A 69,385-nucleotide genomic window follows, 5' to 3' on the forward strand; every position below is an offset into this window, starting at 1 on the left:
TTTTGTTTTCAAGAAACTACCTTGCACTTGCACGTACTAATTCTCATTTATCCCCCTGGCATAAATATAATGGAGCAGAAATGTGCCCAGCTAAAATACATGCGAGTGCAAGGCTGTACTTTCAGGGATCATTTCTATAGTTCGTAATATATGTGTGGATGGTTCTATTACTAAAAGGAAGAAGGCTAAGTAGATACTGGAGAACAATGAGCAGTTTCTGCCACAATTATCTATGGCAAAAAGAAGGATGTGTAGGTGGAAATAGGATAGAAAGGATAAGTTTCTTGAAACAGCTGCTTTCTTCATCAAATAAATGATTTTTGACAATGAGAAATAATTCACAAAGTAGAAGTCTACTCTGTCCAGGAACTTTGCCTCTTCCTTCCTTATTCTAGTTAAATGTAGTTCATCCAGAGCCTAATAATACTAATATTTTAAAGAGCAGATCATCAGACTTGGTGTTTGTTTTCAGCAACTGGAAATAAGCCTTCAGTTTCTGTAATGGTAACATTAACAATGTGGTATGTATGCCTCCAGTGCAGAGCCTCTTCCTGTTACTCTATTGCACCTGAGTATAATTTCAAAGACACTAGGCACAGATTCAGCTGCTTCAGGAGCATTTTCGCACTCCCTGTCCACCCCTCACCTCCCTGACACGCACATGTACACATACAAGCATACATGCTCAACAATTTCATATTCACTTATATTTTTTAGTGCTTTATCTTGGCAAGTCTCCATATTAGGAGTCCCAGGTTATTAAATAGAGCAGGGGTTGGCAAACTATAGTCCAAGGGCCAAATCCAGCCACTGCCAAATATTGTAAATATAGTTTTAGAGAACACAGCCATTCACTTACATATTGTCTGACTATTTCCAAATATTGTAAATATAGTTTTAGAGAACACAGCCATTCACTTACATATTGTCTGACTATTTTTATATCCTAAAGGCAAAGTTGAATAGTTCAACAGAGACGTATGACCTGTAAAAAGCCTAAATTATTTACTATTTTCCCATTAAAGAGAAAGTTTGCCAGTCCCTAAACTACAGCATTCTAAGGAGCCCTTATTTCATTTGAACTCAGGATTTTAATTAGAATAGCAGGATGTTAGTTTAAAAGGAAGCACATATTTCTTTACTCCAAGTATAGACAAACTGTAAAATTGAGTGTCTTAAACATTTCTTGAATTTTTTCCTGGAGCTTCTAAGGACAGAAAAGATACTCACTTCATTTGGAAATATTTTTATATAATAAGTTTAATGAGGAGAGGATGGGTGTTTCAGTAATAAATGATGCTTGTGTTAATTGGATATCCAGTTGAAAATCAAATAAATCTTGACCACCAACTCTGTTACTCATACCATACAAAAATCACTTCTAGGTTAATTGAAGTTCTAAATGTAAGAGGATGAAAAGCTTTCAGATTAAAACATAAAAGAACATCTTCATCACTTTGGAATAGGTTAAGATTTCTGAAACATGATATAAAGAGTACTAAGAAGGAAAGAAATGATAATTTTAACTACCTTAAAGCCAAAAACTTCTGACCAAGATCCAGAACACTGACAACACCAAATGCTGATGACGTTATGGAACAACAGGAACTCCCATTGATTTGTTGATGGTAATGCAGAATGGTACAACCACTTTGGAAGACAGTTGAGCAGTTTCTTATAAAGCAAAATATACTTTTAGCATATAATTCAATAATCATGCTCCTTGATATTTATCCAAAGGAGTTGAAAACTTAAGTCTACACAGAAATCTGCACATGGATGTTTGTAGCAGCTATATTCATAATTGCCAAAATTTGGAAGCAGCCAAGATGTCCTTCGGTGGTGAATGGATAAATAAACATCCAGACAAAGGAATATTATTCAGCACTAAAAAGAAATGAGCTATCAAGCCATGAAAAGACATAGAGGAAACTTAAGTATATATTATTAAGTGAAAGAAGCCAATCTGAAAAAGCTACATACTGTATGATTTCCAGCTATATGACATTCTAGAAAGACAAAACTATGGAGACAACAAAAAGATCAGTGACTGCTGGGAGTGGGAGTTGGTGGAGAGGTAGGGGATGAATAGGCAGAACACAGAGAATTTCTAGGGCAGTGAAAATACTCTGTATTATAGTGATGGAGATATGTCATTATACATTTATCCAAACCCAACAACATCATGAGTGAACCCTAAGATAGAACTATGGATTTTGGTAATTATGATGTATCAGTATTGGTTCATCAGTTGTGACAAATGTACCACCCTGGTGGGAGATGTTAATAATGAAGAAGGCTATTCATGTGTAGGGGCAGGATATATATGGGAAATCTATGTACTTTCCTCTTTTTTTTGTGTAATCTAGAACTTAGAACTTTTCTTAATAAAAATAAAAACTTATTTTCATCAAAAGACAATCTTTAAGAGAATGAAAAGGAAAGCCACAGAATAAGGGAGAAGATATTTGTAATACATATATATGACATAGACTCATATCCAAATATATATACAAATGAATTAAAAACTATAAAAATTAGCAAAACGTTTGAGCAGGCACTTTACCAAGGAGTCAGTACCTAATTAATAAATATGAAATGGTGCCCAATTTCATTTGTTGTCAGAGAAATGCAAATGAAACCCCCAATGTGATACATTCACACCTTCAGAATGGCTTGAAAATGCCAACAAGGATGTGAAGAAACTGGAATTCTAGTACATCACCAGTGACAGTATAAATTGTTACAACCATTTTGGAAAACAGTGTATCAAAAACTACCAAAGCTGAATGTATACATAACCTATTCTACTTATAGGTGTATTCCAAACAGGAATGCATAAATATTTTCACCAGAGTCCTGTACAACACTATCCATAGCACTGCTATTTGTAATAGCTAAAAACTGGAAACTACCCAAATGCCCATCAATAGTAGAAGATATATTCACACAGTGAAAAACTATCCAGTAATGAGAATAATATACGCGAATCTCAAAAATATTGAGCAAAAGACACAAAAGTGTACACAGAATATATTTTATTTTTATATAATGCCAAAAATAGGCTAAATTAATCTTAGAAGAATAATACCTTGGAGACTGTTACTTTGGAGAGTGTTCTGTGACTGGATATGTGTACAAGGTTGAAATAATCTCAAGCCATATACTTAATATTAACCTGTTTTTACATCATCTTTAACATCAGTGGTGCATTCTATTTCTTAATTTGGGCACTAGTTTCATGAGTATGTTTACTTTATGAAAGTTAACTAAGCTGCACATACATGACTTGTGATTTTTAAGTATATGTATTAAACTTCAAAAAAAGTTTACCTAATTGGAGGGGCATTATAAGGGTGAGGGATTGGGAGGTACAAACTTTTGGTTGTAAGATAGTCTACAAATATCAACATGGGGAATATACCCAGTATTTTGTAATAACTGTATTTTGAATATAACTTTTAAATTTATATAAAAAATTAAAAATTTAAAGTTTAAAAAGTTTACCTAAAAACGGAAAAATAAAGTAGATGCGTATACATTCTTCTAACTCTAAAATCAGCCATGGCTCTAAACCATGCATAATTTGAAGTGGAGTAAGAGAACACAGGACCCTTCTCTGTGTCAGCTAAGGGAGTGTTTCTTAGATTTTCTTCATGCAATTGTGACAAGCATCTACCATTGTTCTATTTTATCATTTTCCCTAAAATTGCGTAATGATTCTGTAAGACTAGGAGAAGGGGCGTGAAGAAGGGAGGGAAAGGAAGAGTTTTAATAAATCTGGGGGAATTAGGTATTTGCTTTACTCCCTAAATATTTTTTATCTATTGTTCTCTTTTTAACACTCTTAATCCCATGCACCAGCCCCCTTAGGAATTATTGCTCACATTATTTTTGGTCATTTTTTTCTGCTTTGATTTTGAATACAGGATAATAGTACAGATCTTTCTTAACTTATGATGGGGTTATGTCCAGATACACTCATCATAAATTGAAAATCCCAAAAGTCAAAATGAGTACAATACACCTAACCTAACCCTCATAGCTTAGCCTAGCCTACCTGAACTCTTATATTAGCATACAGTTGAGCAAAATCATCTAGTAAAAAGCCTACTTTATAACAAAGTGTTGAGTATCTCATGTAATTTATTGAATACTGTACTGAAAGTGCAAAACAGAATGGTTGTGTGGTCACAGAATGGTTGTAAGTGTGTGGGCTGTTCACACTCCCTTTTGCAGAGCTGACTGGGAGCTGAGGCTTGCAGCTGCTGCCCAGCATCACAAGAGCTGGATGATACCATGTATCACTAGTCAGAGAAAAGATCAAAATTCAAAATTCGAAGTGCAGTTCCTATTGAATATGTGTTACTTTTGCACTATAGTAAAGCCAAAAATCATTAAAGTCCAACCATGGTAAGTCAGGGACCATCTGTATACACAAAATGTTTTATGTTTAATTGGGATGGCCAATAGAGATAAAGTAGGTAATAAACTAAGCAAAACTGACATGATCATTTCTTGAAACATCTTGAGCAGAATTTGATGAGGGCTTATCAGACTCTCTACAGAAGCCTCCATGTAGGTCACTGAATACTTATAAACTATCCGTAGGCCTAGAACCCAAAGAAGTCAAGTTTGTATTTAACTTCCTTTAATCATCAATTGAGTTTTAAAAAAAAAAAATTCTGTCTTAACTTTCAAATCTAGAAATGAAAACAATGTTTCCTTCCAATGGGATGAACCGCTTTGAACCATATAGTACTTTATTATAAATGTACTACATGTATTCTGTATATTTGCTGTGGAACCAAATAGCCACAAAAACTCTTTTTAAGTAAAGTGAATGTTTCAAAATAAGCAGAGAAAAACAATTTCACTTATATCTGTCCTGTAATTAATTAACAAAAAAATATGTCCTATAATTAATAAACAAACAAAAAGAAGAGTCAACCATGATAACTTAGATTTTAACATCTTTGCTCTAATTATATCACCATGATTAGAACCTTGTAAGATAAATGGAAATTATTGTGGTATAAACATATGTCTATCTTGGGATTTTATGATGAAATTGAAGGGAATTTTTTTTAAATTACTGCTACAGACATATCTATTAATATATTTTTGTAAATTCTCTAATATTTAGTATTAATCTTGCAACCCAGTCCTGTGCATTGGTTCCTTTAATTTTTCTGCAGTTTCTTTTGTGAATGACTGTTGAGATATTCATTCCTTTAGATAAAATCATACAAAATTTTAGTCCAAAAGAAGTATCTCTTTAGTGTCTCATGATAGCTTCTGACATTTATTTTATTAAATTTTAAATTTAAATTTCTCTCATGTTTCCCTTCATTAACTGTTCTGTTTCATGCAGCACTAGATTCTACTAGACAAGGTATTTATTCCACTTATGTGTGCATTTATAAGGCAAAAATAAGCCATGAGGAACATTCAACAACTAAAAGTTAACTAAAAATTTTATCCAAGTAATAATACATTAAGTTAAACAAGAGTTAGAAAGCATGTTAGTGCTTGTCAAAACAAATTAATCCTCCCATTTACTTATTCCTTAGCCACTGTTGAAATTCCAATTCTTTTTTCCTTTTTAGTCTTTTCTTTGAAAGTTTAGTAAGAACCAAATGGGTAATCATAATCAAAGATCCTATTCTTATTAACATCTTTCAGGAACGTTAATTCTAATTCTCCTCTTCCTGAGTTATCACAATGCAAATTGGAGAGTGAAGAGTAAACAGTAGCAAGAGAAAAGAAAACCAATTAAACGACAAAAGAGCAAGGGAGAACCCAGACACAAATGGGTTAAAGAAGAAGAAAAAGAAAGGAGAAAAAAAGAATCTAAAGTGATATTGCTTAAATAGTGTCTGAGAGTACTCACCCGGAGCCTAAGAAGAAGAAAGGGGAATTACCCTTACCTGTTAGAAATCCGCGGTTTCTGGGAGCTGTCCAATGTACTAACTGAACCGTCATAGTCACGACTTAACCTCATTAATAGAAATTGATGTCCTAGGCGATTCTCCCTTGAACCAAGGCGTCTCTATATTCATCTTTTTAGGCTGCTTCTTCGAATACATCTTTAAAATTATTTTCTAATAAATTGTCTTGCCCCATGTCTTGTTAAAAATCCCTACACCAAATAATTAAGTAAATATAGCTATTGGCAAACAAAAAAGGAAAAATGAACTCTTTGTTAAAAAATAATTAGAGCTAATATGAAATCAGTAAAATTTTATTTTTATACCAAGTTTAAGATCTTTTTTCATCTCAAAAACGATCTAAAGATAACAAAATCTCCCTTAAACAGAATTAAGTGTAGTTTTTATCCTCCTTAAATACAATAAAGCTTCTGTTCTTAAATCCTGTGGGATGGTACAAATCAATCAGGAAAATAAGCCAGATGGAAATGTGAGGGTGTTTATTTGTTCACAAATACCGATCAGCAATTTAAAATTTGAAAGTCTTCTCAACAGAGGGTGAGCTGATAGACCACGTTGGTTTATCAAAGGGTAAATCACAGTTTTGAAGGAGATTGAAATTTTGTCTGGGAGGAGGGTTTGCTTTGCCTCCCACGCTGGGATTATGCAGTAACGCAGGCTCCAAGAAAATATTCTGAATTTCCCATTTTTATTTTAATGCCGTTGTAACTTTTGCCTTCTAAGTAAAATCCTCTACTTTACATGGATAGGAGGTAAGGATAAGGAAAGTAAAGTCAAGTATCTCAGTTGTTAGACTGATCACAAGAAAACAGACTTTAGAAGTAAGGGTTTGTAATTCGGCCAGAGAGCTGTTTATGAAGCGATGGAAAGAAAGCCGGTTCCAACAGTGACTCTGGGGAATGCACTCTCGGCCCCCCTACCGTGCTTACTTAAGCTAATGGAAGATCTTGCCTTTCAGTAGCTGCTGCACTGGGATACCAGACAAACAGCTCCCCTCGACCCCTGGCAGACAGGGCCCCTCTTCAGGACATCATTAAAAGCACATGCACTTGTTTCACACCCATTGGCAGCCTAAGGTGGCAAGATTCAGAACTCCTATTCTGAAGCCAAGGAGAAGCCAGAGCGGTGGAAAACATCCTCTCTTTGAAATTCTAAAGCTAAATTAAAGAACTACATGAGATAAGGAGCTTGAAGAATATTAGTTGTCTGCGGGGGTGAGGAAAGACCAAAAAAAGCACAGCAGGTAAGAACTGGGGGTTATTGCCAAAAAGGAACTGTCCCAGGTGGTGCAGCGAAAAGGATCTCAAAATTGAAGGCCTGTCCTTGTGAGTCTTACATGCGTGCTCAAGCTTGTCTTCTTCCATCAGTTTCCAGAGAAGGAACGTTGTCAGAACCTTCCCTTTCGGTGCAACTAATCCTGTTATCTGCCTCGTTATTATTGTTAATGTCCCCTGGCCCTTCCGTGATGGTGCCGCATCAGATTCAAGGCTGTTAGGAAGCCCATCACCAGTCTCGCCCCACCCTGCGAGAAACTGATGAGACGCAGGGCCAAGCTGACCCGATGGCAGCATATCCCGAGAGCTACGTGGACGCCACCATGCTGGACTTCGTCGCAGACCTGTCCCTGGCCTCCCCAGGGCACCCTCTCCTCTGTGACTTCGCACCCCGAGTCCCCTTTGGGGACCACCGAGACCTTGGGCTCCGAGAGGGAAGACCCAGGAGTCTGGCGCACTTTGAGGAGGAGGATCCTGAAGAAGAGGAGGGTGAAGTAGAAGAAGGAGAAGACGGGGAGGAAGAAGAGGAGCACGGGAGAGGTGCCTCCCTGCTGGGCCGCCCCAAGAGAAAAAGGGTGATCACTTATGCCCAGCGCCAAGCCGCCAACATCCGTGAGAGGAAGCGGATGTTCAACCTCAACGAGGCCTTCGACCAGCTGCGGAGGAAAGTGCCCACTTTTGCTTACGAAAAGAGGCTGTCCCGGATCGAGACCCTACGCCTGGCCATCGTCTACATTTCCTTCATGACCGAGCTCTTGGAGAGCTTCGAGAAGAAGGAAACTGGCTGAGCGGGGTTGGAATGGGGGGTGTATGCCTCCTCCACTCTAGGGCGCGCGCGGGCTTGAAGTGTTTCAGGACCTGGCAGTGGATGCCGCTGGAAGGCCAGGAAGGACGCTCGGAGACAAAACAACTGGCTTTCTGGAGCTTGGTTTGGGATTATAAAATCCCCACAGCCCTCGAGGAGCGTGGCAGCAGTAGAGTTAATGTATACGCTATCGCTCTCTACGGGGTGTGGGGCAGGAGCGGGCGGGGCAAGTTAGGACGAGTTAACAAGGTGTAGGGGCAGTCGAAGCAGCTTCTGCCCGGTGAGTGGTAAGCTAATCCTCTCCGCAAAAGCCTTCTTTAGGGGCTTTTATAGAGTCCAATCTCTCCTTACCTTTCTGGGGTTTTTTCCCCAAATATAAGTAAGAGACATTCCTACCTTTTTTCCCCCCAAGGCCTTAAGGGTGGGTGCTGAGCCATCCCCGCAGGCGCTCCGCTGCTGCCGGTGCCCGTAGGGAGGTCCAGAAGCAAAGAACGGCTTGGGGTGCCGGGTGTGGAGTCTCCTGTGAGACCAAAGGGCTCTAGAGCTCTCGTCCAGTCATTTTAGGCATGTCGAATGGCAGAATGAAGGAGATGGGGAAGGAAGGGGAGACAAGGGTACCGGCAACCTCTAAGAAGGGGCATCGTTCTCCCTTCCCCTCCCCTCCGTTCTCCTCCCCTTAGGTGCTAAACAACGACCCTGTTCTGGTCCCTCCAGGAGCCCAGCGCTTGAACCTGGAGGTGAATGGGGGCAGCTCGGGCCCACGCGCTGGGGGCTCACGTGGGCTTGGAAGGGTTCTTTGGCGTCCCAGCCTTTGCCTCCCGCGGGTGCTACTCCTGTTGCCTGGAGCGGGGAGAGGAGGGGCGGGTCTTCCCAGGCGCAGTGCCGCCTGAGCGCGCACTTTTAAAATTTTTAGCTGTAGCTAGGGAAAGATAGCTTTCCTTCTAGCCGAATCTAGGGACAGGAGAGACAAAAAGTCAGAATAGGAGGTGCATTCTTCCGCTTTGCCAAAATGTGTGCGATGGATATGAGGTTGAAGCAGGACTGTGCTGAGGGGCTACCTCCAGTTTGGAGGGTCTGCCATTCCACAGTTCTTACTTATGGGAAGCCTGCTGACATCTGAACTGGGGTTCTTCAGATAGGCATAGGTAACTGAGGAGAGGAACCGGAATGAATAATACTCACCTGACGGTTAAGTCAGTAATCCTAAAAATAAATCCTGTTATTTCAACACTTTGTTTTGACCCTCACCTCGCAATACATGCAGGCTCGTGCTCGCGCGCGCGCGCGCGCGCGCACACACACACACACACGCAATTCCCCCATCATAGTTTAAGAAATATAATTCATTTTATTAAGAAGTAATATATACTCATCCTAAAAAGTTTGGAAAATAAAAGTTAAAAAAGAAATAAAATATAAATCACTCCGCATTACCACTCAGCATTTTTACCTATTTCCTTCTAGGCTTTTTTAATACAGATATAAATTCAGTGTGTTTGACCAATTTGGGATACTTTTAGAATTGATATTTTTCCACTCAGCATTATAGAATGAGCACTCTTCCCTTGACTTTAAGTGTTATTCAAACATAATTTTGATCGCTGTATTTTATTGTCATATAGATGTGTCACAACCTAAACTCCAATCCTTTACAAATGATAGCTAAAATATTTTCTTTTTTAAAAAATGATGCAAAGAGCGTTATTATAAATGTATTCTCTGCCTATGATAATTTTCCAATATTAGATAACTAGAATTGAAATTTCTGTGTCAAATGAACATTTAAATTTATGGCTACAAATGGCCAGATTGCCTTCCAAGTAGGTTCTGCAGGTTCACATTCCCTCCCACCAATATTGCAGGGGTTTGCCTGTCTCTCAAGAGCCTTCATTTAAAACTTCCTAGTTATCCTGTCTGTAGGAACTGGATTAGTTCTGAAATGACCACCCTCCCAAAGAGCATTTCTTATTTTAACTGTATCTTTTCACCAGGAATGTTTCCACCTGTGCCATAAAAATAGGATAAACAGGTAACAGAGAAAATGTAATCAGCTAAACCAAGGAGTGTATTTTCTTTTTAATTCTTTAGCACTGTAACTAAAATAAACTGAAATTTGGACAGTGCCCTCTATATCAGTTATGTAAAATTACTAATTTTCTCTTCTTTTTCTAAATAACTTTTTGGCTACTCAGACTTGCATATCTATATCTTTAAAGACAAATTTAAAATTATGCATTTAAATATGTCAAAGAAAAATAATTATTTCTGAACTCATCATCAGACAGTATTCTGCTCCCCAACTTCTTATGTAGAGCTAGTGGCTCCGTAAATCCCTCATGTTTATCCATTTATTTATTCAATTAAAAAAAAAGTGTTGACATTTTATGTATAATGTGAATGGGTTCAAAATTGAAAGAGCTTTCAGAAGTTCCCTTCCTTCTCCCACTTAAAGCCCTCCTGAGAATTAAACATTATATTTTTAAAATCTGCAAGAGATAAATAAGATTTTTTTAAAGATTCAACTTTAAGAGTCATTAAAATTTTTGAAAGAACCAATTTTGAAAATCAGAAGTTAAAGGAGCCAAAAAAAACCATGTAGACAAAGGGCTTCAGAATCGTTGAATCCTGAAGAGTAAATACAAACATCTACCATCCTTAATCCTCCTCCCTCATTTTCTGAACCATTCTGTTATATTCTTAGTAAGGTCATGATATCCTACAGTGAATACTTCTTCAATATAGTAACAACCAAAGAACCTCTAAATAAAAAAGTTTTCCCATTATTATTAGAAGGATTATGTCCACAATTCTTAAAACTGTTACAGCTTATAAAATGCTTTGTTCTTTGTAAGTTTTTAATATGTTTAGAAGCTGCTCTAAAATGTAAAGTCTCTTAAGACATCTTCTTGATCATTGTACTAATAGAATAATTTGAAGCCAATTAAGGATCAGAAATACAGACAAATGGATTGACTTATTCCTCACACCAAATCACCATGGAGATAAGACAAAATTATCTGCATTTTGAACATGAATCTACTGAACTGCCATATCTTGACACTCAACTTTTCTAAGCAATGTGATAGTTTTAGTGTTCCCCATGTTAAATCCATAAATTCAGTGAGCTTTTTAATACAACTGTTTTTAGTACATAGCAAATTCTATGTTAAAATTGTCTTATTCTTTTACTATCTTTAAACCAACATTGACAGAAATATTGGTAGATATTGGTTTTTCAATACTTTCCAGCAATTGGAAAAAAAACCCTAAGTGTATTGATTACTTCTGGAAAATTATAATAATTGGTTTTTGAAATCATCAAGTTATTTGGACATTTGAAATGTAAATATCATTTTAGATGTTGCTTGGAGGTGATTTATTTATTCACTCTTTACTGACTGAAAACTGCCTTTTGGTCTCAAACTAAGTTCCCTATAACTATCAGGTTACTATTAGTATCCAGACATGTAAACCAAAAAAGATCTAAATAAAATCATATTTGAAAGACATAATCAGGCTTTCCAAGGAGAGTAAAAGTAATCAAAAGACCTTGCCATCAATGGAAGCCATTCAGGCAGATCATCTTTTACAGTTGCCCAATGTGAAAGCAGATTTTGTCAAGATTAGCACTGAAAACTGAACCAAATTTTATGCTCGTATGTGTAATTCCTGCATGAACATACAATTAAGACCCTAGGATGGGTGTTTATTATTGCCTTTGTCAGCATTTCCATTATAAAAACACTATTATGGAAGGTTTATAACAGCTATAAAAATTCTGAGATGAAACTCGATAAGCACAGTTTTGCATAACTTTTTTTGTAATTATATATCTTTAAAGAAAATTTCAAGGTTAATGAACACACTTAAGTATGCTTTATGTGTGATTCCAAAGTGTGCCTGCAATTTTAAAAACCAAAAGATTCCATTTAATACAAAATATAAATTAGATTATTTGTATTTAGATTTATATTAACTTTATTTTTATCAAAAATAGCTGGCAGATTCATATCAAATTTTAAGTACTATATCTACTTTTAATTGGGTGTTACTACTTGATTAAATTTTCATTTAAATGTGTTACAAAAATGTTGAAGTTTTGGTATAAATCTATATCTTGGCCCAAGTTCATTCAAAGGTTCCTGAACTTTGCCAACATTTTGGGTGAAATTAGGTGCAGTTTCTGGTCAGTGTCCTCTCTTCCTGTGAATGCTGGGCTAAAAACAGTTACAAAACAAGAGTCAGCAGTTCTGACCATTTTGTTTTGACTTTGGGGTTTCTTTGAATCCAAAACTCAAAACCAGACCTGGCGAAGGAGAAGAAGGAAAGAAGCAATGCAAACTGACAGGAATAAAACACCAGAAAGATGGAAAAACTTCTTCAATTCTCTATAAACCAAAGCCTATAAATTTCCACAACTTTCTCTGCAACACCAGTTTTAATTCTGTGCCTAAAACACATTCCAATAAAGAAGTATAAAGAAATGCAAGGATTACTGTGAATGTATTTTGAAACACTCTTTATGGCTAATCCTTGGTATAATTCCACTCAATTTTGCAGAAGGCAAAGAATGTCCAATATTCAGTGAAATGAAGAGTTTGACAAATATTCTGGAAATTATCATAATAAAATGGTTACTTAGTGCATTATTGTTTTCGAAGCACCCGTCACATACTTTCTCTCATTTGATCCTCTGAACAGACTTCAGTACGATTTAGAGTCTCTCAATTAAATTGAGTCATCAGTGTACCATCTTAAAAATTCATTTACTCATTGAAATCAGCATGATACTGAGATTCCTAAAAAGGACCAATGGTCACATGTAGGCAACGCATTTCTTTGAAAGATATTGCCTTCAAAGATCAAAAGCATCTTAACACATTCTGTGGATGATAAATTATACAAAAGGCTGGTACAGTCTGGCTCCCTCAAAGGCCAAATTTTACAACCGTCTATTTAAGGATCTGTGAAGGAGATTTCCACCTGCAACCAGCAAATGTAGATGACCTCAAAGCAACTGTTATGGACAGCTTTTTTATGATTTCCAGTCTTCAAAAGGGAAGAAAATATCTCTGAGAATATGGAAACAGATCAAACAGGTGGTGAACAATAGAAAACAACAGCATCATATATACATGTTTGAGTGAATGAATAATGAATGTGATTATGCAGTTATTTTAGTGCAGATGAAATTTAGTCACTTCTTCAAAACTTCACCATCACTATCACTATTATTGTATCACTTCCAGTTCTATGGCAATGAAAATGCAATAAACAAGACATCAACTTCACCACCAATGTTAATACATGAAAGTATAAATGTATACAGAGCAGGCTCATTATATAATGCTTTAAAATAAACTGAAAAAAAAAAAGAAATGGATTTATTTTATCCTCCCATATTTCTTATTCCTGGAATACTTGGGTACCAGCATTTTGTCCTGGTTTATGCATCCTTCTAAGTGAAGTAATGCACCCCCAACAGATGAACACAGAGCTCAATACTCCCTCATTTCATCTGCTACTGTAATAGAACATATATTTAAAAGAAAGGGTAGGTAAGTGACTTTAAATCTGAAAAAATGATCTAAATTCACTCAAAGGAGTTCTATTTTGTCAGCAGCCCAGCCATTGTATTAAATATATGCTTTCCAAGTCAGTATGGATTTATTCAAATCAGGTAATTCCTGATGGAATAGTTCTGTGTCTTAACTCTAGTGGTGGTTGCGCTAATATACATATGTGATAGAATGACACAGAACTATGTCGTTTCATACCAATGTCAGTTTTGTGGTTTTGATATTGTACTATAGTTATGTAAGATGTAACTAATGGAGGAAACTGAGTGAAGGGTACACAGAGCCTCTCTGTACCATATTGTAGTGGCCTGTGAGTCTATAAGTATACATTTCAAAATAAAAAGTGAAAAAAATGAGTAATTATTTCAACATTCCTTTGAACCTATAAGGTACATTATACATGTATATTTTCACTAATTTGGGGGAGACATTCACATACACTTGATTCATATCATGTTCTACAATTTTTCTTAGAGTGTTTTGTAAAATGAAACCAAGTCTGTGCATGGTATTATATGGGTCCTAGAATAAAAATCGGTACCGTACCCCTAAAAGTCATAGCCAAGAACTAAGTATCTGGTTCTGTGTCCATGGACCAAGGTCCATGTTGCCATTCTTGACCAGATTACATTCTGAAGATTGGATTTGTAGTAATAAGGAGCTTCACATCCTGATTAGATAACTCACTTAAAATTCCTAGGCTTCAGTACTTACCTTGATCTGTAAAGTGGAAATAATTAACACAGAGTTATTAAAAGTATCTTAAGAGATCATGTAAAGTGCTTAGTACAGTGCTTCACACAAAATAAAAATTTAGCCAATGTTGTAATTGTTGTTTCTGCCCTTTCAATGTTGAATGTGTGTACAGAGAAAATGACAATTCAGCCTTTTTGAAGGACTCATGAGAATACATGTAAAAGCAGTATCAAATAGATGTCCTGCATCTCCTGTACTGAATCAGAGCTTTTTAGATAGCATGGCATTTTATGCCCAATTTAAGCTGCTGCCTTAATAACAAATGTGTTTTTGTTTAGTTTTGTTTTTAAAATATAAAAATTTAAAGGTAAGACTTCTGGTCCATGACACATGTAATCACAATCTTTGGTCTACCAGGAAGGCCATGGTAAACCCTACATTCCTAAAATAATTTCTAAAATTTGTATCAAAGGCTTTTCATATGAAAAAGTGATAGCTCAGTTAGTAAATCCTCTAGTAATTTATTTTTGAGCAAATTCATCTTGAAAGTAATTGGTAATAGTAATTGCAAAGTACGACTGCCTCACTTACTAGGCACGTATGCGTGCCTGATGAAGGCTGATGTGAAATCTGGAAACCTGGGACTCACTCGGCCTCATAAACCTGGAAGGAGATAATAGCATGGCCATGCTTTGTGTTAGGTTTTCTGAGGCACATAGGGGTCCTTGTGAACCTAGGATGGTGAAGTGGCTGCCACCTGCTATGGAAAGGAATCAGGAGGAAAAGAGAAAAGACCTTTTTTTGGAGCAGCAGAGAGGAACCTGGGGTTCCAAAGTGCATCCTTAAACTTCCAGTGTTATTTCTGCTATTTACAGTCTCTGAAAATTTGGCACCAGGGCTGATCCTCTTTATTCACACAGGTTTCTTTCACTCTGACACTAGTGGATTTATACAAAATCTCTGAAAAGTTTTGTATTCTTTGGCCTAGATTTTTTTGCAATTTAAACATCAGTTTTTGAAAAGATAAAGTTGGCCTTGACTTGCACATAACTTCTCAACATTTAAAAATGGGTAACTTTTTTCATACCTACTATTTCATATGAAAAATATTATTACTTACATAGAAAGTTAAAAGGATAGTTATTAAATATCTTGTTCCTTTTAAAAGCTTTGATTCAACTTCAAGTAGCTTACTTGAGGGGGCTTCTGAAATTTAATAAAATTTTTCTGGCTTAGGAAACATACCTACTTTCAAATATTCTCACCATGGGTTCATATTTTTGACCCCCAAAAAATGTGGTGACTGTAGTTAACAAGCATTTGACAAGTAGTGGTTTTGTTAATTGTAGACATTATTGAACATGCCACACCATTTCTTTCATCACTATTCATTTGCCTAATCTCATTGAAGCCCATTAAAATTAGAGCAGATGAGCTCAGTTAAAATGTATATATTAGATGCCACTTTGTTTCAAGATGACACAACCACAAATTAAACTTCATACCATTATTAGTGTACTACATTTCATCAAATTCAATCAACTGCTTCTAAAGTTAACATGAAACAGGCTGAAAAATGCCCAGAACTCAAAGCATTATGCAACAAAACACAACAAAAATCTTCCCAAATTACATCCACATGAAAATATATGCCATATCTTAGGGGCCTTACCCCGAACACCCTGAGTTTTTACTTCTATATTTATAACCCCTCTTTCCATTGTATGATTCACATAAATATGTATATGTAAGTATTTCCATCAGAATACCTTCACATGTATTTTGGAATGGATGGTACACATATAAAGATTTTTTATTCCCAGCTGAAACCTCTAAAAAGGTTTTTTTTCCTTTTCCTCCAAACTTTGATAGTTTCACTCTTTTTCTTTTTTTAACTAATTGGCATCTCCTTCTTGAATACATGTGTTCTACTATTAGTAATTGAATGTTGCCATCAGTTGTCACGAAAATAGGTATTTAAGTAACAGTGTCTTTGCATACATTGAAAACAAGCCCAGGAATAACTCCAGTTTTTGACTGAGCATTGGCCCTGTATAAGAATATCAGGCCTGAATATAATTACTAAGACCAGCTGCCAGTCAACTGTAGAAAACAAAGTGTCTGGAATTGCCATTCAGGAAACCTACAGAACATTCATTGATTAGATGAGGGTCATTGACTCAATGAGAAAAACAGAATTTTCCCTGGCAGCAGAGCTACTTCCTTTTGGAGTGATTCAAGAGCATCTGAAGTTCAGGTAATTTACCATATCAAAAAAGGAGTTAGAAAGTATTCAAGAATGGTCTCTGAAACTTGGCTCCAGTTGAGAAGATCTAAGCCATTATTTACAACATTAGGAAATTTTGTGGATTCTTATGGCTTGCTCACAGAATTTCACTGGTAGGAATTTAGCCTAAGGAAATAATCAAAACTATGTACAAAGATTAGACTACAAAATATGCATCTCAGCATTGTTTATAATATGAAAATATAGGAAGTAGCCTAGATGTCTAAAAATGTGAATACTTTAAATTGTTGCAGTCATTGAAAGGATGTTGTACAAAATAGTTTGTGCAGTGGAAAAATGATCCCAATAATCAAGCAAAAAAGTATTTTATGAAGCAATATGTAAGACATAATTTCATTTCTGTTTCATATAGGAATGTGTGTAATACACGTGAATACATGCAATTTTTATATCTGTAAATTAAAGATTTTTCTTATGTGTGCTATAAGAGAACTGGTCATTTTTGTACTTGTTTGTATTTTTCCAGTTTTCTATCATCCTTTGTAAACAGAAAAACAATAAAATTATTTTAAAACAAGTGGGAATACATAAAACTAAAAAGCTTCTGTACAGTGAAAGAAACAACAAAATGAAAAGGCAGTCATGGAAAGGGAGAAAATATTTGCAAATTGTCTGATAAAGGGTTAATATCGAAGATATGTAAGGAACACATATGACTCAATAGCAGAAACACAAATAATCCAATTTAAAAATGGGCAAAAGATCTGAATAGACATTTTTCCAAAGAAGACACATACAGATGGCCAACATGTACATGAAAAGGCGCTTAACGTCACTAACCATCAGGGAAAGGCAAATCAAAACCACAATGAGATATCACCTCATACCTATCAGAATGGCAAGTGTTGGCAAGAATGGAAGAAAAGTTGATCCGTAAGGCACTGATGGTAGGAATGTAAATTGGTACAGCCACTATGGAAAACGGAATGAAAGTTCCTCCAAAAAATTAAAATAAAACTACAGTATGATCCAGCAATCCCACTTCTGGGTATATATCTGAAGGAAATGAAATCATTATCTGGAAGAGAGATCTTCATCTCCTATGTTTGCTGAATCATTATTCATAATAGCCAAAACATGGAAACAAACTAATGTCCATTAATGGATGAATGGATGAAGAAAATGTGAAATATACATGCAATAGAATGTAATTGAGCCAATAAAAAAAGAAGGAAATCCTCCCTTTTCAAACAAGATGGATGAACCTTGAGGGCATTATGCTAAGTGAAGTAAGTCAGACAGAGAAAGACAAAATGTGTGTTCTCACCTATATGTGGAATCTAAAAAAGCCAAACTCATAGAAATAGAATGGAATGGTGGTTGCAGGGGTTGTGGGCTGGAGGAAATGGGAAGATGTTGGTTAAAGGGTACCAACTTCCATTTATAAGAAGAGTGAGAAGTTCTGAGGGTTAAATATACAGCATGGTGACTATAGTTAATAATACTGTATTATATACTAGAAAGTTGCTGAGAGTAACTTTTAAATGCTATCACCACAAAAAAAAAGTGAAAAAAGAGAAAAATAATTATTATTTTGAATTAAAAATAGCCACAACAATACAATTAGTGAGTTCTACTCTTAGTTGAAAGGCAGGATGCTGTTAACTCTTGCCTTCTTAACTTAAACCATTTAAACTAGGTATTTAACATGCTTAGAAATGATATTCTGTAATATTTTTCTTTGGCTACTAGCGAGCGAAACATTACCAGCATATTAGAGGTCCCTCTCATGATTCCTTCCAGTTTTTGCCCTCTCTTCCTGCAAGGATATCCAGTATCCTGATTTCAAATAGCCTCAGTTTGCTTCCCCATTTTTGTATTTTTTTATACAAATGAAATTATTGGGTTTTTATAAAAGACTGATTTTCATTTATAAATCTTTCTTCAATGAAACAAGTATTCTCACAGTCCCTCCAAAAAGAGAAGTTGAAATTAATTAGAAAGATAAGGATGGGGGAGGGTGTAGCTCAGTGATAGAGTGCTTGCTTAGCATACACGAGGTCCTGGGTTCCATCCCCAGTACCTCCATTAAAAATAAATAAATACACCTAATCCTCCCCCAACACACACACAAAAAGGTAAGGATTAAGTTTACCATTAAACACAGAGTTACAGATTCAAAGGAAAAGTACTCAGCAAATACGCACTTTAATTTCATCAACTGAAGTGGAAAATTCAGTTAAAATGTTGAGGTGTTCCTTCTTAAACACAGCTAAGTTTACTTGTAGATTCACCCACACATAGAAACACACCCAATAAAAATAGCTACAGTAAATAATACTAATGCTAAGACATTGATTGGTTAGGAATACCCTTCCAATATCTAAATAAATTTCTGGATATTAAACAGTACCACAGCTTTGCTCCTGTTTAGCCCATGGGACCATAATGTGTATGTGTTTGTGTGCATACATGTGTGTGTGCCCCTGTATGTGTGTGTGTGTAAAGGTAGATGGAAACTGTATAACATATAATATTTAATTTTTCAAAGGGTACATTAGAACCTGATAAATGTGATCCACAAAAGTTTTACATTATCATATCCACATATTCGGGTGCATATTAATTTTCACTTACTTTTTATACTCATGGTTTGAAAACTCTGCCGTACAGCAAAAGAAAAAATTACATTTATACCATAAATAATTGTAAAATATTTAAAACCTGCACTGCTTTTAATAACTTTTATTGTTTTTAACATGTGACGTTTTTATCCCCATTAGCAATAACAGATGTCTAATGCATTAAAAAGGAAAATCCTGCACACGTGTTGAAATAGAGGACTTTACTGAAAGGAAAGCATGTGCTTTGATTTATATTAGTCAAAATTTAGATACTGTACTTGGTGCTATTTCAGGAAATGAAAAGGTGAGGAAACAGTTATATACCAGTAAACCAAAGAAAAAGTCTCCATGGAAACCAGAACAGTTTCAGTGGGAGCCACTTAAGCTAAATTAATACCTAGAATATGATCATATTAGCCCCTAGAGAGCTAATTCGAACAAAACCAAACCCTGTCTGTTGATTCATGCATGTTACATAGTATTTATAGTTCTTCTTTGTTCACATTTAATTGTCAAAAAATAATCAGTCATCAAGACTATGAAAATCTGGGTGAACTCTAAAGAGAATAGATAACACAAAACAACAGCGTTTACTTGCTCTTCCCCAACTCTATTGTCTTCACTACTAGTTAAAAGGAACACAGAGAGCAAATTGAAAAATAGTGAGTGATAAATCCAATTTGATTTGTTTGTTTGGCTGGGTTTTTTGCCTCAGCTTTCATAGGCACCTTTCTGGGAGACCGTTCAGCTGAGTTATTGACCCCACCCTCCCACCCCACTGCAGCCGGTGCTAAGTGAGGAGCCCCAAGCCAGCTGGAACAAGAGTTAATTAATTGAACAACTACTGTGCACTAGCTGTTTATATAAGCTATGTCATCCAATCTTTACAGAATACTTTCTGTGTTGAATATTAATAGATCCACTTTACAAGTAAGGAAACAAGTTCAAATTAGTTAAAATATCTTGTCCAACCTTAGGCAGTGGTGGAGCCAGATATTGACCAGGTTGCCTCCTTCTCTAGCACTAACAGTGACAAATGTTGCAATAATGTAGCTCCATTCCCATATCAATTAGCTCCTTGCAAAGGTGGCCCAGCACTGTTCAGGTGTCCAGCTCAGTAAGGCACTTTTTATAAGCATAACCTGAAGGACTCGTTTAAGAGTTACTGTTACTTACTGTGGTTTCAATTTATACCATCCTTAAAAAAGTACATCTATTGCTCCTGGGACGATTTCTATTTCATGGAATTTGTATTATGTTCCTATTCTCATTTTGTGTATTATTATTTATTATTGCTTTATATTCACAGACTGTGAAAGAAATAGTTCCTTGCATCTAAATTGGACTGTTTTCTTAAATTCTTCAGAAATACATGTCTATGTATGCCTGTGTGTATATGCAAAAGAGAGAGACACACATATATAGCATTCTACTGCCTGATGCTCTAATGAAAAGCCTGCAACCTCAAGACCACATAATCCTTAGTATTTCCTTCAGGTGATGCATTTCATTAGTCTCTGTTTCATAATTAATCATAATATATGCTGTTAGCTAAAGTAACCTATATGTGATGTTTATCATATTTATGATGCTTGGAACAGCAAAAAAAAAAAAAAAAACTAGGAGGTGAGAAAAATATATGACCATTAGATAAAGCTATCCTTTGTTTTGGCCAGGTCCATCCCATGAGTCAAATTGGGTATAACAACCCTTCTGCTACTGATCAGTTACTTTCAGAGTTTTTTCTCTTTTTGTCCACTTTATTTTCCTGCTTTTTAACAAAATTAAAATTGAGATGAACTTCTAAATGTGAAACTTTAACACTAAAGCAGAGAAAATTTGTTTGATGTTTATTTAATCATCTCAACAAAAGTAAAACACAACTTCTGGGCTGAAATCTAAGGTTGGTTCTTGTCTACATGCAATGCTAGTAAAATAAATAATTTGCTAAGTTATAACATCACAGCTAAGGCACCAAAACAGTGTCAGAAGCAGCACCGAGGTCACAAATACTGAGAGTCTTAGCTTCAAGGGGCAGTATAGACAAACTCCAAGGAAACATCTTTTTTAAGAGGAAAGGATACTACTCAAACTAGCTTTGACTATGAATCTGAAGGTGGCTGGCAACTTTTCATGGAGGCTTACCATAAATTTATTACTGAATGGATCAAGTGACAAAAGTGAATACAATTCTCAGATTTATGGCATTTAATTCAGAAATAGAGGCTCTCTTGAAATAAAATTCCAACCATTGGGAGAATTTCCAAGTCAGAAGATATGACTTATAACATTTTCTTCATCAGCCTAAAGTATAATGCCATTATTATGTCTCTGATTTTGTGGGTGTTCTTTAGAGTACTTCACGCTTTCATAAATCTAATGTTTTTCCTTCATTCTCTGACTGATTTGCTACAATTTAGTTGTAGTTGCTTTTTAATGTTCCTATGTCATTAGTAATTGGCTTTCAATCTGTTGTACTGTATTCCAGTTGTACTAGTTTCGTTCATTTATCGTTCATGTCACAAGGATAAGTGGCTATGTATAACAAATAATAATTATAATACAATCACTATAGATCTCTCCTGCTTCCCTTCTTCCTTCTCTTTTTCTCTCCCCACAGACAGTCTTCCTTTCCTTTCATGCTGGTCATTGTCTGTTGGATTCACTGACTATATTTTATATGCTAGCACATAAGATTAAAAGTTTCTTTTCAAGATTCTTTCCTTCTGTAAAAATGCATGCAAATTATGTTTTCTACAGAAATTATAGAGAAATAAAACATGAAGATATATTTTATTACAGTTTAGTGAAGTTATTGGGCCACATAAAAGCCTCCTTTGGGAAAGATGGGTTGACAAAATGATCAAGAAGGTGAACAATTTCCTGACTCCCCTTTCCCAAGTCAAATATTCATGGTCATTCTTATGTGTCACCCTAAACTAAACAAGCACATAAATGTCACAGTGAGGAGAGAGTGAAAAGTAGCAATAATGTAGGCTCAGTTTACATTCAAATTGGGCTGGATCAGATTGAATTTTCTTTCTCTGATCAGCATCCATTTCTTGTGCTCACTTTCATTACCAATTTGACCAAAATCTATCAAGTATTTATTGTATGCTTACTATGGACTTGGCTCTCTTCTCAACACAATTTTCTAGTTTGGTTAAGATGTCTTTCCTACAAGGTGCTCACAGTAGAATGAGAGACACATATTTAACCAACTCATGCAGTTATTGGATGGGTTATGTGGGAACATTAGAAATAGCTGCTATGGGGATGGAATAGAAGAAATGTGGTTAATACATTGTAAGTTCTGTGCTATTTTATACTTATATGCTCTAAAATTGAGGCTGCTGGGGAAAAGCATTGGCAGGCTGGGTAAAATGGCCATATAGAATGCAGCCTATGAGTAGGTCTCAAGTAGGAAATTTTAAGCTCTGAGCCAAGTTGAAGCCAAGGATCATGACCGTTTGGTGCACTACTTGATAAAGAGCCTACCAGTTATCTAACAATATTCATTCTCCCCTTCTTCCTTTAACAGTAGAACCCATGTAAGGATAAACTACACAATCAGGAAGAAATTAGCCTTTGCAAAAATTACTTTTAGTAAATCGCTTTTGCCACCATAATGTCATAATCTTATATTAAATGACATTATTCAAAGAAAACAAAAAAGCTCTGTGAAATTTGTTGGGTATTTAAAATACAGATGTTGTCAAGGACACTGTCCTTTATAATACCCAATGCTTCCTTATCCAGTGAACTTAAGTGAAAAAAAACTTCTTTCAGGTCACAGTACCAGGAATAGTGGACTTCTCGTGTGTGTTTCCTCATGGACTCTGTGGATCTACAATTGTTTGTGATACCTGTTCATGTTGTATACTAGACTTCTTAGAGCCAAGTGTCTGATCCACCATTAAAAAATACATAGGACAGAAAGATAACTAGATTCCTAGAATCCCAGGCCTCTTAAACATAAGCTATAGATCGCTCCCTCCACCAAAAAAAACAAAAAACAAAAAAACATAGGACATAGGATATTCATTCTGGTGCTAACTTAGCTAAGTTTAACTTTATATACTGTTTTCTTCTGCTTTCTTTTTGATTCATTTACTTATTTTTAATATACATCTTCTTGCTGACTTTTTTCCATTTATGTCATCTACCTCAAATACTTTCCTGGAATTAATTTTTCTGAAAGTAATTTATAAATATATAACATTTTTATAATACGTTCCCTATTAAGAATTTTCTTAGTTTAGTTTTGCACTTGCTCTTGGCATTTTCATAACAATCAATTAGGCTTAAGTTGCCATGTTTCCTTTTATCATTGTTCACCACAGTTCTTGTGTCATTCTCAGTAAGCTAAGAATACACTCGACCTTTTGTTCTTGTTAAGAGGACAGAACGGTATTTTCTGAGTGTTTCCATTCTTGTTTTTATGTGTAAATGTGACTTTGGCTGGGTATATGAACTTTTTGGACTACAGCATTCTTCTGGCATGTGTTCTTTTGGAGAAGACCTAAGTAGCCCAATTTTCATTCCTTTATAAGTAATCCATGTTCGTATCTGGATGCTTTGTGGGATGGTTTCTTGGTCTTTGATATTCAACTTTTTTCTGAGAATATTTATGGGTTTGGATCTGTTTTCATTCACTTTGCCTGGAATAGTTGGCCGTTCCATTCTATGAACTCTGTTTATTTGTTTTCCTACTCTGGAGAACTATTTTCTTTATGTCTTTTATTACTGATTATTGCTTCTTCTCAGTTTGTCCTAGTCTTCTTAGGAAAGTGAATTAGCTGTAATTTCACAAATATTATATCCTCCCCATTAATCCCTATACCCCTTCTCTGATCTATTTTTTTCTCCACTGCAGTGATCACCATCTTTTTTTTTTTTTTTTTTTTTTTGGTTTTAGCCCTCATGTCTTCCTCATGCACACTTACTCCCACAGTGATCTTCTCCAGTTACATACCTTAAAAGGCTATCCATATGCTGATAAATTCCAAATTTTGTCTCCAGCCCAGACCTCTCTCACAAAACTCCAGACTCATGTCCCACTGCTTGCCCAACAGTTACACTTGGATTTCTAACAGACATCTCAAACTCAACATGTCTGAAACTGAACTATCTCCACTGAAATGTGCTCCACCAAAGCCTTCTCCATGTTAGTGGGTACCAACTCCCCCTTTCTTTTACTCAAATAAGAAGCCTTAGAGTCATTTTTGACTTCTCTCCCACACACCTCATATCTTTAGTGAATCTGGTTGGCTCTACCTTCAAAATATATCTAGAATCTAACCACCTTTTTCAAATTCTAACTCCACTGTCACCACCCCAGTTTAGGTTACAGTCACCTCTCACTTTGGTTACTGTAATAGCCTCTTTTCTACTCTCTCTTCCCTCAAAGAAAAGCCCATACATGCCATAGATCTTGGCGCATTTACTGGGTCAGCATTATTCCTGCCCCAGAGATGGTATTAAGTGAACACTCTGAGTTCTGACACTTGTGGTAGAGTGATGTCTTCGTATCATAACCAGAAGGGGCTGTTCCTTAAGTGGTTGTGCCATCCTAAGGAATCAAGAAAAGCACAGGATTGACATTTCAGCAGTCAAAGAATTAACTACCTTCCTACTCTTAATTGCCACAGCCTCAGGTTGGGTACTTCCCTTAGCACACTCCTCCAACCATTATATTACAGAAACCTCTGGCTCTTTGAAATGACACAGCTGAAAGGCCTTCCTTCTCTTCCAGCACAGGGTCAATTGCTTCAGCGTCTTCTTTGCAAAGAAGATAAAATGGAGAACTTATTGATAATTTTTGCTATATTATGTATTTTTTTCCTCCTCACCAATATTTGTGCCATGTCCTTCTGGTGCTCCTATGCAAAATAAAACATTGTTCTAATTATTAGCTATAGCATTTGGGTGAGCAAGACCAGATTTGACTATCAAATAATTTCAGAAAACAGCTAGTGGTAATATTTGATTGAATATTTGCAGGAGGAAATAGTCTCCAAATTAATATTTTTAAAGCAAGTATTTTTAACCTTTGATTTTTGAGTAATAGATAGTACTCCATTTCACTTTCCTTCGAGTATATTGGCTAAATGTAGGTTTAAGGTAACACTAAAGTAAACTGAGGAATATCTGACCCATGATAGTACCAGTGCTTTTTATACATTTCTTAAAAGAGTAGTCATAAATAAACAATTATTTATGAAGTACCCATTTTGTATATTATGGAGCCTATGAAGAATATGAAAAGAGTTTGGTTTCTTATGGCATTTAGGCTACTTGGGAAGAAAATACTAACACAAGTGAAACAGAATCCAATATGAGCCACTCAACACCAAATTGTACTACAGAGAGTCTCAATGGTATGGACTCTGGAGATGCCATCTCTGTTGAAGTTCTGAATGCACCACCACATCCAAACCTACTTCCTGCTATTGCCTGAATACCCACTCTGTCAGTCTTGCTAGGAGACTGTGCTCCTCGTGATCACTTGGATGGAGGAGAGGGTAGGCTAAGGAAAACAGAGGGATTAATGATGATTCCTAGGTTTTCAAACTAAACAATTAGATAAATAATTTACTGATTTGCACAGGTGGAAGGAACAAGTTATTTGAGAGTGACAGTAAGTCCAAAATGTCTGTGAGAAACCCACATTGTAGTACCAAGTGGACAGCTGAATATGAGAGTCTTTAGCTCAGACAAGACACCACCCAGTACAGAAACTGAAGAGGCCATATGCCTCCTCTTACCATTTCTTGGCAGCTAGGGTATAAATAAATTATTGAACCTCCTCCAATTAGTGTCCTCACCCTGAACTTTGAGTCTTCAGGGAGTAAGACAAAGGTATAAGAACAGGTGCTCTTCAGACAGATCTGGATCATCAGTTCATTTTTTCATTTACCCTTTAAACCATTCCTTTTGCACTTAGAATTGAGTTTAAATGCTTCATCTCAATCTACAGGGTACTGCATAACTTAGTCCTAATTGTAAATAATAATATCAAACCTGTATCAAGTGCCAAGCACCATTTTAAAAGGTTAGCACTTACGACTTTATTTCACCATCACGACCAGGTAATGATGTGCATCTCCCTTTCACAGGAACCATGGAGGGGTAAATAACACATCTAGGGTATACAGGTAGTGAGAAGTTGAGCCATATTTGAGCCTAGGCTGACTGGCTCCAGAATCTGGGCTGTCATCCACTACACTGTTCTGTGTGGCCACCTGGCCTTGCCAACAAAGGAGGAAGTGCTCTGGACTTCTAAACCTTCTTCTAGCCCTAGTAGTCTATGATTTCATTGAAGTGATTTTTTTTATAAGCCATTCATCCAGTTCTGCAAGTGTAATGTTTTAAGAATTTTATAGTAAATCAAAGTAAAATGGTCAATGAATTTAATCTAGGGAAATTACCTAGATTCCTATTTTTATTCTGCTTTCATTCTATGGAATTACTCCATTAAGATGATCCTCTGCCATACCTATCATCTCTTGGAAATGACAAAAGCTAAAGCATCCTTGTGATTGCAGCTTCTGTTGTTGACGTATGCACATATAAAATCCACTAGTCATTCTGTCTTACCAAAGTCTTTCCCATGAAATTCTCTCTGTCCCATTTTAAATGTGTTAAACAAGGTATGATAAAATATTTTAATGAATTTCTGTAAAATACCTGGGTGCACAATTTTCAAATAAGAACCAATATAATAAAAACAATAGTGAATAAATGTTGCATAAATCTAGAAGTACAGTTTATTTTTTCTAATAACTATATCAGACTATAGTCTGTTTTGGAGAATGACCCAGTTAAAAAAGAAATGAAATACAATTCATTGGCAGTGTCTGCTCTTCAGGTATTCTAAGTCTGCTGATGTGCTCCAGAATTAAGGTGTTTCACTTTCTCTTTAGCATATTTTCAAACAATTGTTTCTCCTCAGTCCAAATACCGGTCTGTGAAATTAAAATTGCCATTAATGTTGCTTATGAGCCTCGGTGGCTGTTTTTGTTTTCTCAGTCATTATATACACTTTGTTTTCCCTGGAAATAGTTGTGCCCTTGAACATAACAACAGCTAAACAGGCCCATTATATATAGTTAACAAAGAGATCATGGACTATTGTTTGTTCTTAACACATATCTGATAGCGAAATAGAAGAGTTTAAGGCTCTAAGACCTTTGATAGACACATTTCAAGGTTCTACGACCTTGACAAAAGAGATGATGAGTCAAGGCCTTTGGGGTCTGGTTTCCTCGCTATCTCATTGTACTGTACCTAGAATTAAAACCAAACTACAGAACTGGATAGCTTCAGCCACACTGAATAGCAGGCATGGAAATCTCAGACAAGACCATGATACCAGACCAAAGCCCACACCTGGAAAATTCACAAAGGCCCTAGTACCACAGCTTTCCTTTCTTCACAATTTTCCTTGCCTTTCAGTCTGTCCTCTCCAGTATGTCCCAGTGTCCTTCTGCTAGCCTGAGCCCCTTCTTTCTTGAGAAAACATCATATAATCTAATTGGCTCGAAGGTGTTAGTGACCTAATATGTTACCTCACTTTGGAGACCTTGCCATCTAAAAGAAGAGCCTGGAGAGGACAATGCCAGGCCTCAAATTAATGAGTGACCAGTGACAGATTTAAAGCATGACTATGGGAAGCAGAAGGTGGTTTTTGGAGGGAGCTCCTTCTGCCCCCACTACAAACCATTTCACTGCCTATTTTATTCATTTTTGGCACAAAAGTTTTGACCCACAGTTGGCCGCAAGTGGTTTCCAGAACGAGAAGGAAACTCATTCTCATCACTTAGGAAAATGCTTTCAGGCTCCAGATATTGCCAAATCTTAGAGTTATAAGCAGTCATAGCAAAAACATTTTCATCCATAAAACTGACTAATCAGACTAGATAATTTCTAACATCTTTTACATACTTTCCAACTTTTTCAAATTACATATCCAATTACTTCATTTTACAGATGAGGAAACTGATGCCTCCAAATCTCCCTAAATCCAGTCATTTTTTCCTCAACATTATATTATCCTGTGCACATCCCAAAGCTACTACAATGGTGTTAAGTTCTCTTAAGTAAAATAACGTACCTACCTTAGGTACCTTGTAGGTTGATGCAAGAACTTCCTAAATTTAATCACATGACTGTCTAATCCATCCCATGCACTGTGTGTCCACAGGCAGATATTTCTAAAATATACATCTGATCATGTTCTTTCCCTGCTTACCATTCTTCAGTTTTCCCAATTGCATTTAGAATAAAACCCTAATTTCTGCACATAAAGTTGCTGTGATCTCGATTTTGTATCATTTCTTGCTGCTTCCACACCCATTCCACCTCCAACGATACAAAACCCCTTACAGGTCCCTGAAAAGGCCCTGCATGCTCATGCCTCCATGCTTTGCCCATGCCACTCCCAGTGTCTTTCTCTCCTCCCACCCTTTCTACTTCTCATCTGGTTCATCCCTCTTCATCCTTCAAGACTAAAGCTGAGATAAAGTGTTACAGGAAAACAGTGATATATGTTTGCTGTTTTACTTACGAATACCCAATTCTGCTAAAAAGTTGAAAAGTATGTAAAAGATGTTAGAAATTATCTAGTCTGATTAGTCAAGTTTTATGGGTGAAAACGTTTTCACTATGACTGCTTATAACTCTAAGATTTGGATGTACGGAACCTGAAAGCATTTTCCTAAGTGATGAGAATGAGTTTCCTTCTAGTTCTGGAAACCACTTGCGGCCAACTGTGGGTCTAAACTTTTGTGCCAAAAATGAGTAAAAGAAACAAGGAGAATTGATGATATTAAGTTTGGAAATAAGTAACCAGAGAGATTTCTTCTTCTTAAGGGACAGAAAGACTATGTAAGCATCAAAGTGTCATGAAGCTCTCAGGGAATCCCATATTCATGAGGCACCCATATCTATGAGGTTTTAAATATGCTGCCTTTGGTCACATCCAATCTGGCGTACCTGTTCTCTGGCCAAGACAGAGAAAATCCATAGCTGCTCAGCAGGTAAGTATCAAGCCTCAGCTATGAAAGAAAGTATCTGTCCTGTGCCTCTCTAATAGAGCAAATGTATTTAGCTCCAGTGACCTAGTCCCCTCCATCATTGCTCACCCTTAACTTTGGACCTCTTAACCACACCATCAGCAAGGAAGGGTGCTGGGGAGGGAGAGAGAGAGAGAGAAACAAAACATGTTAACACTGTATATCTGTGTACCCCAGGATCTGGGTAGCATGGTCCTTCCTGCCTGTTTGCAACCTATCGTAGTATATTAACCTACTCCATCTATTTCTCTTTCTTACTTTATGTTTCAAATTGACTCAATAAGCCATGTGACATGTGCATCTTAATTTGGTCTGTGGACCTTTCTGTATGTTTCTCTCTGGGACAGGCTTCCTGGGAGTTTATTTGGAGGCTACCATTGCAGTGAGGCAATTTCCCAATGCACAAAGGCATTCTGTTACCTCAGATCAGGTCCAGTGTCCTTCTTTGGCACTCCTTGAAAATATCTATTACAGCATTTGCCTCTGTTAGCATTTTCTTACAAAATTGTTTTCCTGTTTTATTTCTCTTTAGACTGTGATATCCTTGATGTCAGAGACAAAATCTTCTTATTCAGAGCACCTAAAATTGAGACTTTGATGCATTTTTGTTAAATTACAAAAGAATCAATAAATGTGTTGCAATTAATTAGGGCCAGGTGAAACCAGAATTCAGGTCTCCTGAATGGACCATAATCAGAGCCATAACCTTACAATTTCTCAAGGTCTTCAGTGAGGATGACTCATCACTTATAGCTATGTCTTTCCCTGAGGTATTTGAGGTGGGAGGCCAAAGGCATTGATACTGGCTAACCACAGGGAAAAGCACCCAGTTTGATATTCATGGTAGAGGAAACGGAAGATAACTAATGAGCCTGGAGCCTTAGCAACCACAGATTTCTGAACACCCATCATGGTTCGCAATAACAGCATCCGTATTCCCCCAAACATCCTCCTGCCGCCATCTTGAGATCCAGTGACCACAATATGTTACCATCTTCACTGTAATTCTAAATAGAGCATATCTATTAGATGAATGTCAACCTTAATTAAAAGTTTCATGGCTCTCCACCCTGTTCTTTATTTTTTGTTATACTTGGCTGAGAATGACAAGGATTTTTAAAACTGAATGCCTACACCAAGGGACAGACAACTACTTGAAACAATCTCTGAGCAGAAAATATGAGGCAAATAATCCTGGTGCTTTTCTATTTCCCACTAGGTGCATTAGTATCTTTCTTTCTCTTGTCATTTAATCCTTTTATTCTCCCTACATACATACATTCTCTGTTTTTCTTGTTCACTTGTTCCAGCTACCTCTTTCACCCTCCCTCTTCACACTCTGCTCTGTCTCTCTTGATGTCCTTATTTTTACTCTGTTCCTTGTCTCTTATCTTTTTCTCTTCTTCATTTCCAGGTCTTTTGGTCCATTGCTCACTCCCTCCAGCAGGGTCTCAGAGAATGTGATTAGGAATGTTTCTGCAAAAAGACACAAATGCAAAGCAAAAGCATTGAGTTTCCACTGAAATGGGGATTTCCCAGCCTGGTTGTTATGGCACTCCACCAGAACTATAAAATTCTTTCAGAAAAATATCAAAACATAGTTTGTTCTAATTTACAAAGTACTCAGATGCTCTAAAATCCTTTTTAGAGAAAAAGTAGTAGGAAAGAGTAAGGTGACCTTAAATTAAGTCAAAGATGTGTGTAATAATTCTGGGGAAGTGTTGGGGGTCAACACTTTTAAAATATCCTATTTTTCCATATATTTGAAAAATAATTTTAGTTCTTAACCTACTATGAGCATTACAATATAACTGACAAACCATAAAACATAATTTCCATGTAATTTTTCATGTAAAGACATCCCAAGTGCCCAGACTGAAAATTCAAATGTTCAAAGGCATTTTGGAATAGTAATACATATTTTTTTTAATTGTTTTTCATTGCCAAACTTGGCTCTAATATTTAAAAGGTAAAATTCTAGGTCACTGAGAGTTTTGTACAAAATTCTGCTAATGTAAAATGAATTTCTTCTGTTGAATTATTTGTTGAAAAATGCTATTTTTTTAAAAATGCTAATAGAAAGTAATTATTTTCCCTTAAAATGGTAGGATTTTAGTATATTTTCTTAAATGTACGCTTTTCTTTTACGTTCTACAATAAAGAAAAAGATTAAATCTTCCCCCCAAAATCAAAAGCTTGAAAGCCAGCTCATTTTTAGGTTTTCAAAAAGTGATGTAAATCAGAAATTCCCTCAAATGACATTCATTGATTGTGTGGTATTTTTGCTATTTTGTTAGCTTTCCTCTTCTATAAGCCTCTTTTTCAACAAAGTTCTCTGGGAAATTGTGTCCTCTTGTGGTCACTGGCAAAAACAACATGTTTTTCAAGGAAGAATCAATCCAAACAATGGAAATAGGAATTAAGGCTTCAGGAAGAGCCATTTGTGAAAAAAGGAAATCCCTTGAAGTGAAGAGAGATGAAAATTGTGAGTAATTGGAAAGGAAACTTTAGCTGGAAAAACACAGAACATAAATCATTCCATTTATATTTAAATTACTTGATCATCAGATGATTAAAAAGAAGAGATAAAAATGCTTACTGTGTAAGAAGATTGTGGCCACAAGAAGAGCCTCTATGAATAACTGTGTATTTCTTACATTATTTCTTCAGTTATTCCAGCAACTCTGAAATGAGTAAAGTGAGAGCATATTTCAACAAGGTTAAGAAGCTGAAACACAGACTTTCTTGCATGCATACCCAATAAGGTAATACAGGGTAGGGGGAAGACACTTCAAGACTATATACTCTTCCACACTCTGATTCTTCTTTCCGTTCAAGTTTGATATATTATTTCTCCATATCTCATCCTCATTTTGAGTGCAGAATATTAGCTATTTTAAAGGTTTTATTTATTTGAAAATATGGCTCATTTGAGGTGCCCTTGGCAACTCAATGTCTTGTGCTGTATACTTTTTCATTTTATTTCTGGATTGGAAGCTTCAATTTTCATAATTTTAGTTCCTTATTCTTAGAGAAATTCAGACAGGGAAAAGTAGAATCAGTTAAATTCATGAATTAAACTATCATTAAAAGAGAAAGGGAATGACCTCTTATTTAGGGTAAGGTGTTCAAACATTCTTAAAGCTACCTGTTTCACTGAAGAAGAAACACTGAGTTATCCAAGTCACCTATACTGACACAAACTTTATATTCCACTTTAACAAAACTTTCTTTTAAATATCAAACTAAGCAATCCCTGTGGAGTGTTCAAAATAAGATGAAATCGAACACGTAGTCTCATCTAAGATGCACTCAACTGCAGCGTTTTCCAATCTGCGCCCTCTTCTGTGTGAATGGTCCTGTGCTTCATTCATGCAATCCAGAGAAATTATTTCGCAGAACTCTAAGCCAGCAGACAGGTGGTATGTCATCCAAAAACTGAGGAGAAAGAATCGGAACAGATTTAAGTACTCACTTTCTGTCCAAGCCCCAACTCCAATATGTACCAGCTTGCTAACAATTCTATAGTATGTATGTTTCTTTTCCCTCTCTAAAAGTATTTATAAATGTTGCTAAGAGAATGCCAGTGCATATTCAAGCTCTGAAAAAAAACCAGATACATACATACTTATTGCATATGCTGATTATGAGATTCCTAATTCTGTTACTTTTAACAGTATTCTTTTTTCAATTTTTAATACAGCACACATTCCTAAGGAAGGATACCAAGTTTGCAGTTTGAAAACAAAGCTCGTTTTGAATTATCTGAGTGTTTTCAGTTAATTTTTTAGGGGATTTATTTTAGAAGTAGATGAAATGATCTAATTCCAATTAATGCAGTATTCCCAAGGAAGGTAGTCTTCTAACATCCTTCAAGTCAGGCTAAGTCCAGTCCCAAAGGAAATTTCTAAGACCCCTTTTAAGAACCTGAAATTAAGATTTTAAAACTAAGTAAGCTTTCAAATGTTAAACCAAGTATTGTGGAAGTTATCATTATTGTTGCATATATAAAATATTTAGTATTATTTGGCTCTTCAGCACGTAAGAAGACAGCTTACCTTATTCTTGCCCCAGCAAGTGTGGATAAGAAATCTGGTAGATAAAATATTAAGCAGAATATAGATGGGACAATCAGGCCAGGAAATGTTGCAGTTTGCAAAGTAAGGAGTGTCAAGCCTTAGATGTTTTGAAAGGCAATTCATTTGGCAAGCTACAACCTTCTGCTTAAAACGTAACATATAAACACTCAAAACCCCTCATTCTCATCCTCTACTTCTTTGAAAAGTTCAAGAGAAAATTTTTCTCAGAATTGAAGGCGTTCATCGTGGCTCTGTCAAGAAGACTCCGCACCCGGGAATGGTTCTTGTTAGCTCATTCATTTTAAACCTTCTAAGCATTCCAGCATCAATAGCATCACCTCAGTCCTGGGGATCCCTGTACCCAGTGGCTGAATGCTCTTGATCCCCTAGAAGTTGAGTGTCCGGAGAAGGGCTGGGCTCGCTTGTTTAATAACTAGTCTTACAAGATTGATTACTTTGCAAGTCGGGCTAACTAATGATCCCTGGCTGCTGCGCTGTTGCGGACTCGATTTCTCCTCCAGCTTCCCCTGCCCCCATTTCCATCCCCGTCCCCTTCACCCCAATTCCCCTTGGTCAGGTAAGGTTTCCTTTACACTTTGCCCACACTTTCCTGTCTTGCTTACCCATAGCCACAAAGGAAAGAGTCCAATTATTTGATCTCTTTATTTTTGAGTATTCAGCTAAATAGGAAAACAAAACAAAACAAAATTAAGATTTGAGATTTTTGGTCTTTAGAAAAAAAGCAGAGATGGGTAAAGGTGGAAATTTTTCGAGATATCTGCAGCCACGTTCAAATAAGAATTGCGAAATATTCTGCAATTCAGATTTACAAAAGAGCACAGCAGAGAGTAGGGCAGGATTTCTGCCAGTTCTCTAACTGCTTCCGAAAGATCAAATCCTCTAGGCAGAAGATACAATCACAGCAGCGACTTATCTTTTTGTTTTAAGAAGACCTGCCTGTGTACTATTAAGTGGAGGTCAAGTAGACTAATTTTCAGACAGGCTTTCATTTTAAAGTGTGGAAGCGACTCGCGAAGCAGACATGTTGGCACCCTGTCGTTACTGTCTGAAAGTTTGTAAAAATAGTGACGGACAAACCCTGCAAGTTGCCCCTCCCAGGAAAGCTTCGATTTGTTCGCCCCCCGCGGAAGGGATTCTTCTTGCCCTCACTTCCCCCATAAGGCTGCGCCCTTCGGCCTGCCCCGGGCACTCCTGAACCCGGAGTTTCCGGGACCGAAGCTGCGAGCCTCAGCGGGGCACAGCCACGTGGCCTGCCCGCGCGTCGCCTGGGCTCCCGCCTCCTCCTCCAGACACCGTGGGCCGCGACCCTCGGTCCGGCCTAGAAAGGGCGGCTTCGCTGACTTAATTCGCGCCTGCGAGTCCAAACCGTGTAGAGTGTGAGCGGACCTCGGCCTGCGCAGGGTACCGGAGCGCAAGGTACACAACTTCCACACCCCAAAATCCGCCCGAAAACCCAACTACTGCTTTTGACCTCTAGTTTGCTTTGCAACGTAAGGAATGAACATGAAATGGTTATTCTAGCCTAACTGGTTCCAAAATAGGAAAAAAAAAAAAAAGTCTAACATTGCAAAGATGGGCATCTCTTCCACGGCGGGTTCCCTTCCCTTCCCTTACAGCTCACCAACTTCTGTTGCTTCCGACTTGCCAGAATCTGCATTAACACCCTCTTAGGGGCTTTTCGTTGTTACTTATTAGATAGAAACGCTTAAAATGGTAAAGCATCCAGATAACTGGGGTGCGTTTGGGGAACTCGAAACATAATTGCCCACAGGACCTCCTAGAAGTAGGGGGGGGGAGGGGGAAGGGGCTCTCGCAGCCGTCGGCCCCGCGTGTCCAGGCAATGTTGAGCACCCATCTCACTCTCTTATAGCCGACCTTAAAAGTCACAATGCAGGGCCTTAACTGAAAGAGGGGTGGGGATGAGATGGCCACAGGGTCCTCCAGCTTGGGCTAGCAGTTCAGACAATCAGGGCCGCGGCGAAGACGCTGCGCTGCCCACCTTCGACCCTGCTGCCTTCTCCATGCACAGGACCGCCTTCCGCGGGAGAACGAACTTCTGCCTCTTTCTAGCACCTTCGGAAGTCTAGTCCTTTGGGTGTTGGGAAGTGATAGATTGGTTCATTATGGAGGCAAAAGAAAGGCCCCGATGCTTTTTGGGAAGGTTGAGAGAACAGGCCGGGCGCAGATCTGCAGTTCTCGGCGTGGCCACGTCTTCATAAACGCCCACGAGCTTAGGGCCAGCCACGGTGGTTTGGCCCTTGGGACTCCAGGGGCCCGTCTACCTGACCATCGAGTGGGCTTCGCCGTTGTCAGTTTTCTGGCCATTCCCTCCGCCCCAGCAATCCCAAACCCGCCCCACGGACCCAGAGAGTACTGGGGCGAGATGAGACTTCACCCACTGCGTAGAAGCTGTTGCCTCCGCTGCTGTCACAGCCACTCCGAGAGGCACCCACACCGCAGTGGAGACGGTCCCCTCCGGCCACTTCCCCCGGCTGCGCTCGGGTGCGGGGGCGCGGCCCGCGCGCTCCAGCGCGGAAGGAAATCGCCCCGCGCCCGCGAGCGGAGGGCGGCGGGGAGGGAAGGGGGAGGGCAGCAAAGAGGCGGGCAGAGGGGCTGGCCGCCTGGTCCAGGTCCTTTTTGAATGGTTTGGGAAGACGAATTGTTAGACCCCGAGTAAGGGGGGTGGGGACGGAGAAGGGGGGCTGGAAAGCGGAAACTTTCCTATAAAACTTCTAAAAGTCCCTCCTCCCCACGTCAGGCCAATGACACTGCTGCCCCCAAACTTTCCGCCTGCACGGAGGTATAAGAGCCTCCAAGTCAGCAGCTTTCGCCCAACTCCCAGACACCTCGCAGGCTCGCCGGCACCGGCAGCGTTTCCAGGAGGCTGAGCGGGGTGTGCGTGCGGCCGTTGGGCGCCTTCTTTTTGGACCTCGGGGCCATCCACACCGTCCCCTCCCCCTCCCGCCTCCCTCCCCGCCTCCCCCGCGCGCCCTCCCCGCGGAGATCCTCCCTGTCCCTCCTCCCGCTCCCTCCTCCGCGGGCCGCACCGCCCGGGCCGGCGCCGCGCGCGGGGGAAGCTGGCGGGCTGAGGCGCCCCGCTCTCTTCCTCTTTCCCGGGCCGCCCCTCTGCCCCGGGCCTGCGAGGCCGCGCGTCGCCGCCCGAGAGATGATGCAGGACGTGTCCAGCTCGCCAGTCTCGCCGGCCGACGACAGCCTGAGCAACAGCGAGGAGGAGCCGGACCGGCAGCAGCCACCGAGCGGCAAGCGCGGGGGGCGCAAGCGGCGCAGCAGCCGGCGCAGCGCGGGGGGCGGCGCGGGGCCCGGCGGGGCCGCGGGCGGGGGCGTCGGAGGCGGCGAGGAGCCTGGCAGCCCGGCTCAAGGCAAGCGCGGCAAGAAGTCTGCGGGCTGCGGCGGCGGCGGCGCGGGCGGCGGCGGCAGCAGCAGCGGCGGCGGGAGTCCGCAGTCCTACGAGGAGCTGCAGACTCAGCGGGTCATGGCCAACGTGCGGGAGCGCCAACGCACGCAGTCGCTGAACGAGGCGTTCGCCGCGCTGCGGAAGATCATCCCCACGCTGCCCTCGGACAAGCTGAGCAAGATCCAGACCCTCAAGTTGGCGGCCAGGTACATCGACTTCCTCTACCAGGTCCTCCAGAGCGACGAGCTGGACTCCAAGATGGCAAGCTGCAGCTATGTGGCCCACGAGCGGCTCAGCTACGCCTTCTCGGTCTGGAGGATGGAGGGGGCCTGGTCCATGTCCGCGTCCCACTAGCAGGCGGAGCTCCCCACCCCCTCGGCAGGGCCGGAGACCTAGGTAAGGACCGGCGCCTCTGCGCCCCTTCGCCGCTCAGGTAGCGGACCGACTGACGGCCAGGCCGCGGCTCCCAGTACACCTTGCCTTCCTCCCTGTCTCCCACTCCCCTCTCAGCCTCCCCCCACCCCAACCTGGCACCGCCACCTCATCCCCCGAGCGTCCCTGGAAGGCAGCTCATTCCCCGCTAGGGAGAGAGGGATGCGCCCTTGTGAAAGGTGTGCGTGTGCGTGAGTATGCGTGACAGATAGGAGGGAAGACTGAGAAAGATTCGAGGGTTATGGGTAAGGACAGTCTTGCCAGCGCCTCCCTTTCTTTTGGCTTTAAGTTTTCGTTCTCCTTAAAACAAATGTTTCCAAATTCCACCTCCTCCTTCTTTCCGCCCACCCACTTCCTCTTGCCCTTGGGCTGAAATCCTTCCAGGTTGTTCAGCGTAATTTCTCCGTGGTGGTGATAAGAACAGTGCTCACTAGTCTTAGAAAACAGCCAGAGACCTAAACAATAACCGATTTTCCCCCCTCTGGGTTTTTGCAGATGTCATTGTTTCCAGAGAAGGAGAAAATGGACAGTCTAGAGACTCTGGAGCTGGATAACTAAAAATATATATATATGCCAAAGATTTTCTTGGAAATTAGAAGAGCAGAACCCAAATTCAAAGAAACAGGGCGTGGGGCGCACTTTTAAAAGAGAAAGCGAGACAGGCCCGTGGACAGTGATTCCCAGACGGGCAGCGGCACCATCCTCACACCTCTACATTCTGATAGAAGTCTGAACAGTTGTTTGTGTTCCTTTTTTTTTTTTTTTTGACGAAGAATGTTTTTATTTTAATTTTTATTTTTTCATGCATGCATTCTCAAGAGGTCGTGCCAATCAGCCACTGAAAGGAAAGGCATCATTATGGACTTTCTCCATTTTTAAATGGTAACAATCAGAGGAATTTTAAGAACACCTTTAGAAATAAAGATACTGGGATTAAACTGACTTGCAAAATCATAGTCAGTTAATTCCTTTTTTCATTCTTCCTCTGAGGGAAAAAAAACTTAAAATACAAAAAAACAACATTCTATTTATTTATTGATGACCCATGGTAAAATGCAAATAGATCCGGTGTCTAAATGCATTCATATTTTTATGATTGTTTTGTAAATATCTTTGTATATTATTTTTCTGCAATAAATAAATATGATTGAAAATTTTAAGAACCTTAGAGTTTGGTCTATATTTTTAAAGCTCAGGATTAAGTTGGAGGTAAATACCTGCTTGTTTAACTCTGGAGACATGCAGGAGGGTGAGGAAGCACTTAATATAAATAAAGCAGTGAAAAACTCAAACTAGCTACTGATAGGTACAGGCATGTTATTTAGAAAGACAGCTTTATCATCATTATTCCTGTTTGGTGCTCAGTGGACTTAGCATCTCCCCTTCCTTCATCTCTTATCAAGTCCTCAGACAGCAAAAACTTTAATAGTTAATTCACCTCACTAACTTATATTTTGAGAAGGCAGCTATAAAACAGTTAAATGCAAATAAGCACTAAGAATTCAGCACTGTTTTCTCTTGTTACTGTAGTTTTGTCATGACCTCTACTCTTTATAAGGATTTTTAAATAATAGGTTCATTTCAGTGAAAGGATGAATAAAGTATTATCAGAATTACCTATCTGTACACACATATAAATGAATACAAATGCATAGAAAATAAAGCTTAATTCAGCATGAAAGAGAATTCCATTTGTAAAGTAATTTGCTTTACTGTTCTTTCATGAATGAGGATGACATTTAATTGCTAAAAAGGAAAGCTAAAGTTAAGAATATTTCCCTATGTTGATGTTACCCATTTGGGAAGTATGCTCCCAAAATGTATGTAAAGAACATACAGCTATAAAGTGAAAAACAAACAAAGAACCTGAACTTTCAGTGTCTTCAGTAATTATTGTAAGAGTTACAATTTTAAATGCTATAGCTGCTCATTTTCTAGTCAGTTCATTAGCAAATAGATTTTATACAAAATTACACAGAATTTTTCCCTGGTTTCTTACATGTATACAAAATCTGATGAAGTTAAGTAAAACAATAACAAGGACAAATAGTGCTTGATTTTTACTTCATTCTGGTTATTTCTAGGCCAGAAAAATATTGGCTATTATAATGAATACCATTAGAAATGGTGATTTAGTATCAGTTCTTAACTTTTATATCCAGTTTACTGCATTTAAGTATAACTAGGGATGCTTTCACACTGGAAAATAATTTTGCTGCCTAATTCAAGCAATGACTATGACAAAAAAAAGTGTATGAATCCAAACAGATCGTATTTGCTTAGCACAGGTTGAGGTTATGTTATTGCCTGAAGGTTTTTCTCCCCCTCTCTACACATCATTATAGAATGCTGACAGAACAATATTGTAAATTTATTATTGTGTGTATTTTAAGACTATGTTTAACAATATGGAGCCTGTAGAATTTACTTAAATTAAAAGATTAGTGAAACTGGGGAAATAATTTTTTAGATTTTGATAGTCCTTTTCAAAATAATGAGATGGGAAACCGATTATGTGTGGATATATGTGTGGAGTGTGTGTGTGAGTGTGTAGAACAGAAATGTAAAGAGGGTGCCCTAGAAGGATGAGAGAGTATCAAGATGGTAATTCTCTTTTGTGTGTGTCATCGAACCACCTCCATTTTCTAAATTGTTCATGGAGGAATCTCCTTGTTCATTAGCTTGGTCTGACTATTTGATATTTCAGATTTCTTGACGTACATCAGAATGGAGCTGACCATCCTTGCTGATAAGGTAATTTCCATCTTATCTCTGATGATATAGAAACTAGAAGTTTCAAAAAAGGTAGCCTTCCATTTGCCTTTTCTTCTTTTTCTATTCTGTTTCTTTGGGGGGGGTTCTCTACTTTTCTCATAAAAGACTTGAGAGAAAAGCAAATGCCACATTTATGTTGAGTAATACTAAATACTAAACTGAAAGTAATATTTTCCATGAGACTTTCATAGATAAACAAATGAATGAAAGAAAAGTGGTGAATAATTTTACTTTGAATGAGAAGAATCCACAGTGGAAAATATTAACTATTAGAATACAATTTTCAGCTTGCTGACTATTTCTGTGTTCCCAACCTCCCTCACCCCATACACACCACAGTGCTAATTCTGCCTTTAAGTAGAAATGAAGACACCTGTGTTTCTTTTTCTATCGTTTCTTGTTTTCATTTTATTTCATTTTATTTTGCTACTTATTCTTATTTAAAGGACATTTAGAAAGAATTGCCTGTTTCAGAAGTGAGATTTTAAAGGTGTCTGGACCCGGGAGCTTTAACTCTTTAGCCAGAATGTATTCCCTGGAAGGAATGTATTGTATTACATTATCTTGGGTGAATTCTAAACAATTGAATAAGAATGTTCGCTTTACTGTGCACAGAATTTTTTTAATCTTGCTTTTAATTTCGTTGGACTGATAGCCTTCAGTCATAAGAAAGCAGTGAATTTTTGTTCCCATCATACACATTTTCCCTCTTTATGCACACACTTGGTAACAAGCACATGCACAGATGATAATTCATGCACAGTTGCAGGTACCCTCCCCAAAGTGGAACATATTAATAAAACAACGTTAAATAGCGGAAACTCACACAACATGTGTACTTTTTTCCCACACTCAGCAACAACACAAGCTTCTTGCTCCTTCGGTCCTCAGGATCATATTCATAATGGAGCTTTTTAAGGGACATTTGGCCTCTTGCAAAAAAGTCGAGCATTTTGCACATTCCACGGTTTGGCAAACTCAGAACTGGTTATTTTCTCTAGACCGGTATCAAGTTCTTCTCAGGCATATGATTTCACTTGAAGTCCTGCCCAGGAATCCTTCAAAGTGAGCGTTTGTCCCGCTCTCATGATGTCAGGCGGTTTTCCCTGCATCTGTAATTTGAAGAAAAACAAACAAACCTGCGGGGAACAAACGCCACGGAAACCCAAACAGAACTCCGTGGGGAGCGGGAGTCTCACCTGCGGCGCGCGCGGGAGGGGGTGCGGGCCCCTACTCCCCTGCGTGGGTGGCAGGCGGCCCGCACGGTGGGGAGAGTGACAATGTCCGTGGCCTCCCGGGACGGCGTGGACGGCCCCCGGCCCGCGTCGGGCTGCTGCGCGGAGGCGGCGGCTCCCAGTGTCAGCGGTAGCGAAGGGAGCAGCAGCAAGAGCTTCAGGCAGAGGCCCAACCTCAAATTTCCAGAGACAGGCCTGCATTAGCGACAAACTTGGGTCGGTAGGGGGTTCCCTGGGGGCCACTTTTCCAGAATTTTCCACTGGTGTGTCATAAAGCGTGCTGCACACCCAGCACCGGCGAAAGTGGAAGGAAAACTAGGTTTCCTCATAATTTCGAAAAGCCGGCCACCCCACCATTTCCCAGCCACCTGGAAACCAAGCCCTCGAAAAATACAAACAGGATTATTAATTATCCTTATTTACTGAACAGCAAATGAGAGACCCATTAAACAGGGCATGAGATATATTTTCCGCTCTCTTTTGTCCCAAGGCTACAGGACGTGAGCCCACTTTATGTTCTTAGCAAATCAAAGCACGTGTCCTTTGAAGAAGGTGTGTAATTGGAGTTTAAGGCATGTATGGAATTCCCAGATGTCTATAAAGTAAGAAGGAGCATGTGGCAGGTCACTGGAAGGTGGGGCAGGTTAAAATCACTGGCACAAAATTCCGCCCTTTATATTCTCCTGTATAAGGGCCACGGAGATAAGCCTTGGGCAAGGGATGGGACGGGATCTTAATGAATATCCAGCTTTTCCTATCAGAGTCACAGTAACCATGGTAAAAAGCACATGGTCAAGAAACCTCAAAGAAAACACTCAATTATAGCCGGGATTTCGTGGGCTCCCTGCAAGGAGATCGTTTGGGGTTTGTTTCAGCCAGGGCCTCGAAGGGCTGCCATCCTTCTTGTTTACGTGGACAATTTTCTTTTCCTTCTATTTTTTCTGCCCTCTTCGAGTTTGTAGATGTGTCTTCGTAATTATGCGTGAGATTTAGGCTGGGGACAGAGGAACAAAATTCCAGATTAGGAAAAGAAAAAAAAATTCTAAAAACATTCATACCAAAAGGCAGCTTTCTTGGGGAGAGGAGATTGCGAGCGAGTGGAATTAAATTTCTGTAAAACATGCAGTTTAAACATCTACTAGAGAGAGTGAAGTCTCAATGAAAAGCAGTCATCAAAATCAGCTGCTCACTTTTGCTCAATTCACTTAAGTGTACATGGCTGTGTATGAGACTGTCTAATCTAAGCGCGAGTTTGATTTGCTTATTAGGCAGGTTTGTTTGTTTGTTTGTTTTGTTTGCTTTTGATCTGAAGCCAGAATCGAAGGAAATATGACTTTTCTCCTTGGGTTCAAGATGGTGTCCTCACTTACCTGCACAGTGGAGCCAGAGGCGGGAGACATAAGGATGGGGGTCTTCCAAAGAAATTGGCCCTGGCAAGGATGGCGCTGGGAGAGGGGTGATGTGGGGTCATCTGGGGCTGGGGGCCCCAGTGAAGAGGGCTGGAACAAAACGTGCCACAGACCCCATCACTGAGGTAGGCGGGAGGGGGAAAGGGACGCGCCCGGGGTGACGTGAGTGTGACAAGTGAAAAGTTGAGCAGGTACCTGAAGGAAGTGTATCTTGCCCAGATGTTAGGGCTTTTATGAAATGTCACGTGAAGAGAACAGATGTACAGCTTGCAAATGGGGCCACGCCTGTAAATACAAGAAAGGCAAATGCTTGGAGGGGAAATTCAGGCATAAATCATCAACCTCCTTTTCTAGATATATATTTTCTTCTTTAAATAGTTGCTTCCGGAAAGGGAAGGTGCATCTTCCAGGAGGTCACAATCCAATCCCCTGGCCAGAACCCCCACCCCGACCCCATCCTCTGGTGCCTTGGGTGTGGATGGTTTGGATAGAAGGCAAATTTCTTCCCCGCTGGAGTTTTCTTTCTTCACATCCTCCCTCCCCCACGTTTCTCTCTTGGTTTCTCAAAGACGTTTGATCCTCAGAAACATATCGGATCTCGGTTTGGAAAAGCTGAAACTAATCAATTGCCTTTTTGAAGGGGTAGAGAGTGATAAGAAGGGCGAAGGAATGCCAGGCCTGACAGACCCTAAACTTCCAAGATGCTTGGATGGGCTGAAAGATGAGCGGGTGATTCCTCCCTCCTGGGGCGGGATCCAGGGCTCTGGGGAATCCCTGCTACCCATGGGGTAGGGATTTTACCAAGTTAAATCATCAGTTTGGTTGAAAAGGATTTTTTAATGACTTGTACAGATAGGACTTTTTCCCCCCTACATTCAAGAAGGAAGTTGGGTTTATAAATACATTAAAATGAATTAGCAGTTGCCCAGTTGTGGAACAGTATAATTCCTTTCTCTGTATTTAAGAGGGATGTTCATAGATGTTGTTGTGAATATTATCACGTGGCACAGGCCTGGGTCTCTGAGCATATTAAGGTTTTAAATATTTGAAGAGAATAACTTTAAGGTTGTACAATAAATGAACTGTGCTGTGGCTCTTCATTTAAATGCATTAGACTATTCCTAAGTCTGTTAAATTGACATTGCACCTGGCTTATAAGTTATATAGCTACCCATACACACAGCTTTCTTCTTCAAACAAAATTTAAAAGTTTGCGTATTTTTTCCACAATATCAAATCTAACTTTACTGACCGAATTTATATTATTCCTTTTGGACTTCCAAAGGTGTGGTCAGAACTAAATATATTCAAAGTGATTATATTAGCTTTAAGGGTTGACATTTTTAAAAATGCATAAGACCAGATAAACAGACATATCTTTTCTCTCTATAGCATTTAATCTAAATAGCCATCTAGCCATCCCAGGAGGAACTTAACCTTGATTTATTACCTTTGGGTGCATAACATATCTGGTGATAGCCCCCAGAGTGCCCTGGACAAAAACATCAGATCCTGCCCCTCTGGATCTGCCCAGCCTAGATGAATTTTGGGTTGGACCCCAACTCCCTGACTCTGCTATGTAAAGCTTTCCTCTGAGGCTTCCAGACCTCCATTTCTGAACACAGTTATGGACAAAACAGTCCACAGTTCTTTTCCTCTTTTGTTCTTGAAACTTTACACCAATCAAAAAATTGTTACTATTGTTGAAAGCCAACAAGCAACAAACTCCAACCATCTCGGCACTGCAAGTTTAGCAATGACAGTGAATCCTTCAGAGAGGTCGGCTGATAGCACTCCTAAATCAATGTTCCATTCCTGGGGCAGAATCCTGCCTTCCAGAGCAGCATTCTTTTAAAATGTTCTTATAAAACCCTTTTACATCATGAAAGAAGGAAATTTCTACTAGCCTCTTGCTATGGTTGCCTCTCGCTGCCTCATTCCACCCTTGACTCCTCTTGCTACCCCCTATCAACACACACCTTTTAAAACTTCTAACTTTGTAACATATAAAAGAGACCTGGAGCAGAGAATCCTTCTTCTTCTTCCTTTTCTCCAGGCCCCGACTGAGTGAAACTTAAAACACATCTCATAGATCAGTTTTCCTTCTCTGAAGTTAGGCACAGTCCACGACCCGGATTTTCAAATGGCCCAGGCTGGAGTCTGCAATATTTAATCCAGTCAGCTATTAAGTGTCCTCCGGCTAAATCAAGAGTATAAGAATTCTTCGTGCCGGGATAATAATACCAAGAGCAGTTTGGTGAAGGAAAGGGGGGCTGGGAGGAGGCAGACGACTCCAGGGATCCTTTGATTTGGAAAATCCTGTTTTTAGAACTCCTGTCAGAGTAATAACAAAGCAAAGACACATGAAAGAACAACTCTTTGTTCCAGGATATGGTTTTAATGAAATACTACTAACACACACACACACACACCCCACCCCCCACACACAAATCTACTATTAATAACCTCTTCTGAGAGTCCGCTTTTCCTTTACCTATTAGGAACCAGGAGTCCCGTAACGTGATCCCCTCTCCCAGTCTCCTGCCGCCTCCTTCCCTCCCCAATTAAGCCAAAGTAGTTGTTCTGATGAGTCTCCGTCGGCAGATAACCGCGGACTAACGCTGCCCTCTGCATGGCGGCTCCTGTCCCTTCTCTTAGCAAAGCCAGGCCCCCGGGGACTTGACTGCAAGAGCTTTGCCTTCTCGCTTCCGAAGGCGGGCCCCCGCACTTTGGGAGCGTGTTCTTCTGCTCCGTGGCTGGAGGCCTTCTTAGGACCCCAACACTTGTGGCACCGAGGGCATAGCGTGCCCCAAATTTGCCTGCTTTGGCTCCCTACTGACCCTGCTCGGAGCTTTTTTGTTGACTTAGAAATACCCGGAGTGACTGCAACTAACAGAGCAAACGGGGCTGGTGGGAGGGGACCGGAGCCAAGAGGCAGGGGGTGGGGATCACCAGAGAAAAAGCAACAGCATTTGGGAAGGGGGTGGGGGACAACCTTTCAGGCAGCGGGGACCAGGCGTTTTAGCAGCCGCGTCTGTCATCTGTACTAGTGGACAGATAAAACCGAGCCTGATCAAAGAGGTTCGTTCATAAATTACCCGTAAGAAATGGATTGTGAGGAGTAAAAGACACGTGCCGAATAATAACCCTGGAGTCCGCTCGCCGCCAGCAGGGTTCATAACGCCCCCTCTCGCGGTACCCGCGCGCCCAGCGATTCTCCCAGCAGGAAATGTATGTTGGGGGAGGTCTCTCCTGCCCGTTCCTCCCCACTCCCACCCCACGCCACCCGACCTGCCGCCTCTAGCTTCCGCGGTAGACGCCGGGCCGGGCCATCCGTGCTCCAACCTTTAGATTTCAATACAATCGGTTGATTCTGGATTGACCAAGGGAGTCGTGGGGAAAAAGCTGGGGTCTTTTCATTTCCGAGGCGAGAAAATTGCTCTCTCAGAATAGGTGACATCTCCCCTCCAGGTCCTCTTTTAGTGTTCTCGTCCCTTCTACGATCCCTCTTGAGAGATCTCGGAAATTAGAAGTCTTATAGTTCAAATGTAATGCCGCCCGGGGAGTTCAGCGAGAGCAGAAATTGCCCGGGCAGATGTTTTCTGCTCGGAGTTTAAGTTTCGGACAATAGTGCTTTGCACTGAGGTTTGCAGCGCTAGTGTAATATGTAAGGAGCGGTTGCTGCCCTCTAAACTAGCACCAAGTGAATTTTCTTTCTCCGCCTCCCACTTCCCAAGCCTCGGACTCTCTCGCACCTGCTTCTGCTGGTTGAAAAAAACAAACGAAATCTAATGTCCAGTCCCGCGTGCTAAACGCTCCCGCCAGTTGTTCGGAGGACTCCAGAAACGCGTAGTGGGCGAGTTTAGAAGCACTGTGGTTGGCTGTCTCCAAAAAAACAGTTGACAATGTTAAGAAGATAGTTTGTGAATTTGTGCAGGGGATTTACAAAGACAAAAGCCCATTACTCCTTCCTTCCCCCTTAGTTTTAGCATCCTCCAGATAAGCAGGATTTTGCTTATAATAGGTGTTTATGGTTCCAGGAATTGCACTTTGATCTAGGATTTTGAGGGTGGAGTGTCTAAGGGGTCTCTAGACGCTTGTCTGATTTGAATGCTTTTCAGGATGATTTATGGCAAAAGGCTCCTTTCTGACACTTCCAGATGCCAAAGCTCTTACCTTCCAGGCAGGAGTGAGGGAAAACTGCTTCCAATAGCCGGGCGGATGGGAGCCCGCACGCCTACCGCGCCCGCCTGCCGGTTACCCTAAGCTGACAGTGTGCACCAGCCTTCTTCTGAAGCAGCTGATAACCTTCCCCCGCCTTCCAAACTAAGGAGGAGGGACGGACCTTCTTTTTATGAGGACGAAGCTGCGGAGGGAAACAAAGTCACCCGCCTGTAAAGTTAGTCTATTGCAGTTAACTCTATTTTATGCAATTAACCACCTGCTCCCGCCCTGTTGGTGGTTTGGTGTTAATGCGATTTGACCCCAAATGTGAAGCGGGCAGGAATAAGCCCTCCGTTGGGACCCCTGGTGGTTTCACCCTCCGGCCTCAGCCTCTCTCTGCGGCCGCGAGAATCGCAATTCTGGTTCCCGCGGGGCTGCGGCCCGGGCGGCGCTCAGAAGCTGCCAGGGCGTCGGAGGGTAGGAGGCGATGTCTTTTCGAAAGCTCCCCGCAGTCTCGGGACCGCGAGGAGAGGCCAGGAAAAATAACCCTCCCGACTCAATTACTGTGAGCTCCACCCGGAAGCCGAAAAGCTGAAATGTGCGCCGCTGCAGGGGGGCAGGTCAGACAGGGCGGACGCTAGTGCGATTTTAGGGGACCCCTAAGGCCCGCAGAACTGAGAAAGCACTGAAGACATTTGTCAACCTGAAGCTAAAGGTGGGTCCGACCCACAGTAGCCTCCGGCGGACGGTTTTCCCAGAGGAAACGAGGGAGGTTTTCCAGCTATTTCTTCTCCTTCGAAATGTAATCGATTGGGGACTGGGGAGGAGGAACTTTGTTTTCCTTCTTCTTTCCCAAGGTGAAGGCGAATTAAGGAAGAAATTAGCCAAGCAGGCTTGAAGACCCGCGGTGAGGAGGGTCGAGGCCAGGGCACTGCTAGCAAATGTCTGCTTACAGAGGAAGGTTTAGCCCTCAGTGATATTCTGGTTATTTGCTTAGAATCCCACAAGGCTGGGAATCTGTGTATTTGGGGAACAGGGTCTGACTATTTATGTCTTTTGTGATGAGCCTTCACCCTCCCTCCTCCCAAGTTGCTTCTATGTTAGTAACTTGAAGGTTAGCAGTTTGTTTTCCCAATGGAAAATAAGACTGATTTCTTGGGTGAAAGAGAGTGGATTAACTTGAGAGCCTTAAAAAAAAAAAAACCTTTATTTTCCAATGTATAAACTTTTTTCATTTCTCATAACGTTACAAAACAAGGAACCAGATCAGAGTTTATTGGTTTATTTAGAAGTGATCCTGATTTGATGAGCTTAATCATGTGACGAAGACATACTGATAGTCCCTCCTCTCTCAAAGGTCAGCCTGAGAGGTGTTTTTGAAAGTCACTGCCTTTTTCCTAGAGTTCCCATCACTACATCAAAAGACTCGGGTCACCACTTGTCTTTTCTGTATGTATATATTCAAGAGCATAAAAATATTAAATAAAAAACTTGCCCAACTTCAAACCTATCAAATGTTTAACAGCTGAAGGATATTCATCTTAAGGAGGCAGGCCAAAATGTCAATAAAAATTTAATTATTTCTGAAACATATGGGAGCACTTACAAGACCCAAAATGTGATACTAAGTATTGATATTGAGAGGAAACCAAACAATATGCTTTCATATTTGCTGGTCAAGACCTTATACCCCCCTAAAAGTTACACAACTCACAGAAATTTTTATTCTTCCTGACAGGGTTTCTAAAACTAGCATGAAAGATAGGTCGGTGGTCAAAGGGGTCATCTGCATTCTGTGTAAGGAGAAATTAGTGTTGAACTCCTATGTGCTTGGCATTTATTTTCTGTAGAAGATTGTCTGTGATGTCTACAATAGCAAATGTTATTTTGGTGGGGGATGGGAGAAAGGTGTACATTGGTGTGGCCATTTTAATTTTCTAATAGTGAACATAAATTGCCTTCTGAAATGTTCCATCCACATTTTCTTTTTAACCTGTAATTCTGCCGTGTTGACAGATGACCCTTTACACTGGAAGGTGACACAGGTGGTGCTATTTCTGTAGTTGGTGGTGATGAGCAAGACTGATGTGGATGTGGAGTAATCTTTTTCCACTTATGAGCACAGCTTCCGTAGGACTTTGAGTTCTGAAAAATGACAAACTTTAACTGCTGAGTTGCAGGTAAGTCTAGTGATAGGCTGCTGCTTTTGGACCAGTCCTCTGATAAATCCTGATACGTAATTGGTGTGACTTCATTGTCATTGTTTCCAATTTTCCCTGTGGTTCACCTCATGATGCCTTGAAGAGTTGCTTTGGGTACCTGGTTATCTGCTTCCCTAGACTAGAGGTTCCCAGTATCAGTTTTAGCTTGATGGTGATTTACATACCTTCCTTGATTGGTTATTGATAGGCTCTCTCCCATTGCAGTGAAGTCTCCATTTCTCTGAATGTTTAGATTCATTTAATTCAACCATTTAATTTATGTGGAGGACTCTGAGAGTCCAAAGGGTTTAGGATATTTGCCCCAGACAAATCGGGCCTAGACCAGTGCTTTTTTTTCTCTACTTGGGGGCATGGTTTTAAGATTTTGAGCAAACTCCAGAATTGGCTTGAGGACCAGAACTACCCAGTATCTTACAGCTGAGCACCTTTTCCCCAAGACTCAGTATCTTTCTCTTTTACTACAGAGTTTTGCATAACCAAAGTAGATAAGACCATGACTGTCTCTTAATGAGTGAGGCTGGACACTGCTCTGCATAGACCTAACACCTGGTAAATTATAAAGGCCAGGATCCTATTTAGCTGTTTTATCTTTTTACTTCCTAAGAATGAAAATGAGTATGTCTCTGTTTACACTAAAAATTCCGATAGTAATATTGTGAATATGTGTACCTTTCGGAGTACTTTTTATTTTATTTTGATTTTACAATTACTGATACAAAGCATTGTTTGTGGAAAAAAATGCCTGAGACCATTATTTTTGCCTTTTCTTTTATAAGGATAATTACCACTAAGAATACTCTTATGAATTCAAAGCTGATGGAAAAAGAAAGATAATTTAACTACCATGTTCAGAAACTGTTTGTTGGGTAGAAAAACCAGGAGTATAGTTTGCCCCATGGAGTGATTATAGAATGAGGCAGAACCAAAGGAGAGTGATCATAAGTGGTTTTCCTACTCTGTACAAATGATCCCAGAGGCCTTTTTCAATTTGTGATCTGTGATGCTATTCTTATGTCTGACATGCTTTCTTAGTGGGTTTTGTTTTCATGCGTGACTGATGCAGAGAACAGCTTGAAATCAGATTGTAGGTAGCAGAATTCAGAAAAATAATAACCTAGGTAAAGAGTGAGTGAACTTATTCAAATGTATGGCCACAAGTGACTGCTGTTTACTTCTACAGAAGATCTACTCAGTTGTCTCATTGCACAGCTAGAGTTAAATACCCTGTAGATCTGCAGAAGCAATTTTGAAATGTTCACTCTTCCCCAAGCACTTTTCTCCAAGTGACAGGTTGTGTGGGTGGCTACTATGACACTGCCTTCAGTTAAACAGATGCATGATTATTCAGTCAACAGATATTTCTTGAGGGCATCTCTAAGGTCTGAAGGCTATATGGAAGTCACTATGTCATGCCCATCACAACAAAGGAGTCTCTAATCACAGATGGCTGCTCTTACCTGTGGATATTTGCTGTGTGTACAGGGAGGCCCCTACAGTAGTTACTTCACTGAAGTTTTCTTTGCTATTCTGGGGTGGTGCAGCAGAATTAGGGCTGACTCCCCTGAGTGTTGGAAAGATAGGAGTGGAGAGGCAAAAGTGGTTCCTCTGCATTGAGCATTCTAAGTGTGGAAACTTGAGGACAGAGAGTAGAAGTGAGTCCAAGAACTTTTTTTTTTTTTTTGCCCTTGCTACTTTTATTTCTTTTCAATGCACATTTGTCAATCTGTAGCAAAATCCTACAGATTAATAGTTGCCTATTAGACTTTAAGCTTTTTTGTAGACAGGTGCCTGTCCAGCTCACTACTCTAATCCCAGCACCTTGCTGAGCACCTGTAACAGGGCATGTCTGTTGATTTGAACTAACATCCTCATTATACTAATAGGGAAACTGAGGTAAAGAGGCAGAATCCACATCTAAAAGAACCAAAAAATGACAACATGATAGTCCCATACTGTTATAGTGAGGGAATTCATATACTTGTCTCTCAGTTTTATGTTTGGAATGAAAACCCAAGTAAGCACAAAATAAGACATTCATTAAAACATTGAGAGTCAAGCATTTATTTTAACTTGTTTTAGAGTGCCTTTCTGTATGGAGCCCATCACTGCCATTTATTTGCCTATATGATTTCTTTATATGAATAAGTAAGGGATCCTTTCTTTTTTTTTTTCCTGGGCTCATGGCATGCCTGAAAAAAAATAGAGCAGGGCTGATTTCAGGTCCAACTTCCCCATGGACCAAGTGCCTTTGTTCAATGAACATCCCTTACAAACATATGTAGCAGTCTTGGCACCCCCAAAACAATGATTGCCAAATTTAATAAGAAATCTGGCTAGCTTATTATCAGTATATTTTTGTTTGTGACATTGATTCCACTTGATTTCTCTGAAAGATCCAAAGTCAGACTCTCCACATGTACTTCTTAACCAAACCGGGACAGTCTACCCAGAAGGGTATCTTCTTCTGCTCCAGCCAGTTGAGGTTCCATTTCCTTATATTCCTGTGCTGTAAACAGCTCTACATTTGCCCTGTCACCTCCTAAAGCAGCATATCATTGATAACTAAACAGAACATGTCAATCAATATCAATTGAAAAGCTGAAACTCCAAGTTACTTACTTATTGCATATATACACACATTGTTCCAAACCCAACAGTTGTGGTTTAGAGATTGAAATATAGTTGATTGTGAATTGAAAGATTGAAATATAATTGATTGTGAATTGAAAAGGGGCACTCTAAAAATATTTTAAATTTGGTATGATTAGTATGAATGGAGAAAGCTGCTTCTCCACCCCCCATTTTCCCCCCTGCCTTCCCTCCTTCCCTCCAGGGATGCGGTGAATTTGTGTAATTTAAGGCAGGTGGTCCACATAGTAGGCTGACCACAGAGGATGAGAGAGTGTGCATTTGATACCCTGACTGCTGCTCTTTAATAGACTTTAAATATACTATGACTATTATTTGGCTTTTGGCTATTACATTTCTTTTCACTTTCTTTCAAAGGCTTCTCTCTTTCATTTCGTCATTTTCCACATACTGAAATGTAACCCAGGTCCAATGGCACCAAATAGAGGATTTATCTATATTGTCATCAAACTAAATGTGAAGGAAATATCAAAGGGGAGCAAAGGGCACCACTATATTTTGTCTCTTGAATGCTGACAGAAAAATGCATGCATTTTTCTTTGCCTAGGTAATAACAATACTTTATTTTTTATATAAAGCCTTTCATCTGGGAATCTCAAAGGCCTTTGAGATGCTGTTTGGGTCTGGCATTCTTCATTTGGCTGCCCTTTGTCTCTTTCAGTAAAGAAACATTCCTGTTGGCTGTAGTTTTGTAACTGAACTTGAACTTGGGTATGCACATTCAGAGGTCCAAGGGCATTGAGTGTTTCTTGAATAGATCAAACAAATGACCATTTATGACATTATCAAAACAATCCTGAGAGGAAGATGGGTGGCAAAGGTGATTATCCAATTTGCAGGTGGAGCAGTTGTGACACAGCAGTTTAAGCAGCTCACCTGAGGGCACACAATAAGTCTTTGTTACTGCCAGAAACAGTAGTAACATCTACCAGACCATTAGCATGGTTGTGTTTCTTGGCGTCCCACCTATCTGCTCCTCCTCCTTTCAGAATGAACATCTCTAAGATACGGCATCCTGGTGCATGTGAGAAAAAGATTCCAATGCAAGAGAGGAGAATAGAGTAGCAACTTCGGAAATGTTGTAGATAAAGAAAATTGTGGGCTTTCTCCAGAAAAATCACACAGCTTCTAGTCAAATTAATGAGTCAACAAAACAAAACAAAACAAAACAAAACAAAAGGAATATCCTTTGCACATAGAAAGTAGAAATGTGATCTTTAAGTTCCATTCCTTTTAGGTAAGAAAGTATGTGTTGATCTCAGCCAGGAAGCAAAGGTATAATGTTTTATATATTATATATAAATATAAATATATATGAATGAATATATTTACATATATATTCTTCAAGCCCTCTGTACATTTTAAAACTTAAAAGCATTTTTCATTTATGTCTTATTTATAACTGTCTTTTTTCTTTCCTGGAATTCTGTTTTGTCCTTTATCTCCAAACATAGTCATTTGTTTCAACTCTATGGTTATTATTCTGAAGACCCCTGAAGTCTGAATTATTCCTCCATGGCATCACTATATGATTTACTACTAACTCAATGTTTGACAAGTCTGACTGTGATATTCTACTTAACATTAATGTTTTAATATTTTCTTGAGACATTATATCATAATTTACTTTTAGTTCAAAAACTCATCAAGTTCAGGGCAGGGACCCCAAGTCTGCTTTTGCAAGTAAAGTAACTTCTGTATTTTATTCTAGTAAGAAGAGCTAATAGAAGGAATTTGTATGTATTTTAATAAAGAGGGCTTGATAATAAATGAGACTTTTCATCTGATAATAATTATACATTTGAAACGGAACAAGTTCTTCAACACAAACTATTTTTTTCTTTTCTGTATTTAATATTCATTTTGAGTTTCTAAAGTGGAACCTATCTTTCATAGTAAAGGATTATTACAAAAAGCCAGAAGAAGTTTCTAGAACAACTCTAATATCATATATCCTAAAGCTATCATTAGTTCATCCTACTGATAGTTATATATAAAAAGAAAAAAAACTTAGGTCTGTGTCTTCCTATTTTTGAAAGCTTAGAAATTCTCAGATCCAAGATATGTAATTTAGAAAGTTTAGAAAAAGCTGTCCCACACAAAACATTGGTTTTAACATATCAGGGGTAAAAATCTCTAAGAGATATGCCCATTTTCTTTATCTGTACATATCATCTAGGTTCTCAGCTTAGTTTTGAACTGCTCCAGAAGAAATATGCATAAACAAGCAGGAGCAATGTTGGGAAAAAGTGGAAAACTTGATTGTCTTACTTTGCCTGAGTTTGACAGTCTACAGTCTGAACTGCATTCTGTCATTAATGGTCTCTCTCTTCCACAAAATCTCTATTGCTTAGTGCTGTCTCTATGAATGAGGATAAAACTGACAAAGGAGATGAAGGTTTGACAACATGATACAATGGAAGATGCTTAAAGTTTTTGCTACTTTATCAGATAATCGAAGCATGGTTTTTGCTCTTCTCTTTATTATATAGATTATTGAAACCCTTTAATGCTGTCCTTTTCATTGGCATATGTATCTTTGTTTTGAGATCTTCATGCATTATTAATTTTGCTCCAAATAAAAGTTTCACTTGTGATGTATATTTCAGTTCGTTTAGAATGTAATTGAAAAAAGAACAAGCCTAGTCTAAGCTCCCCCACTTACTAGCTATGCTACGTGCCAATTAACTGAATTTGATTTAACTGAGCATGTGGTTCTCTAATATTGGGGGCATGGTAAATTATATCACAAGCGTTATCATTCTGTCATTCTATGATCTAATAACTCTAGTGATGCTACAATAAAATACAATTTAAATTACCATTGTCAACTAGCTTTTCAAGAACTTTTCTCTGTCAGATGCCAAATTTTAAAGCTATAAAATCAATTAAAATATATTTTCTAAATTTATAACTTAAAAATTGTGAAATGAAGCATTATTTAAAAATCCCAAAACTCTTTCTGAGCTTCAATTATTATAATTAAAAATAAAAACTTGAGATCTGGGAGCAAATACAAAAACGGTGATAAATCAGTAACATCTCATTGCTTTAAAAAGTCATTTGCTACCAGTTTTACTTTGCTACTTTCTTATTAAAAAAAACAGAATTCGTTATAAATCCTTTAAATTGGAAATTGAGTCTGTCTTAAGTCCTTTATAAGATGTCTTTACTAGTCAGCATTAATCTTGTTCAGCAGCTCATAGCTATGCTCTATGCCTATGAGAGACAGTGAGTGTGTGTTTACCTAACAATTAGCATGCTTATTACTGATAATGAAAATGGCAGATATAGGAATGTATATTGTCTTCAAGACTTCTTTAACACAATAGTTCACAATTCTTCATCAAAATTTCCTTTTTGACGTATGACATCAAAGTCAGAGTTTAAAACTTGAAACTTTTCTTAGGATTCATGTTCTGAAGTATTTCTGTTTCTTGTTGTGTTTTGTGGTCACTAGCCACAGAGAAATTTGTCTTTTTTACGTACACTGGAAATAATTTACTGCTTTTAGAAATATTAAACCACACACACAAAAAAACCCAATGTTAAAGAAACATTATGAGTCGGCTGAAGCCCTCAAAACGCCAGGAAATTGAGAGTTAATGTGGAAGCTCTGATCTAGCTCTACGTTCTGGGGACTCTAGGACCCCTGAAGAAGGACAGGTTGTGCCCACTTTACACACATGTAAGAATCTTTTTTTTAAAAAGCACTGGCAGGATGATGTCATAGAGGGCACACATGTTTAGTACAATTCTGAGACACTAATATTCACATTTGCTTAATATAAAATAATACTCTTCATAAACATCAATTCTTGTCTAAGTTTAATACACAGACAAAAGTCACAAATTCTAAAATTACAATGTAGATTTTGACTGTGATATAGATGCATTCAATCATATGAACTTGGCAAAAATGATATTCTCAAATGAGTTTTTAGATAGAATATTCACTTGCACAATCTTTGCTTATGATGTATGAGAGAAGTGAAATTTTCAAACCCATCTACCTTACTTATCTCCCTTCAGAGACCAAAGATTCAGGCTATTCACACAGGCTGGGTCATAGGAAAAAAAGTCTCCTTTATGTACATAGCATAGAAGGCAAAAGTTCAGTTGTTGTAGTAGATATATTTTTTAAGTTTTTTTCCAAACATTATCTTACATGTAGTCATCTAGAAACTGAAATTTATAAGTCAGTCAAGAGAACAAATTTTTCATTGATGAAAACATTTCTTCTGGTTTTTTATTATTATATTGTATTAAATTTATTTAAATTGTGTAACACTTTTCCTCAAGAAACTGTACTTTCTTGTTTCCATTTTAAAATTTAATTATTATTTAGTGCAGAAAACATATTTTGAATTTTTAATAAGAATATCAATATTGAAAATGGTTTCATTTTTAAAGAAATCTTTAAGTACATAATTTATTATCACAATTAAGCTTAACGTATAGAAAAATATCTCACTGGATTAAGTAAAATGCTTTAAAGTTTTAAAATCCACAAATATAGAAAGACTGCCAGTTCTTTAATTATAAATATAACCTTGATGGCATTATTCAAAGTTCATTATCAAATAATTGTAATAGTACCCTTTTTAAAGTATTTCTGTTGAGCTGTGGTTTTGTCAAAAGAATTAAACAATTATAATTAATTAGTGTATTGCTTCATATTCAGTCACATTATCTGCTTTCTTTGTAAATAAAAAAGGAAGATGGTTAAAACCAAATGTTATCAGTTATTTAAAGTAAGCATATTTGGAATCAGAAAAATAAAGCTGAATTTACATAAATTAGAAAGCATAGACTACCTACAATTTTAATTAGGAAAAATAATTTTTGGTTTTTGATATAAACATCACCTCCCCAAATACAGTTTTTTATTTGAGACCTATATCTGTTTTAAAAGCAGACTGTAAGAAATTATGTTATGTGAGACATAACAAATGATACATTTAAGAAATACTAATTTCTTAATATATAGTTCAATTTATTGCAAACTGGTAATTTGCCTTCCTATACTAGTGATTTCAGAAAATACTGGTAAAATAACAAACATTTATTGAGAAATATTTAACAACATGTTAATCTAGGAATTAAATTATTTTTATACTTTGGAAAGAATTAATTGTTGCATCCTAAAAATATTTTCCACATTGATTGAATCTTTATGTATTAGTTTAGATCTAAAATCTTGTTTTCTACATTTGAATATAGAAATATTTAAAATACATTGTTGAATTAAGATTACACAATCAAATACCTCCAGTTTTAGGAGCCTAACTGTAATTTTTCATATTACATATTCCAAATCATAGATTCTATTAGGTTGCAGTTCATGTGTAAATAAATGAAATTATTCAGTCTACTTTTTAACATAATCTCCCCCATAAACTCAGGAAGCACATTATCAGGGAGAAAAAGGAGTATATGAACAGAAGATGTCTTAATGCACTTCTCAAAATTAAACTATGTCGGCTTAAAAATCACAGCTTTACAAATAAAAGGCATTTTGCCTTTCTATTCTAGGATTAAAGGAGGACATTGGACACATTCAGATGGCAAATTTAGTCAATGTTTGGAAATGCTTTGTAGTGGCCAAAAGCTGTGCGTTTCCTTCTGTTGACCTGATTTTTTTTCTTCCAATAAAGTTAATTAATAGAAGATGTATCAAACAGGATTATTGCAGATGTGCACATACTGCCGTGCTAATTGCTCTTATTTTTTTTACAATCTGGTCCTGCACATGCTTTAATTTATATTTGCCTGACTTTGCTTTTTAGTGAATTAGCTGCACTCTGCCACACACTGAATAGTAATGTGCTTGCATCACTCGATTATCTCAGATGCATTATTGTCTAGAATCCATGCTCCTAATTTCCTTACCACCCACACCCATCTCTTTCCTCTGTTTGGAAGGCTGATTTGTGTTAAGAAGGGACCACCAAGCTATTAACTCTAGGACATAACTAGCATTGTTCATAGGAAGCGGGGCTTATGATGATCATATCACATTTTAACTCTTCCACCAGCATTATCCTTGTTTCCCCAATGCTTTCAAGAGGCAATAACTCGAAATGCCTCGCATGGAAATGATAAACTGCCTGTTGTGCCTTTTCTTTGAAGGAGTTCTCCTGCAGAGTATCATATTTAAATAAATTGCCATTGAGTTTAGCAAGCAGCACAATCATGCCCATTGAGGTGGAATCTTTTGATCATATTTTGTAATGCAATCAAGGATCACATGAGGATTCTGGAACAGGCCAGTCTTGCTGTGTGCTGAATAGGCGACAGGAGAAAGAAAACATTAATTACCCTGAATCCCACTGACATAACAAAGCACACCTGTGTCCCAGATACTACAGACTCCCCCCCCCCCCCACCAAGGCAATGGCTACATCTATGACCACAGTAACTCTTTTCACTTGATTGATCAGTAATTTCAATCAAACCACCAGATTTTTTTTAAAAAATTACTGGTATGTTCACATTGTCTAAAAAGGTCAAATGTGTGCACGTCAGCATGGCTTTTACGTACTTTTATGTCATGAAATGTACTAGCCAGGGAGCAGGATACCTGGGTTCTAGGTACACTGATTTGTTCATTGAGTCAGCTGACATCTCTGCCACTCGTCTCCCCCTCTCTCATACCCTCTCAAAAATCAGTAAGACCCAGATAATAATTGTCTACTTAACCAAAACAGGTGTCTGAAGGATTTATGAGTGAATGGTTAAGAAGAACTTCAGATATATAAAGCACTTTACAAATGTACTAATCTGATAACTGTATGGATTTGTGTGGCACAGATTGTATACTAATAGTGTTCCAGTCTCATTACCCCTTTGCAAACGTTTTTACAGTATTAATCTTTCTGACAAAAAGGACTAGCGGTTCTTTCATCTACCAAAGATACAGGGTCACTAGCAGGGAATTGCTAACTGACAGATTAATTGAGGAAACTTGGGGATACTGTTGAACTTCAGTCAGTGTATTTCAAAAGAGGCAGCAGATGTGGAAGTGGGGGTTTGTAGGGGATTTCCTGCTCTGCTGGTCCAGTCTTTTCAACTTTTTGTTAAAACTCTGAGATATCAATGAGAAAAAAAATAGCTGATACCATCCTAAACCATTTCCTGCTGACAGGTATTGTTTAAGAACCTGTTACCCTCGCTGCCTGTTTCTGTTTGTTTGTTTTTGTGGATGGTACAGGAGAGGCAAATGAGAGATAGAAATGAAAAATTAAGGAATAACTATTAAGCATAGTTTTTTTTGATCTCCACTAGGATAGTTTTGCAGTTCAGATTTATCTCTTTCTCCTCAAAAATAGGATATAATTTTTATATTGCATTCCAGTAAGATCTCAATAATCAAAATAAAAATGTCATTTTTTTCTGTATGATTTTCCTCTTTTATAAAGAAGAAATATGGAGGTCTAGTCCTAGTCTATTACCTAAGCTTTCTGTCAAGTGGGGAAGAAAACCCCAAAGGAATTGGAGTAGGAAAGCATGTTGTTGGTCCTAGAGGGTGAAGACTGAGGCTTTTCATAAATGTTAAACAATGCTTATAATTTTACATCTTTTTTGGGAGCTGAAGTCAAACAACCTGAAAAATAAATGACTGAGAAGGCAAGTGGGCTAAGTGGCTTTTATATTACTTTGAAGTTTGTATTAGTTAGCTAGGGCTTCCATAACAAGTATCACAGACTGGGATTAAACAACAAAAATGTATTTACTCACAACTCTGAAGGCTAGAAGTACAAGATCCAGATGTGGGAAGGTTGATTTCTTCTGAGGACTCTCTTCTTGCCCTGTGGATGTCCATCTTCTCCTTGTGCCATCACCTGGTCTCTCTTCTGTGTGTTACTATGTCCTGATCGCTTCTTCCTATCTATCTGTCTGTCTATCTATCTATCTATCTATCTATCTATCTATCTATCTATCTATCATCTATCATCTATTTATGTGTTTATTTATAATTGAGGTATAATTGATATATAACATTATATTAGTTTCAAGGGTACAACATAATGCTTTGATACTTGTATACATTGCAAAATGTTCACTACACCATCTCCAGTTAACACCTTTCAACTTTCATAGTTATAGAACTTTTTTCTTTTGATGAGAACTTTTAAGATCTACTTGCAACAGTTTTCAAATATGTGATACAGCTTTATCAACAACAGTCACCGTACTGTACATTATATCCCAATGACACTCATTTTGTAACTGACCAGTTTACACCTTTTGACCTCCTTTACCCATTTCTCCCACCCTCCAGGCCCCAGCTTTGGCAACCACCAATCTGTTTATATCTAGGAGCTTGGTTTTTTGAGTTTGGTTTTTGTTTTGTTTTGTTTTGTTTTTAGGATTCAAATATTTGTCTTTCCATATTTGCCTTTCTCTGTCTAACTTATTTCACTTAGCATAATGGCTTTGAGGTTCATCCGTGTTTTTGTAAATGGCAAGATTTCATTCTTTTTTATGACCAAATAATTTTCCATTATCTATCTATCTATCTGCCTACCTACCTATCTACTCATCAATCTATACCTGCATGTATACCACATTTTCTTTATCCATTTATCCATCAAGGGACACTTAGGTTGTTTCTAATCTCCCCTGCTTATAAGGACACTAGTTATATTGGAATAAGTTCCATCCTAATGACCTTATTTAGTCTTATATCTTTAAAAACTCTGTCTCCAAATAGAGTAATATTCTGAGGTACTGGGGATTAGGACGTCAACATATGAATTTTGGAATCACAAATCCCTTTTTTTTTCTGAAGGGTATTGAAAAATTCTGCTTCAAATACCTTGAGGAAGAAGTCTCTTCCCTCGATTCTAGCTGACATTGCAGAAAACTTAAAATGTATTCAGTTTACAATCCTGACAATTACATTTGGGATTCCCAGGAGATATGCTGACAAGATGTTTGGATTTAAAAAAAACTAAGCAAAAACTGAAGTAAAATCAGAAATGCCACCAAAGATATGATAAAGTTTAATTAATCTAAGAACAATTTTTTTTTCATTGTATAAGGGGGAGAGCTACTTCAAACATCTGTTCTTTCCTAGATCAATCCACACAAATAATCCACAGCCTCATCTATAGTTTTGTGTTTTATTTCCCCATAGCGTCTGTTTTTGGCCCCTCCAACCTGGTACCTCTGACCCTCTCCTCCCCACCGGTTCCTCAAATGGAAATTTTATGTGGGTAGAGCACTGTCTGTTTGGTTGCCCCTGTAATCCTAGTGTTAGCCATAGAATGAGAGCTAAGTAAATATTTCATGAGTAAGTAGCAAGGTTGTTGCCAGACATTACGGGCTAGGAGTTTAGAGCTTTGAGTTATTCTCTGTTGCGTCTTGTATTTTGTATATCGCAGGAGCAACAGAAAAATCTCTGGATCTCACATAAGTACAGTGTTTAGCTAAAGCAGTTCTTTATGAAAGACTTCGAAAACTCTGGTAGCAGTCTTATTTCAAGGATCATCTTGATTAGCAGACATACCTGTGGATCAGTCAGTTCATCAGATAAATGATCAGTTGTTTACAATATAAATTAACATATATACTAGGCATATATACACTAATTCTTAAAGTAACTCATAGTGTGACGTATATAATCCCCATTTTACAAATAAGGTAGTAAAGATCAGAGAGGTCAAGTATATTACCCAGGATTTCACAGCCATTAACTGACAGAGCCAGGATTTCAATTTAGGTTTGACAGATTCAAAGCCTCATGACCTCACCCCCACCCAATTTATCTCTAGTTAAAATGGCCATTCTAATGAGGGGCGAGGAACGCATAACTAATTACAATCCAATAATATTTTTAAATATCTTGCTTTTTTGAGAAGGATAAAAAAATTGTCAGAATTCTACTTTCCTTCTCAGTAAACTCAAATGAAATACTGGCTTGTTGTTATAAATACAGCATATGTAATTAAAAGCTGGGTGGTATTTTCTGAAGAGAAAGAAAAATCATTCATCTTTTCTCAACTGATTTTCTTGTAATTTGACTTCAGCTAACATTATTAATCAGAACAATGAAAGAAAAATTCACAAGGCCCATGAGTCAGCCTATTTCAGATTCTCAGTGTCAGCATATGGTCTCAAAGCCCAAATGCAGTATTTTCACATGATGCATCTTTGACTGTTTATTACAGGGGAGGTACGAGAAGAGGGAAACAGTCTGTTTTGTTATCCATCCAGGATTTCAGTTAAGTGTCTTTATCCCCGAGGGCAACTTGGCAGTTTTGGGCTTGGTGCCCACATTGTTAAAGCTGCGTTTGTTCTCAAGTCTCTAGAAGGGTTTTTCTTTCTTTCTTTTTTTTTTTTAATATTCTGAATATTTCTGTTTCTTCATGTCCCCTTCCCATTCTCTAGAGGAATTGTTTAAATCATATGATTGATCTAATTTGGGGCAGTAGCTCTGCTACGATGATTCTCCAGCAGAGACTTGTTTTCCTTTAACCTTATATAGGACCTAGTAGTCATTTTAATATAATTTCTATCAATCTGCAATTCCAGAGTCTCATCTGTTTTTTAAAATGCTTTATAAACTAAATATTGTGAATATGACTGAAAGTCTTTCTTTCCAGCCATAAGCATAATACGACCTAAAAATAAGTAAATTTTCTTTGCTCTCCATATTTAATTCTAGTGATTGGATTTTAATATGGAAGTAGAAAAAATATATTCAAGGTCCATGGATATAATTATTGTCTACAGGAGGCTTTCAGTAAATGATTGGTGAATTGAACTAATATGCAGCCATATGTCTTGTTCACTTGCCCCTGGTCCCTCTTTCACTGTCACATATTGGTGAGACCCTTGGCTCCAAAGTCTGTTCCTTCGATTCAGATCTCTCTTGTGGCTGCTCAGCAAGATGATGTTTTCACTCAATCTCTACAGTCAGCTTTCACGTTTATTTTGTGGGCAATAGTGGTACGTGTCTCCAGGGATGTGCAAGTTAAATAGGGATATCCATGTAAAGGATTTGGGCCAGTGTCTGTCACATTCTACTGCTGAATCATTATTCCATCTTATTACTGTGGTTTTTATTATCATCACAGAAGAGATGAAAAAATACTCTTAGCTTTTAAGGAAAGGAAGAAAAGCCATGTCTCTGAACTTTGAGAATCTCTCAGCTTTCTAATGACACCAGGGCTGCAGCACAGTTACCAGTACAAACTTGCTGTCGCAAATCTGAGTTTGTTACTAGCCTTGCCACATTTTCAGTCCTTTCCCAGCCACACTCACAAATACAAAAGTATTTGCAAGTGTCTATGTGTGTAGTGAGGGTGGAAGGATGGACCTCCACTTCCAAATAACGTTAGTTCACTGGGATGAATGGCCCTCCCCTTTACCTGCTTCTCTTCCCTCAGCAAATCTGATTTATTTGCACTTACTCAGGAGCAGGTGACTTATGAATGGCTGATCCTCAGCAATGGGATGTGTTGTAAAACTGTCTCTGGGTTAATAATAATAGTGAGTTAGAGGAGGAGCTACGCTGGTTCATGTTGCTGACATCTAGGACCAAGCATTATCCTACAGGTCTTTTATGTGATTGATTATTTTCAAATATTTAAAACAAAACAACCCCTCGCCCCCAAACCACCTTACTGAATACTCAAGGTTTTAAAGCTAACAAAATAAAACACCCTATTTTCTTGGTTACTAACCACACTGTCACTAACAGGTTAGTTTCTGGTTTGATTTAAAAATGAAACACCTTGGCAAATTTTTGCAGAGTTTGGAAATTGTTACCATAGGGTGTAGACATAGGGGGAATAGAAAAATAGAAGGATATGACATAGATCTTGCATACCACTCTTTGTAAGCCATACTACTTCTTTTGATATTACTCCTGCCTCTTCTAAGCATTCAAACACGATCAACAACAAGAAAAACCTAATTAGCCAGTGAAGATTTTAGGTTGAGGGCAATTAGTGCATCAGTTTATGTCTTGAGGGTAATACCATCCTTGTTGCTATAAGAAATGTCTGGAGGAGCATGCAACACATGCTCCATGGAGCAGTGGAGAGAAGTTATTCCATCTTACAAGTTCAGTGCTGTTAGGGATCTAAGGCCCCTGTAACTCCTGAATATACCCACTTCACTTTGTTTCTACAATTAAACGTCAGATTTATAACTTATCACATTTTTTTCTGTTTCCCTCTGAGCACCAAAATCACTGTCTTTCCTCTGTAGTATATTTTGTTTTTATTATTCACCCACCAACATAACTCATATATGGGGGCTAGCAGAGAGTCACTGGGTGAAACTAAGCCAGCAGGAACACTCACTGTGACTGTCCCTCCTGCCTCTTCTAGGAAGTACCTGTGTGGCCGCCCTTCTCACCCCCCAGCACTGCCCCAGCCACAGGAAAGAGAGCTAGTGCAAAGCATGTTTGGGTGCTATGTATTACTTCACATATGGCTAAAAACTCCAGGCATTTGAACTTGCTATCTTACTCATCAGTGTCACAGGCTATCTTGCTTCATCATTCAAATCAGAGGAAATAACATGTTCCGCATTTTTCCAAAATGTAGGACTCCCTTGCAATTCCTAAGATCTGAGTCTGGAACTGGAAGTGAACTTTTCCAGAACTAAGTTAAAACTAATGTCAAGCACAACATCATGGTTCAGAGGGAAAAAAGAAAAGCATCCAACCAAGGTTCACCGAATAAGAGGTTTATCAGTCCCCTTAGTCATCAAATGCCTCTTGAGAAACCATGTTGATGAATTACATGTAAATGAATCAGAAACAGAGGTATTAATTAACACAAGGCTTCAAAGGGGAAAATATTTGGCCATAGGTTCTTTCAAATTTTCTAAATATTGTTCAATTCTATAACCAATATGTTAAAAAGTAGATTTTCTTTACAGCTTTATTGAGCTATCGTTCACATACCATATAGTTCACCGGTTTCAAGTGTACACATCTGTAATTTTTAGTATATTCATAAATGTATGTAAGGACCATGACACTCACTTTTAAAATATTTTTATCATTTCAAAAAGAAACCATGTATCGTTTAACTACTGTCTCCCTAGGCTTCTCTACTTAGTTGCCCTAAGCAGCTACAAATTTATTTTATGCTTATTGATTTGTCTATTTTGGACACTTCCTATAAATGGAATCATGTAATATGTAGTCTTTTGTGACTGGCTTCTTTCATTTAACATAACGTTTTGGGGGTTTATCAATGTTATAGCACATAATAATATTGCATTCATTTTATAGCCAAATAATATCCCATTGTATGGATATGCCACATTGTATGGATATCGCTGGTGGAAATTTGGATTCTTTCCACATTTTAGCTATAGTAAGTAATGCTGCTATACACATTTATGGACAAATCTTAGTTTGGATATATGTATTCATTTCTTTTGGGGGTATAATCAGGAGTAGGATTGCTGAGTCATATAATAACTCTATGTTTAATCATTTGAAGAACTGCCAGTGTTTTCCAAAGTGGCCTCACCATTTTACATTCCCATAGCAGTGCACGAAGGATCCAATTTTTACACATTCTTGCCAAAACTTGTTATCTGACTTTTTGATTCTAGCCATTCTAGTGGGTATGAAGTGGAATCTCACTGTGGCTTTGACTTGCATTTCCCAGATGGCTAACTATGTCAAGCATTTTTTTCATGTGCTTACTGGATATTTGTAGTATATCTTCTTTGGAAAGTTGTGTTTTCAGATGCTTTGCCCATTTTTAAATTAGGTTATTTGTCCTTCTGTTATTGAGTTGTCTGGTTCTTTGTATGTTGTAGATACAAGTCCCTTACCTCATATATGATTTGCGGATATTTTCTCCCATTCTTCCTTTCTTGATAGTGTCCCTGAAGCACAAGAGTTTTGAATTTTGATGAAATCTAATTTATTTCTTTTTTCTTTTCTTGCTCAAGTTTTTTAGCATCACGTAGAAGAATTCATGCCCAAATCCCAGGTCATGAAGATTTATCCCTGTGTTTTCTTCTAAGAGTTTTATAGTTTTAGCTCTTACATGTAGGTCTTTGATCTATTTTGAGTTACACTTTGTATATGTTGTGAGTTAAGGGTCCAACTTTATTCTTTTACATGTGGCTATCAAGTTGTCCTAGTGCCATTTGTCAAAACAACTATTTCCCCTCCAAATGGTCTTAGAACCCTTGCTGAAAATCATTTGACCATGGACACATGGGTTTATTTCTGGAATCTCAGTTCTATTTATTGGATCTGTATATCTGTCCTTGTGACAGCACCACACTGCCTTGATTAACATTACTTTGTAGTTTAGAAATTGATAAATGTGAATCTTCCTACTTTGATCTTTTTTTAAGATTGTTTTATCTATTCTAAATCCCTTTAATTTCCATATAAATTTCAGAATCAGTTTTTTTAATTGAGGTATAGTTGGTATACATTAATATTATATAAGTTACAGGTATACAATATAGTGATGCATAATTTTTAAAGGTCATACTTCAGTTATAGTTATTATAAAATACTGGCTATATTCCCTTGTTGTACAGTATATCCTTGTAGCTTATTTTATACCTAATAGTTTGAACCTCTTAATCTCCTACCCCTATATTGTCCCTCCCCCTTCCCTCTCTCCACTGCTAAACACCAGTTTGTTCTCTATATCTGAGTCTACTTATTTTTTGTCTTATTCAGTTTTTAGGTTCCACATATAAGTAATTTTATACAGTATTTGTCTTTCTCACTGACTTATTTCACCTAGCATAATGCTCTCCAAGTCCATCCATGTTGCTGCAAATGGCAAAATTTTATCCTTTTTCATGACTGAGTAGTATTTCTCTCTCTCTCTCTCTCTCTCTCTCTCTCTCTCTCTCTCTCTCTCTCTCTGTGTGTGTGTGTGTGTGTGTGTGTGTGTGTGTGTGTGTGTGTGTAATGTCTTCTTTATTCATTCATCTGTTGATGGACACTTAGTTTGCTTCCATATCTTGGTGACTGTAAATAATGCTGCTGTAAACATTGGGGTGGATGTATCTTTTTGAATTAGTGTTTTTGGTTTTTTCGGATATATACCTTAATAGTTCTCCCTCAGTATCCACTAGACACTGGTTCTAGAACCCCATGAGGATGTAAAAATCTGAGGATGCTCAAGTCCCTTCTATAAAATGGCATTGTATTTGCATATAACCTATGCATATCCTCCCATATACTTTAAATCATCCCTAAATAATTTATAATACCTAATACAATGTGAGTGTTATGTAAATAGTTGCAAATACAATGTAAATACTATGCAAAGTTGTCAGTGCATGGCAAATTCAAGTTTTGCTTTCTGGAACTTTCTGATTATATCAATTTGAGGTCTCAAAATTTTCTTAGTCAATACAGTTAAAGTTTCATCAATCTTGTTGATCTTTTCAAAGAATTTTTAAAAAATATTTTTGATCCACAGTTGGTTGAATCCACAATGCAGAGCCTGAGGATATGTAGGTCTGATGGCAATTGGCTTTGTTCAAGTCTTCTATTTTTTTTCCCTAGTTCTACCTGTTATTGAAAATGGGGTATTGAAGTCTCTATTTTCCTTGAGTTTTCTCTCTTCATTTCTGTCAAGTCTTATTTCATGTATTTTAGTACACTCTTATTAGGTGCATATATGTTTATAACTGTTTCATCTTCCTGGTGATTTCACCCTCTTGTAATTATAAATTTTCTCTCTTTATCTCTAGTAACATTTTTGTTTAAAGTTTATTTTGCCTTATATTATAACCACTCCAGCTTTTTTTGTCATTGCTGTTTGCATGATATATCCTTTTCCATCCTTTTTCTTTCATTCACTTGCATCTTTGAACCTAATGTGTGTATCCTATAGATAGTGTATATTTGGATTGGGAATTTTAAAAAATCCATTCTGACAATTTCTGCCCTTTAGTTGGGTTGCTTAATCCATTCACATGTAATGTTATTAGTACAGTTGGATTTACATCTGCCAATTTACTTTTTGTTTCTATATGTTTTCTCTGCTATTACTAATAGTAGTTCTACTATTCTTCCATCACTGCTTTCTTTTGGATTGAATATTTTCTAATGTAAGATTTTAATTACTTTAATAACTTTTCTCATATATTTAAAAATTATTTTCTGAGTAGCTGCTTTTAAGGCTTACTTTATACATCTTAACTCCTCAAAAATCAGACTTATACTAACTTAATTTTGGTGAGATATAGAAACATTACTACTATAGGGCTCTATTTTCTTTTCCCCCTTTTTGTGATATTATTGTTATAGATATTACATCTGTAAGTGTTACATACTGAACAATTTACTGTTAAAGTGTTACTTTATATAATTTTATGACTTTAAAGAAGCTGAGAAAAGATAATTTGATGCTGCGGTAATAAGTGTTTTAAAGGCTCTTCAGAGTTGAGTCTTACTTTGATGATGAACTGATTTGTAGGGTATTATTTTATTCTTTGAGTAGCACTACTGTGGTTGCCTCAATGTTGTTACCATTTAATTGTTTCATATCTCATATTGTGTGGCCTCCAGTAGCAAAGACTTAGATGCCAAGAATAACTTAAACTATTTGAAAGCATCCTAATGATAAAGCATCCTAAGCATTTCAAATAATAATATTTGAAATCTAAAGTGTACCTAATCATCAAGATATAAATCATATCCTCGACCAGTTATCTTTTTGTGGATAAAAAATACAATAGAAATTGAGATGTTAGTGGGAGCCTTGGATTTTTATTTATTTTTTACTTTGGAAGGAATGGGAACACTGTACAAATTATGAAATCTATCTTATACCTTTATGGAGTAGTGCAAGAAGGTTACAGTACATGTACATGTTCTGTTTTCTGATTTTATATTTTTCCCTCTTAACTACTTACACAATTAATGACACTTTCCAAATAGTATTGTTTTAGTCCTTCCTCATCTTGAGGGATTACATCTTGTTTATTTTGGTTCCTCTAGGACCTAGAATAATCACTAGCACATAGTAGGTGCTCAGAAATTGGTGTTGAATATTATAATCACTTTAGATACTGATTCTTAAAGATGTGGACTTGTTTCTCCTTAAGAGGTTTTTTGCACTTCCTAATTTAATGCCAAGGATGACCTTATTTGGGAAAGTGCAAATATGATGCTTTTAGTAATTTCACTCATGTGATGATTATAATCATAAAGAAGCCAAGTGTGCCTCCACAAAATTGATTCTGTTTATATTTGGTGTCCACATATGATAAGAAGCATAAGTATATAGAACTGTCTGCTCAGGCTTCACTTTAGGTGGAAACAAGATAATAAGTGAATTACTAGGTAGGATGAATGGTCAAATTAGGAAAGTGTCCAGGGGCTCTGTAGTCAGGGCAGAGCATCAGACAGAATGGCTAATAACTAAAGGTATGAAGAGTGAGGTGATAAGGGTGATGATGGGTGCAGAAAGCAAGTGGTAAAGTTCACAGCTGGGAGAACTGAGCACTTGTCTCGGTCTGTTCATAAAGCTTCCACCTCTTCAGAGAACAGAAAGAGATATGAGTTTAGGATACAGGTTTTAATCAGCACATAGCATGTGTTTTGAAGACATCAGTGGGAACATAAAGGAACATTTTATATTATGGATATCACAAAGTTTTGCTTTTTGTATTTCAGATGTTTAATGAAATAGTCTTGTTTCATAGTTTTCTTGGAAGGAGAATGAAAAGCAACATTTAGATCTTTCTTCTACATATGTTTATTAAC

At 38.2% G+C, this 69,385-nt stretch overlaps 2 protein-coding genes and 2 long non-coding RNA genes across 4 annotated transcripts; 2 read left to right on the forward strand and 2 right to left on the reverse strand.

Annotated features, from left to right (window-relative positions):
- Positions 1–7,512: 7,512 nt before the first annotated feature.
- On the forward strand, positions 7,513–8,013 carry FERD3L (Fer3 like bHLH transcription factor). The gene has a single exon (XM_010967177.2). It carries the CDS (start codon positions 7,513–7,515, stop codon positions 8,011–8,013), a length of 501 nt encoding a protein of 166 aa, XP_010965479.2.
- An 18,908-nt stretch (positions 8,014–26,921) lies between these two features.
- Positions 26,922–36,117, reverse strand: LOC105078596 (uncharacterized). The gene is made up of 4 exons (XR_012508183.1): positions 35,753–36,117; positions 32,571–32,691; positions 31,853–31,937; positions 26,922–30,729 (listed from the first exon to the last, which is right to left on the reverse strand). It is a non-coding gene; the product is annotated as an uncharacterized LOC105078596 (long non-coding RNA).
- Positions 36,118–36,379: 262 nt separating this feature from the next.
- On the forward strand, positions 36,380–38,363 carry TWIST1 (twist family bHLH transcription factor 1). The gene is made up of 2 exons (XM_010967176.3): positions 36,380–37,164; positions 37,696–38,363. Exon 1 carries the CDS (start codon positions 36,520–36,522, stop codon positions 37,120–37,122), a length of 603 nt encoding a protein of 200 aa, XP_010965478.2. The 5' UTR covers positions 36,380–36,519; the 3' UTR covers positions 37,123–37,164; positions 37,696–38,363.
- Positions 38,364–39,988: 1,625 nt separating this feature from the next.
- LOC123611899 (uncharacterized) lies at positions 39,989–45,464 on the reverse strand. Its single transcript, XR_012508398.1, has 3 exons — positions 44,637–45,464; positions 42,815–42,904; positions 39,989–42,204 (listed from the first exon to the last, which is right to left on the reverse strand). It is a non-coding gene; the product is annotated as an uncharacterized LOC123611899 (long non-coding RNA).
- Positions 45,465–69,385: the final 23,921 nt, after the last annotated feature.

Source organism: Camelus bactrianus, chromosome 7 (assembly GCF_048773025.1).
Source record: "Camelus bactrianus isolate YW-2024 breed Bactrian camel chromosome 7, ASM4877302v1, whole genome shotgun sequence".
NCBI classification, from domain to species: Eukaryota; Metazoa; Chordata; class Mammalia; order Artiodactyla; family Camelidae; genus Camelus; species Camelus bactrianus.

Bases quoted from the DNA above. Each gene is read 5' to 3' on its own strand.
- FERD3L (XM_010967177.2), top strand. From the start codon at position 7,513: ATGGCAGCATATCCCGAGAGCTACGTGGACGCCACCATGCTGGACTTC.
- TWIST1 (XM_010967176.3), top strand. From the start codon at position 36,520: ATGATGCAGGACGTGTCCAGCTCGCCAGTCTCGCCGGCCGACGACAGC.